The sequence below is a fragment of the Diadema antillarum genome, unplaced genomic scaffold, assembly GCF_040938485.1.
Source record: "Diadema antillarum isolate AM-2024a unplaced genomic scaffold, OU_Dant_1.0 seq00001186_RagTag, whole genome shotgun sequence".
NCBI classification, from domain to species: Eukaryota; Metazoa; Echinodermata; class Echinoidea; order Diadematoida; family Diadematidae; genus Diadema; species Diadema antillarum.
Window position 1 is genome coordinate 77,367 of NW_027271985.1, and position 72,089 is coordinate 149,455.

Consider the following 72,089-nt stretch of genomic DNA (forward strand, 5'->3'; position numbering starts at 1 on the left):
CAATAATGCGTATTATTATCCATACAGAGGATTTTTAGAGCCCAAATACAAGGGTTATTTTGTCGACGCACCTCATAACTTCCGACCAACTTAGAAAGTTTGTTGAACTCGACCAATACTTTTTTTTGCCGAGGCGACCAATATTTAAAACATTGTTTTTATAAACTGCACCGTGATTTGTTGAGATATACGAGATGACCCGAAATATGAAGTAAAAACGTCTGTGATTGGTCAATCACGAATTAACTAAGATATTTATTTTTCTAAAATTCTGTGTTTATGTTGTGTTACTAGACTTGTTTCAAGAACAGAAGATTTGTTTTGGTTCGCCGTTGATCTAAGTTTCCTTTGGAATGTACATCAAAATACATAGATCACTGTTTTATCTGGGAATGAAGTGGATTAACTTGCACTGAAGAGTGTACCATACCCCATGTCAGGATCAAGTACAGTAGGAGTCCAAAGGGTAAGTGATAATATTCTTTGCTAAAATCCTCTGTAGGATAATAATGATGATATTGGTTGTCCTAATTTCGGTCAATACAAGGAGATGTTGGACTCGCTAAGCAAAATATTGGACTCGTCTTCGACTCGTCCAATATTTGTGCATATCTCGTTCAATATTTCCTTGTATTAACCTCAAGGCCATCCAGTATTATATAACTAGTAAGCCCCATGTTTTCAAAATAAGTACCAGGTTCATGCATTGTCAGTAAAATATATTTAGGAGAAATATTGTAAATCAAGATCCTACAGAGTATAGGGACGGATCTAGGAATTCTGTAAAGAGGGGTGCCTTTGCAAAACTGAGGGGGTGATCGAGCCCCCCCCCCCCCACACACACACACACGCACACACATTTTTTTATTTTTTTATTTCTTTTGTTTGAACTAAAAAATAAAGAGGGGGCGTGCGCGCCTCTGGATCCGCTACGTGACTGTAGAGCGATCGTCTTTCATGCTAGGAACAATTAGCAAAGTGCGGTTGTACTTTGTGAGACCTGTAAGTTGTTGTGCATTCATTTTAAAGACAATTACGATGTGTTGCTAAATTTGAATGATGTTATTATTCATAGGTTTCACCCGATTCGTCATGGTAGATTACATGGACTTAACAATGTTTGTGAAATTTGACAGAGTCCCGACTTTGTAACCTCATCCAGCTACTTTTCCTTATTACAATGCAGTTTAACATCGTGGTGCATTATTTTGTCTACGCATTTTGACAAAGATGTATTGATATCTTCTTCTCTTTTTTTATTATGTGCAGATGTCCATTGAACCTCCTGAGCAGTCTGATCAAGATTATCGCCCAAGACTATAGCCGTCAACATTGGAGATAACCTGTACACCAGTTATCTTATACAATATTTTGCTGTATTACAGTCATGTGAATAATGTAAAATCATTTTGTATGAAATATTTCAACAGTAAACTATTTTATAATATACAAATCGAAAACAAAACAGAAAATAGAGTGGTTGGAAAGATTACGCTCAACGACTTGGAATTTGGAACTTTTGAGAAAATCACCGTGTGATCTAATTTTGTTACAAAAATTATTTTGAGCAAGCGGTGAACAGCACTTCTATTGGGATTCTAATGGGGTCTTCATAAGGTTAAAAGCTACTTCGTTTCTGATAACTTACTTTTCGGTAATCATTTCCAAACACAGTTGTGACTATGTAAAGAAATAAACAACCGAGGCACAAGAAAATGCAGAAATTGGTCTGAATAGCATTTTTTAAGTGTGCAATATTAGGATTTACTTGGTATAGTAGCTGCAATAACCAGTAAAAGCACAGTAGTGGCTTTACGTATCATATATATATATATATATATATATAATCAAATATATATATATATACATACATATATATATATATATATGATTATATATATGTATACATGTATGTGTGTGTGTGTGTGTGTGCGTGTGTATTGTGTATTGTGGATTTGGATTTGGATTTATTTATTCAATACTCCATAAAAAAACCATAAAAACAAGCAGAGAAAATACACAACATATAAGTACAAATACATTACATTCAAATTTATGTCGTCAAGTGTGTATAAAGTAATTGATACGACTGCAACGGATACAAAATATAAACATCAACATAAGAAATTATGAAGCATTAGGAACTTGACAGGAAGGCGGTGCCTTATATGAAGCAAAGTCCGTGACCTTTAACATGTACCAAACGAATGTCATATAAATTACAAAGTTACAAACAGCAGCACAAAATTAAAAAAAAAAACCACATAGACACACAAACACATTAAACAACAAGTACATAGTATCGGGCAAACGAGGCTACAGCCGTGGCCGCCTGGAGCATGGTATAAACGCAGCATTACAAAAAGCATCGTGATCCCACGCTTGAAAAGCTGTTGAAGCTAATTGGATAATATGAACTTGGACTACAAATAACAAGGTCCCTGGTTCTATAGTCGAGTTGCTGCAGTGGCTATGCTCCTACGCAGTGTAAAGGATTTGTAATTGTCATCGTTGTCCATTCAATGAAGGGGGAAGTGAAGATGTCCTTCTCGCAGGACCTATAAGCATTCAATGCGCCTTGAGTTCTCACGTAGTAGGATATATAGATCAATTAACTTAATATATAAATGATGGTTTCATATCTTTAAAACAGTGTGGATTTAGAGAAAATGTTTTATTGCTGTTGGCATGGTAATTATACAGTTTACATAATTCGGTATATTACACACGGATGTGTATGTACAATGGTTATCTATATGAGATATGGAGTAAGAGAAAACAGTGCGTATAGCCTTAAATTCCTATTATCTTACTTTTCCTCTTTATGAAAAAAAAAATACATTTGAGAAATTGGTCTCAGGAAGACTTGGTTTTAGGGCTTGGAACGGCAACGCTTTATATGCATTATACATGTATATGTACATACATATATATATATGGATATAATACATGTGTATTATATGAATGCATTATGTATTATGATAACTTATACATGTATACCCATGTGTGTGTGTGTGTGTGTGTGTCCTTGAGATTGTTGTTTTAAGTCACTTGTTTTGTCTGATGCAAGTGTCTCAATCGCATTAACAAAATGTAAAGCTGTATTGAGACAAAAAGTGTAAATTGCAGTAATAAATGTGTGATATTGAGCCTGGTGCAAACATTACAGACTACGTGGTGTGTAAAGTTTGAAACGTGGAGCTACGGTCGTTTACAAACCCTAGTACACAGTACCAAAGGGATAATATTGACTTTTATATTTCCTCAATTGACATATTATGCTGTTGTTAACTAAAGATAAACTTGTGATATCAAGTTTCATGCAAACATTATGTAGACTATGGAACGGAAACGTTTGGAACGTGACACTATATCGTCGTTTGGAGATCCTAGCAGTCAAATACGAGAATATAGAAAAGACCGTGTTCAGCGGAGTATAGAGGGTAAAAAAGCTGCTACCTTAGACGGAAATGCAACTCTCTTTCATGCTTATATACGGCGACGGGTACAGTCCGCCGTGACAGAAAGTTCATTAACGGGATCTTACGGTTTTGGTTACGGGGGGGGGGGGGTGGCTAGTAACTGATCAGTGGGAATCAGTGGGAATGTCGGTGATGATTGTTCTTATCCTTGTGAGATTCATTTGAGAGTACATTATATATCTACTGTTGTGTGAAAATTATTTTCTTCAGAATGGTCTCACATTCAAGTAATGTGCAGTTTAATCTTTCCAGGTTAGCATACCTGCACAGTAACGGGGTGGTCTTTAACGGCCCGTTAAAAAGTTAAAAAGTTTCTAGTATGGGAACTAGAAAAAAAATACACTTCCATTTTTCTAAATGTGTTTCCTTCTTGGTACGATTTACCTCTTTAACATGCAGTCAACTTCGCAACATTTTGCAAATTTTAAGCTGCAGGTATCCATCTGCAAATACGGTTCTAGTGGCTTCGATTTGGTAGTCACTGTAAATTTATTCCTTTAATTTGATCTCAGTTTGGTTAACGAAACGGAAATCTCTCGTCTGCGTACGGGGATAAACAGTTTGCGAACGATGATAACAAGCACGCCAGCATGTAGCGTCCCTACACTGCAAAAAGTCCGGTGTTAAATAGTGAACACCGAGCTGGTGTTAAATGTTCGGTGCTCATTTATGGTGTTGAATTAACACCTACGGGTGTCATTTCCAAATTTTAAACTGTTTTTTGAAGAGTTTCTTAGTAACTGTACTTCTTGTTGATTTTTAATTTAAACAAGACGATCAAGAATTTTACATTAAAATACTAGATTTTTGAAAAAATGTGAAAATAAATTTACACCAAAGTAACACCAGCTGGTATGGTCCCTTATTGAAGCTGGACGGGTGTTAAACCATTGATATTAACACCAGCAAATATCAAATCAACACCATGTGGTGTCATTTTTGAATTAACACCAGTACAGTGTCAAAATAACACCAGGTACAGTGTCAAATTAACACCACGAAGTGTCAGGTGAACACTTTTCAACACCATCAAAGTGCATTTTTAACACCTGTGGGTGTGGTCCTTTATTGAAGTTTGATCGGTGTTAGATTTAAACCCGTGGTGTTAAATCTAACACCGATGTTTTTACAGTGTAGAGTCCCTATACGTGCGAAATAATGCCGTGTGCGGTAAAAATTTTTGCACACCACCAATTCTCTGAAACAATGAATGTTGCTGACTGTGCGATCTTCGTCTATCTGCACGCGTCCAGATGTGTAGCTATACTACGTGTGGTGTGCTAAACAAAAAGTAAGCAAACACAAATTTAGCACGTGATGGTCGAACGTTAATCACCGTTGTCAGTCACAAATTTTACAGCATCACTCGTTATAGCACTGCACACACGATCAACTTCATTAAGGGGGGGGGGGGGTACTCTAAACGGTTACATGCGGTTCCATGACATTTGCTCCAGCGACAATTGCTTCCATGAAATATCTGCACACTATCAAAACCAAATATTATTCCACCCACAAACACAGCATTTACACTAATCATAACCTTTACATCAAATCAAACCGAAACCCCCATCGTAACCCCAACCCCATTACAAGTCCTCGACGGAGAAAATGAGACCGAAGCGATTGTCGCAGAAGCAAAAATTCTTGTAAGCACTCTAAACATCTCTATTAGGAGCCACTTGGTATATAGGAATAGAAGAAGTTTATTTGATTTTTTTTTTCAAACCTTAGTTAAAAGCGAAGTTCCTTTAGTTTAAAATCTGAGTTTGATTTTGATATTTGCTACTGCATGTTTTCTGCAACAGTTATACTGCTGCAGGCTTTGTCAGACTGGTATTGACTCGCCGTATATGGGCAATTGGTTGTCTTGAGATCCGAGAGAATTAGAATGCTCTATTCTTCACACCGCACACCCCTTCAGAAGCTTGTTTTAATACTGAAGGCTCCTAGAAAAGGTCCCTATCATCAGCACTGACAGACCCAGAAGAGATTGAGACTGACTAAGGAAGATGATTTCAAAAGTCCTCCTTAAAGGACAAGTTCACCTTCATGTACATGTGGATTGAGTGAATGCAACAATATTAGTAGAACACATCAGTGAAAGTTTGAGGAAAATCCGACAATCCCTTCAAAAGTTATGAATTTTTTAAGTATCTGCGCAATTACTGCTGGATGAGAAGACTACTACAGTGTGTGATGTCACATACGTACAACGATATAATGAAAATAAAAAGGGAATTTAACAAAATTTTACTTTTTGAAAAAAGTGCACATTTCTCGGACTTGTTACTGATGTATGTTAAGGATAATATTATTCCCCTTGCCTTCTGAAAGAGAGAAGTCGAATGTTCTTTTGTTATGCAAGAAAAGTGAAAATAAGGTGAATTTTCTTTATACTTTCTTTATACCGTTGTACTCATGTGACATCACAAGCTATAGTAGTCTTCTCATCCAGCCATGACTAAGCAGAAACTTTAAAAATTCATAACTTTTGAACGGATTGTCGGATTTTCCTCAAACTCTCACTGATGTGTTCTACTAATATTGCTACATTCACTCAACCCACATGTCTATGAAGGTGAACTTGTCCTTTAAAGAGAGAAATCCAGTGTAAATATAAGTTAGTCCTGATAAGAAAGAGTATTATTTCGAATTCAACGGTATAACTTTGATCGAAATCGGATGAAACATAGAAAAGTTATGACACTTTGAAGTTTCGCTTTTTTTTTTTAAAGCAGTTATTGAACAGTCAATATGAATATGCAAATGACAAGGTAAGCGTGTCATCCTCTCACAACTTACCATATATTTTGTACACAAAATTTTGGATTTCCCCTTTAAGAAGATGTAAATACCTATCTTTCGGATTGGTTTTCGGACAAAATAAACTATACATCAACAGTTTTGTCTGAGAGTTCCATTATCAAGAGTCCTCACAAACAGACACGGAAGAAAGCATGATCACCATACTGTGTGTCAATTACACATCTGAAGCACTGTCAAATAATCATCAAGGAGATGCCAATTCTATAATATGAACGCCGGGTCCGGCTTGCAAATCCCTCTTCAGCTGGAGAGTGCCAGGGGACTCAACTTATCCGTCTGCCATTACCCCATCTACGGCAAGTCAACGCCAGTCTGCTGACGACTATTCAGAAACCAGCTACCATGTACTCTGGAATTTTGCTTCTATTCTCTAAAACACGTCTGGAAATGAGAACTTATTTCAAAGATGGAATTAAAAGCTGGGATCTAAAATATACAGTTATGGGCTTCTGGAATCAGCCGCCCCCCCCCCCTCCCCCAATCCACTCTGTCTACCCGAGCTGTTTCACAAAGATCTCAAAACAAGAGAGAAGTAACTTCTCACTCGTCTGCCCCGCCCGAAAAAAAACGAGGGAGTGATTCCCCTCCCACGGTAATGCGCCTTAGCATTTTAAAGTAATTGTGAAATGTGCGATGCGGTGTATACTGAATTTAATATTTTGGCTTATTGTGATAAAAGCATTTGAAAATTGCGAAATGTGTCATGGCGTGTATTGAATTCAATATTTTTCTTATTGTGTAACAACAAATCATGCCTCAAACTATGGAGCTATTTCGCTGGCCTTCTACATTCTCAAACTGTAGCTTTTTGGTGATAGAAAATCAAGGGCTTTGTGTGTGTGTGTGTGTGTGTGTGTGTGTGTGTGTGTGTGTGTGTGTGTGTATGTATGTGTATGTTTGTGTGTGTGTGTGTGTGTTTCATACGCAATGTCATATTGTGTACTTTCGTCGGAAATGAAACGAAATGAAATGAATCGAACAGTCATCATAGCTGGACGGGTACAGATAATTACAGAGCTTCACCTATTTAATAATTATGTCTCAACACAGCTTTGCATTTTGAGAATGGAGCACCATTGGACAAAACATTGCCCTTTGAAGTGATCCAAAAACAACCTCGGAAATACACTCACACAAAGTATCATATGTATATATATATATATATATATATATATATATATATATATATATAATTATATATATATATATATATATATATATATATATATATATATGTATAAAACACATTATCTTTTGTATATATATATAAATGATATAATAAATATTGATTCTACACATAAATGTAATCTTATAACAGCTTATCAAGCCTGGGATCACGATGCAAGTAGATAGGCCCTCATCTTTGTCTACACTTTGCTTCTATCATGGAACTTTGTGTTACATTATGTACACACACACACACACACAAAATATATATATACATATATATATATGTACATATATAATATACATACATTGATTCTACACAATAATAAAATCTAATAACAGCTTCTCATATCTGGCGATTATACACTGACATTCTGCACCAGTACTACTTCAGCTTGCACGCACACACAAACACACACACGCATTTACGACGTCATACTCGCCTTTCTTTCATGTACTGACAGCTGCCTTATACAAACAACACACACGTACCACTGTACACACACACACACACACACACACACACACACACACACACACACACACACACAAACACACACACGCATACGACCAGTACAGTGCTTTCCATAGCATCTATCATACTATTAGTAAATCTTTAAATCACACACATTAGAAAATACCATTTAGACCAATTTCTGCATAGTCTTGTGTTTTGGTTGTTTGTTTCTTTACGTATTTACAACTGTGTATGGAAATGATTACCGAAAAGTAAGTTATCAGAAACAAAGTAGCCTTTAACCTTATGATGACTCCATTCGAACCCTAATAGCAGTGCTGTCCAACGATTGCTCAAATTAATTTTTGTAACAAAATTAGATCGCCACGGTCACTTTCTCGAAAGCTCCAAATTCGAAATCCTTGACCATTCTTTTCAACCATTTTGTTTTTGTTTTTTTTTTGGTTTTGTTTTTGGTTTAGGTATAAAAGGAAAAAAAATACGCATACATTTCATACAAAATGAGTTTACATTATTCACATGACTGTTATACAACAAAAATCTTGTCTAAGATAACAGGTGTTCAGGTTGTCTCCAATGCCGGCGGCCGTAGTCTTGGGCGATAATCTTGACCAGACTGCTCGGGAGGTTCAATGGATATCTGCACATAATAAAGAAAAAGGAAGAAGATAATTAATACATATTTGTCAAAATGCGTAGATAAAGTATTATACACCACTATGTTTAACTGCATTATTATAAGGAAAGCTGGACGAGGTTTCCTTTTCGAGACTGTGTCAAATTTCACACACACTGTCGAGTCCATGAAAAGAATCGGGCAAAACCTAGGAGTAATTAATCATTGCAGTTTTGTAATTATACATTGTAATTGTATATAAAATGAATGCACAACAACTTACAGGTCTCACAAAGTGGAACTTCGCTAATTGTTCATGGCCGAAAGACGATCGCTCTGTTGGACCTTAATTTACAATCTTTCTCATTATATTTCACTGACAATGCATGTACCTGGCGCTGGTACCTTACTTTGAAAACATGGGGCTTACCACTACATAATATTGGTCAGAAAAGTGTTAATATGAGTTATGTTAGAGAGTGAAAGCTCTAGTTTTCTAAACAAATAAGTTCTTAAAAGTGAAGCCGAAAGACACGACAAAAATCGAGGTGTTCGTCAATCTATAAAAAAAAAATCGTTCTGTTGTATATTTCATTCTTGTTACATGCTCATAACCAGATGGCCCTTTTTAGTACGTAATCTGTATAGCTCATTTACACTGTTTAAATTTGGTTGAATTTGCAAGAAGTTGCGAGAACATAGACACTAGGGCTGTTCTCCCCGGAAATCCTACTACCAAGGTAACCTTAGATCCTGAAATCACAGCGCGCGCGCGCACACACACACACACACACACACACACTTCTCACTATACCATTCTTAGGTGGGCTTGCTGGCTTCCATGGCAAGTCATGGAATTTGCAAATATATTCGTTAAAAAAAGGGAATGACTTTTCCAAAACATTGCGCCGAGCATCAATGATACTTGAACGTTTAAGACTAAGCAAATACAAAATAAGACGAAAGATATTTTGCATTTTGTAATGAAATGCTTCAGTCCCATACCTAACTGGTAATCCTCCTCCGCCATGTTACTGAGGACAGGATCTAACAGTTACAGCTTCCGGCAGGACATTTGCAGTTTGGGCCACAGTCACAACAGGTGCATGCTGAAGAGCCTTGAAGGTGGGGGAGATCAGTTAGCTTGGTAGTTAAAATTCACCCCTGGCTATAGCAGTCCAGGGCTTCTTTCAGTCCTCGAACGCAATTTCTCAACTTTTCTTTTACTCTTATTTCAGATAAGTCATAAAGATGTTCTTCTATGCTCCCTCACAGTACGTGATGTAGCACGGTTTCCCTGCAACTAATCTTACCTGATGACGATTTAGAAAGGAAATCTCCATAAGCTCAGCTTCCATCAGTTCACCAGTGTCAAAAGCATTGACATGAATTTACATAACATAAGAACAAAAAACAAAGGACACGTACAATCATTTCTTTGGTCTATCATTTTTAAATGCACATCTAGGCAGTATGTTAACAAATCTTGTAAACGGAGTTTCAGCAGTGTACCACTGCGACGCAATGCACAATAAGATGCGAACAAAATATGGAACACTTCAGATATGTATATACATCAGGGGGGCATTTCATGAAACATTTTGTCCGACAAGTTGTCGGACAAATTGGGCTCTCAGCCAGTCAGATGCAAGGATTTCAATAGCTTGTAACAGTTTGTCAGAAAAATATCCGACCAAAATGCTTCATGAAATGCCCCCCAGGTCTTGCTTATACATGAAAATATCAATCAAAATACCCCCCCCCAAAAAAAAAAATAAATAAATAAATAAATCTTGAGTTGATCTATCATTAATGGCAGCCATCCTTTATAAAGGTTGCGTTTTAACCATTAATTGGCACACCTCATGGAAGTAAACGTGCTGTATAGATAATCAAAAAAAGGCCTAGTTGGTAGAAAAGTTTGATGCCAACTTACTTGCACATGCTCCACACGCACACTTTCCACTCGTACAGCAACTGCCAGTCTCGCAGCAATCTTTTCCTTTGCAACCAGTACAGGTCTTGCTTCCCTCTATAAATAAATGAAATGAATCAAGAAAGATCAAAATATTGCGTCAGTGAAGCACTCAAACATAATATTGTCTACCATTTATTTCAAGACGCTTGGACAAATAAACCTTGTCCTGTACGTGATGTTATTTCCCCGTTAATATCTTCTCATGCTGAGACTCTTCCCTTCATGAATAAAACATGAAGCTACACAATACATAATAAACATAACCACGTGTGTTTGCACAATATATTCGCGGCGTCATTCACTACGTTTATGGTCTACGTCGCGCGAGGTCGCAATCTGACGAACAACTGTATGGCTCGATCTTCATTTTAGGTTAAAACCTAAAGCATTCTAGTGACAGAAACAGTGACATATCTAAAAAAAAAAAAATCTAATTCAAGAATGCGTTATTCTCAATAGTCATGGCCCTTAGTCCAGAATTGTCTCTTCGATATTTGAGCGACTACAAGTGAAAATAAACCCAATACGTGCAGCGTTGTAGCCTGGCGTTCTATTATGGCATACAATATGTAAGGGTGTGATTTCACGGAGCATGCGAACGATTTGTGAAGGACGCGAATGGAAAAATCCAATATTCGGAAAAGTTTTTCTCCGAATATGTTCCGACAATGAAGCCGAAAACTATTCTTGCGCAATTTGTGCGAAGTTCTCACGACGTATGTGCGAATGTCGTGTGTATCATTGCTGAAGTACGGCATGTTACGTACACGAAGAACACGCGACGGAAATGCGAACAACGAAAATTTTTGAATAACCATTGGAGAAAATGTACCCAAAGAGATGTGAGAGCTGTCCCGAGTTGAATTCTTTTTTTTTCTTTCCTGTATTTCTCGTAGTTTTTTTTCTCGTTTCTCTATTATGTGCGTGCCTTGAGTTTTTTCCTAGCACCTATCTTCACTAGTAAAGCATTTATTTTTTTTTTACAGTTTCTCCAACACATAATCTCGAGTTTCAAATGTAATTTTGGCATACTTTAGATTCATTTTAAGTGTATTCTGCGATTGTTTTCCACATCAAACATTTCTTTCTCCTTGCTGGTCTTTGATTTCTTTTTTACTATATAGTTGTTAATAATTGTTTGATATGTAAATGTATGCTACGATTTTGATTTGTATAAAAAAATGTAGGACATACATCTCCCGAACATGCGCTAAACGTTCATGAGAATGTCTCAAAAGGTACGCAAACAGTATGCGGTTACGTCGTAAAACGATCGGAAAAACTTCGCAGATTTCGCGAAATATACGCGAGACTTTCTCCAAAGTTTCCCGATCCTCGCCAATGATGAGGCTTTAAAGACGCTTTCGACAACAAATCAAGAGCAAATGACGACCAAGTGTACGGAAAAGGTTCGCAAGAAATTTCAAAATTTTTTGAAACTCTCGGCAAAGTAAAAATGACATTCGCGAACAATTAACAACGCTTCCGAACCCTCACGATCGTCTGGCGATCTTTTGCAGACTAAAATACGAATGCTGGATTTTGCCATTCGCATCCTCTGCAAAGCGTTCGCGTGCTCCGTGAAATCACACCTTAAAGCCCCATACAGATTGGTGAAGGGCTGCTAGTCTCTGAATTACATTTTCTACAACTTTCAGGCAAGCCGCACACCAAAGAGCAATATAATTTCATCACATACAGGTTTTATACTCTTGGATTTAGAATGAATTTCTACGGGGTTATGCTAAAGAAACGAAAAGAAAAAAAAACACTTACCCTTGCATCTGCAGCACGCACAGTTTGAGTTAGGCATGGTGAAGAATTTGGACGTTTACTTCAGTGGTCGGTCGGTAGGCTTCTTGAGAGCTTCTTCCTCTTCGTAGTTTTCTGCGTCGTCTTCGTAGATTTGTCGTCTGCGTATCAGTATGGCTGCCGTTTGCCTAACTCGGAGTCGTAGGTGAATAGTAAACATGGTGGATATGTGATGAATTTATAAGGATTTCTGGCTCATTTATTGCACTCGGTACACTGCCTGTAAAGCCATCACAAAGTCACTTCAATTTGGCTCGTGTGCAAAACAAATGATGGGAAAAAATAATTTAGTGACGACGGCACGACTCTTGTCAAATTTGCATGGCACGATAAATAGACCTAGACCTTCATGCAGTCTAGAAGAAGCTAGCCGATGAGATGTGCCGCTTTTGCCTCGTACATCGTGCAGGCAGCAATGGTCTGCGTAATGTGTTTTCGTGGATTATTGATAATATTATTAGGACCTAGCTATATTATATACACAGACTGTTTAACACGTGACAGACTTGTCTCTCTGAAAGGTTTTATGACATACAAATGCATGTTGATTTGTGTTGATTCATGATACCCTCAACATCATTTTTGTGGTGAAACGAATATCTGGGGAAAATCCACATATTCTTGAATAATTTTTCTTTTTTCTCATCAGATTATTTGGATACGCCCCCTAAAAAGACCTTCCAAATCAAGATTCTGGTTGTGACTTTAAAGCCTCGGTTAAAGCCTCGTGCCCTCGGTTACACCGGAACCGAATCAGCTGCGAATCATCCCGAATACACGTATTCCAGTGGATTCTGGAGCATTCTGTTCTCCTTCCACGAATGGGCAAAAATTCGGGAGGGATGCCGGAACATTCCTGGAGGAATTCGGCTCGTTTTGAAATGTTCAAAACCAGCCGAATATACCTTCCAAAATACTCCCGAATTTCATTCGGGCCACATTCGGGACGTATTCGAATGGAATCTGGTTGGATTTGGGGAGCCTTCGGGGCATTCTATTCAGATTCGGGCCTATTCGTAGGGATCAGTAGGGGAGTAACGACCCGAATCATCTAGCCAAATAGACCCAAATATCACGAATAGAGCCGCATCTGCCCAGAGTGCCATGAATACCTCCCTGAATCCATCCGAATCATTACCCAAATACAGAGCAGAATACAGGCGAGTGAGCCGAATAGGCCAGAATACGACCAAATAGCAGTCGAAAAGGTCGAATGAGCGACAAGAATTACCGGAATAGCCTAATCCGGATGATTCCGGGGAATGTTCGATTTCGTATTCGGCACATTTGGCCATATTCGTCCCGATTCGGATAAACATATTCGGGTTCGGCTCTATTTGGCTGTAATCGAGCCTTCGGGCCACATTCGGCACAATTCTAGCCACATTTTGCTCGATTCTGGTCACTGTTCTAGTCACACGGATGCCCAAAATTGATTCGGTTCGATTCTTGGCGATTCTGCTCTGATTCGAGACCTATTCGGAACCTATTCGTCTCTGATTCGGGGAGCTGCCCGAATCAGAGGCGAATAGGTTCGGAATCCACCGAATCCATCCGATTCAGGCCATACTCCTGCTGAATTGGTCCAAATTTATTCGGGACTCGGAATTCGGTTCTGACGTAACCCTGGCTTTAGCCTCGGTTATCTGTCAAGCATTGCTAAAGTACATGGTGAACAAAAGACTTTGGAATGCACGCTCTCCGAGACAGAGCATATAAACTTTCATGTTTCCTCGCCATGTCCTTTGTTAGTCGCATTAATAACACAGAAACAATCTTAATCAGCCCTTGATTTCAAGGAGCCCGCGAACGATTTGCGAGGGAGCCGAGTGGCAAAATCCAACATTCGGAGAAGCTATTCTCCGAATAGTTCCGACGGTGAAGCCGAAAAACATTCTTACACGGTTTGTGCGAAGATCTCACGACGTGACAGCCAGCTGTACACGAAAAACACGCGACGGAAATGCGAACAACGCAAAATCATAGAAAAAAAATGTTTCTTAGGAGAGTTGATAGCTGTTGAAGTTTTTGTCTTCCTGTTTTTCTCCTTGTGTGTGTGTGTGTGTGTGTGTGTGTGTGTGTGTGTGTGTGTGTTTAGGAGTACTTTAGAGTCATTTTAAGTGTATTCTGTGATTTCTTTATATCAAACATTTCGTTCTCTCTGCTGTTTTTTTTTTTCTGTTACTATGAAGTTGTTTGACGTGTGTCATCACGCAACCCGCTTAAATTGGAAGGCTATTAACTGATCAGTGGGAATCAGTGGGAATGCTGGGGGATGATTGTTCCAATCCTTGTGGGATCCATTTAAGAGTACATCATATCTATTGTTTTGTGAAAATCATTTGCTTCAGATTGGTTTCATATTCAAGTAATGTGCAGTTCAATGTTTCCAGGTAAGCATGACTGTACAGTGTCGGGCTGTTAACGATCGCCCCGACACCGTACAATCATGCAATGTTTCCAGGTTAGCATGCCTGTACAGTGCAGGGGCGTCACCAGCTTTTTTTCAAGGGGGTGCGTTTTGACATTTAATGTAACGAGTTTTTTGGACAGACATTTGGAATTTAGGAAGCTCTCAATCCCCAGACTTTTAGTATTTTTTAAGGGAAATCAAGCGGGGAAAGGGCACCGGCATAGGTAGGATTTCATCTTTTTTTGGGGGGGGGGAGGGGAGGTGGTGGGAGTTGGTGTCCCCCCTCCCACGGTGAGAACTTTTTGCATTTTGATGTTGTAAATGGTGCAATTTGGTGCATGTTTTTGCTTGTTTAATCGACTTGAAACAGTCCCACTTGTTTAAGGTAGCAGTATACTTTGATGTAATTATTGAACAATTTGCCTATAAAATAGTATCATTCAAATAAACTTCCTGTTTTTTATATTTACACTTAATATCATGAACGCGACCAAGCAAGAGCGAGCGGAGTGAGCGAGGGGGAGGGCGTGTCCCCCTCCCACGGTGAGAACTTTTTGCATTTTGATGTTGTAAATGGTGCAATTTTGTGCATGTTTTTGCTTGCTTTATCGACTTGAAACAGTCCCACTCGTTTAAGGTAGCAGTTTATTTTGATGTCGATTATCATTGAACAATTTGTCTGTAAAATAGTATCAGCCAAATAAACTTCCTGCTGTAATATCTTACCTGAATATCATGAACGCGACCAAGCAAGAGCGAGCGGAGTGAGGGAGGGGGAGGGTGTGGGAGGTGGGAGGGGGTGTCCCCCTCCCACAGTGAGAACTTTTTGCATTTTTGATGTTATAAATGGTGCAATTTGATACATGTTTTTGCTTGTTTTATCGACTTGAAACAGTCCCACTTGTTTAAGGTAGCAGTATATTTTGATGTAGATTATTATTGAACAATTTGTCTATAAAACAGTATCATCCAAATAAACTTCCTGTTTCAATATTTACACTGAATATCATGAACGCGACCAAGCAGGAGCGAGCGGAGTGAGCGAGGGGAAGGGTGTGGGAGGGGGTGTCCCCCTCCCATGGTGAGATCCTTTTGCATTTTGATGTTTAAATGGTGGAATTTGATGCAGGTTTTTGCGTGTTTTATCGACTTGAAACAGTCCCACTTGTTTAGGGTAGTAGTACATTTTGATGTAAATTGTTATTGAACAATGTGCCCATATGATATCATTTAGATAAGCTTCTTGTATTAATTCTTATAATACACTGATGTCATGAACGCGACCGAACCCGAGAAAGCGGAGCGAGCGAGGGGGGAGGGTGTGGGAGGGGGACAACCCCCTCCCACGGTGAGAACTTTTTGCATTTTGATGTTGTAAATGGCGCAGTTTGATGCATGTATTTGCTTGTTTTATCGACTTGAAACAGTCCCACTTGTTTAAGGTAGCAGTATATTTTGATGTAGATTATTATTGAACAATTTGTCTATAAAATAGTATCATCCAAATAAACTTCCTGTTTTTATATTTACACTAAATGTCATGAACGTGACCAAGCAAGAGCGAGCGGAGTGAGCGAGGGGGAGGGGGTGTTCCCCTCCCATGGTAAGAACTTTTTGCATTTTGATGTTGTAAATGGTGCAATTTGGTGCATGTTTTTGCTTGTTTAATCGACTTGAAACAGTCCCACTTGTTTAAGGTAGCAGTATACTTTGATGTAATTATTGAACAATTTGCCTATAAAATAGTATCATTCAAATAAACTTCCTGTTTTTTATATTTACACTTAATATCATGAACGCGACCAAGCAAGAGCGAGCGGAGTGAGCGAGGGGGAGGGCGTGTCCCCCTCCCACGGTGAGAACTTTTTGCATTTTGATGTTGTAAATGGTGCAATTTTGTGCATGTTTTTGCTTGCTTTATCGACTTGAAACAGTCCCACTCGTTTAAGGTAGCAGTTTATTTTGATGTCGATTATCATTGAACAATTTGTCTGTAAAATAGTATCAGCCAAATAAACTTCCTGCTGTAATATCTTACCTGAATATCATGAACGCGACCAAGCAAGAGCGAGCGGAGTGAGGGAGGGGGAGGGTGTGGGAGGTGGGAGGGGGTGTCCCCCTCCCACAGTGAGAACTTTTTGCATTTTTGATTTATAAATGGTGCAATTTGATACATGTTTTTGCTTGTTTTATCGACTTGAAACAGTCCCACTTGTTTAAGGTAGCAGTATATTTTGATGTAGAATATTATTGAACAATTTGTCTATAAAATAGTATCATCCAAATAAACTTCCTGTTTTAATATTTACACTGAATATCATGAACGCGACCAAGCAGGAGCGAGCGGAGTGAGCGAGGGGAAGGGTGTGGGAGGGGGTGTCCCCCTCCCATGGTGAGAACTTTTTGCATTTTGATGTTTAAATGGTGGAATTTGATGCAGGTTTTTGCGTGTTTTATCGACTTGAAACAGTCCCACTTGTTTAGGGTAGTAGTACATTTTGATGTAAATTGTTATTGAACAATGTGCCCATATGATATCATTTAGATAAGCTTCTTGTATTAATTCTTATAATACACTGATGTCATGAACGCGACCGAACCCGAGCAAGCGGAGCGAGCGAGGGGGGAGGGTGTGGGAGGGGGTTGTCCCCCTTCTCACGGTGAGAACTTTTTGCATTCTGATGTTGTAAATGGCGCAGTTTGATGCATGTATTTGCTTGTTTTATCGACTTGAAACAGTCCCACTTGTTTAAGGTAGCAGTATATTTTGATGTAGATTATTATTGAACAATTTGTCTATAAAATAGTATCATCCAAATAAACTTCCTGTTTTCATATTTACACTAAATGTCATGACCGTGACCAAGCAAGAGCGAGCGGAGTGAGCGAGGGGGAGGGGGTGTCCCCCTCCCATGGTAAGAACTTTTTGCATTTTGATGTTGTAAATGGTGCAATTTGATGCATGTTTTTGCTTGTTTAAGGTAGCAGTACATTATTGATGTAAATTATTATTGAACAATTTGCCTGGAATGGAATAATTTAAATAAACTTCTTGTATTAATTCTTACAAGGAATATTATGTACGCTGTCTGTTAAGCAATCAAACAGAAAAAGCATGCACACGAGGTGTACATATAAAGGGGCATTTCTCCTCTCACACGAAGGTGATTTTGTATTTTCAGACCTGAAATTCAGCGATCTTGTGCAAACTTTTGGTGCATTACTTGAATTATTCCAGCCCCATCCCAAAAATGATAATTCAAACAAACAGGTTTGTTTTTCATTTTCAATGAGGTGTTAATGGCTCGTGTGCATCATCTCTGTGTATGTACAAAGTATAGTGAGGTAGAGTTTAGGGGGAGGATGTGGGAGGGGGATACCCCCTCCCGCTCGACAGAGCTTTTGAGTTTTTAGAATTGAAATAAAGCGATCCGAGGCACATTTTTTGTGGAAAATTCGGAAATTGTCATTCCCCATATTATAGTGTACTAAGTCTATAGAAGGGACAAGGCAATGGGAGGGTGGCAAGATACCTCTCCCATATTCGATTATATATTTGTTTTCGCCTTCCAAATCACCGGTCAAAATCTTAGGTGGGGGGGGGGGGGGCGACTGCCCCATCGCCCCCCCCCCCCCCCTAGCTATGCCAGTGGGCATGGTGGGAAAGGGTTAATTGAAAGGAGATAATATCCCTTCCCTCACGACGGAACTTTTGAATTTTTATAAAGTTGAGTGACAGATCTGGTGCACACTTTCCATGAAACATTATTGTAAATCTGTCAATCTATAGGTGTATTAAGTCCATGGACCGAACGGGGGAGGGTGTGGGCAGGGGTAGCCCCCTCCCATACGAGAGAGACTTTGCTTTTTTAGAATTGAAATTCAGCAACCTGCCACCTGGCATGCCTGGTGCACACTTTGGATGAAATAATTGGACAGATTTCTAACAAAAAAGCAAGAAAATCTTTTCATCTCGGGAATTATAATTATGTGGGGTGGGACAAATGGTGCGCTTGCCCCTCCAATATTATAGGGGCAATTTTTTTTTTCTGTCAAAAAGGAAGAAAAATCTTCTCATCTTGGGAATTATTAATTACTGGGGAGGGGCAAAATCATAATATGCTTACCCCTCCAATGTTTTTATGGGGGCAACTTTTTTTTTCTGTCAAAAAAAGCAAGAAAATCTTCTCGTTTCTGGGATCATGGGAGGAGGTGGGCAAAATGATATACTTGCCCCTCCATTTTTTTTTTAATGAGGCTAAGGCTCGCACTTGGGCTCGCATTATCAATATGGATTGGTCAGAAGTAACGTGCTGTACATAGACCCTACATACTTGTAAGTAGCACACGTAAATGCAAACGTGTACGTGCTCCGTACCGTACGGATGTACGGTCGATAAATAGTAAACACTGTAGAATACTAAAGATATGTATAAAATCCGTGCTGCCAGAACCCAGGATGCGAATTGTTTTTGCCCACGAATTTTTGTCCCTGGTGCAAATGAAAAAATAAAACAATAAAAAACAAGAATGATTATGTAGCGTCCGGCCTTGAAGCCGCTCGCAGACTGAAGTGGTGATTTTTTTTAAATATTTTTTTTACGGGTCTGAAGGGGGGTGCGTTCGCACCCAACGCACCCCATCCCCACCCCCCCCCCCCCCCCCCCCCCCTGGTGACGCCCATGCAGTGTCGGGTGATCGTCAACGGGCCGTTCATGATCGCCCCGTCATTGACATCAACACCAACAATATCAAATCAACACCATGTGGTGACATTGTTGAATTAACACCAGCCCAGTGTCAAAGAAAAAAATGTCACCAGCTACAGTGTCGATTTAACACACGAAGTGCCATGTGAACATCTTTCAACACCATCACAACATACTTTCTACACCAGTCCTGTGGTCCTCTATTGGCACTTGATCGGAGTTAGATTTAACACCCATGGTGTTAAATCTAACAACGATGTTTTTTGTTGTTGCTTTTTGCAGTGGATATGCGTTTAATTGATTACGACAATCATAGAGTGACATCGATCATTTTGTTTATTACACACATTTGTATTTCTTCTGTACCTCATTACGAAATATTGGGCGTTCTGAATACCAAACTACTAGTACTCAGAGTCTTCCATCCACAACAAAGAAGCGCACGGCTCAAGGGTTGGGAAAATCATTACGTAAGACACCCAGTCTCAGTGCCAAGGTTTGCATCCACGTAAACACTGCGCTCAGCACCCTGCATTGTTCATTTATTAACTCTTAATAAGTAGCTTGCTTTGAGATAATTCTTTTGCAGTCGGCACTGTTAGTAAACTTGTGATGTTGAAGCTGGGATCATGCAAACATTACGTGAACTATGAAATGCGTTCAGTTTGAAACGTGGAGATGCGATCGATTGCCCGTCCTAATATACACGAAAATGATCTATTGCCACGAAATATTTTCTCTATACATTTTCACGTAAGTGACTGGTTTGGTTGCCTCGCCCAATTCGGTGAACGCAACTGCTTGTATCATATCACATATTGAAGAGTGAAAGAGAGTTTCTTTTTTTTTTTTCTTTTCCTCTGTTCTTTTTCATCAGCTTTCAATTTTTAGCATCATCCGTATACATGCATGCCCTTTAATGTTTTGTTTTGCATTATTGTTTCTTGTTTATCTTCAGATACTTTGTAAAATTGTATTGAATTTCATTTCTTTATGTATCTAATCAGGCCCCAAATATTAAGCTCGAGTTATTACGGGATCCTCCTGCATGGTAGTTTGAGTTCTCCTTGAATTGTATGTCTTTATGTAATCTCTCTCTATGATTTCTTTATCTCGCAATCTCAGAAATCATAAATAAAATGTAATATTAACACCGAAGAGAGAATAAGACGTAATTCCTATTTATTAATTTTTTTCATTTATCTTTTAATTAATTGATTTATTCATTCATTCATACATTCATTCATTCATTCATTTTCGTTTCTTTCGTTTCATTAGGGAAGCTCTGACAGTGGATACACTCAGTGATATTTTCAGAGGTCCTCTATACATCACAAAATATACATATTGTAGAAACAAAAAATATGTACATTTGTCAGCTACGATACACTTACAACATGGCCACATTGTTGAGAATCGCGGGATTTCACTGTATGATTGCTAGCTGTGGTAAACTAAATTCAAACTCATGGTGGTTTAAATAAAAAAAACCATAAAACAAAAAACGTACATGATTATGTGAAGTTTAAAGAGTGCAGCCATTTGGTATACAGTACCAAAGAGAGAATAATAACATCCACAATCGATACTACAGTAACTTGTTAATAACTCGAATGACCTTGTGATAGGAACTTGGTGCAAACATTACGTTTAGACCGCGAAATGTGTAGCGTTTGAAACGGGGCGCTGAATTCGTTTGGAGACCCAAACCGTGAAATAAGAGAACATTTTCAAGGGCAAGACGTCTCCTCCGTACAGCAGAATAAAGAAGGTAAAAAGGCAGCCACTTGGATAGAACTCCAATTCTTTTTCACGTGTACGGTAAATTTAGCTTGACAGAAATTTCATAAGATTTGAACGTAGAATAGGGCACATCACATGTATTGAAATTTAAATATCACCTATAGACTGTGTTACAATGTTTTCATCAAATGGTATTCTGGCGTCAGTGCATGGTGTGGGACAAGCAACAATTTCATCATCTTACTATATCTCCTCAAAATACGCACACAAAACTTATATAGAACACGATTTCTATCGATAGTTTAGCAACTAATGCATTCTAACCTTGTTCAAATTTTGTTGAAGGTATGCAGTATGATTTGATGATAATCGGCAGGGTATTCAGGGGCGGATCCAGGAATTCTGTAAAGGGGGGGGGGGGGCGTGACTAATATTTCTGGTACCACTTCCGGGTTTCATTCCATTGTTTCTCTTTTTATTTCTTTTGTTTTTTACGAAAAATGAAGGGGGGCGTGCGCCGGTTGCGCCCCCCTCTGGATCCGCCACTGGTGTTGTATTGCTATAATATGTGTCTGCTTTGTCTCGTTTACACTTTTAACGTGCAGTCAACTTCACAAGAATTTCCAAAGCTGTATCCAAAGCTTTAATTCCGGTGTTAAATCAATATGAAACACCGAGTTCGTGTTAAATTTCCAGTGATCAATGGTGTTAGATTAGGCTCCTGGTGTCACTTCAAAATACAAAATTGTGTTTTGAATTGTTATAATTATTGTTCTCTTGTTTTGATTTTAAACTTCAACAAAACGACCAAGAACTTTCTGATAAAGCACTTGATTTTTGGAAAAAAAGAAGAAGGTGTGAACACATTTACACCACAGTAATACCGATTACTGTGGTCCCCTATTGACACTGGGCGGGTGTATACCATTGGCATCAACACCAACTTAAATCAACACCATGCGGTGTCATTGTTAAATTAACACCAGCGCAGTGTCAAAAAGAAAAAATATCACCAGCTGCAGTGTCAACGAAGTGCAAGGTACACACTTTTAAACACCATCACAACATATACTTTCTACACCTATATATGGGTGTGGTCCTGCATTGACACTTGGACGGAGTTAGATTTAACACGGTCCCATGTTGTTAGATCGAACACCGAAGGCTTTGTTTTTGTTTTTGTTTTGTTTTGTCAACTTAACACACGAAGTGCCAGGTGAATAATCATAGAGTGACACCAATCATTTGGTTTATTACACACATTTGTATTTTTTACGAAATATTCGGTGGTCTGAATAGCAAACTCCTTAGAACCTTCCATCGTAACAAAGAAGCGCACAGCTCAAGATTGGGAAAACCATTACATAAGACACCCAGTCTCAGTGCCAAGGTTTGCATCCACGTAAACACTGCGCTCAGCACCCTGCATTGTTCATTTAATAATAAGTAGCTTGCTGTGAGATATTTATTTTTTGCAGTCGGCACTGTTAGTAAACTAGTGATGTTGAGCCTAGGGTTCAAACATTACGTAAACTATGAAATGTATTCAGTTTGAAACGTGGAGCTGAGATAGTTTGCCCGCCCTATATAGCAATAGTAGTACGCATGAGAATAATGCATTGCCACGGAATATTCCTCTATACATTTTCATGTAAGTAACTGGCTCGGTTGCCAATTGCCAATTGGGTGAACGCACCTGCTTGAATCATATTACAGATTGGAGAGTTAAAGAGAGCTTTTTTTTTCTATTTCTTTTCTCCTGCAGGCCTATACTTTTTCACCAGCTTTAATTTTTTAAGCATCATCCGTATACATGCATACCCTTTAATGTTTTGTTTTGTGAAATAGTTTCTTCTATAGCTTCTGATAGTTTATCAAATTGTACATAATTAAATTGATTTCTTTATATATCTAATCACGCCCCAAATATTAAGTTCGGCTTATCAAACGGGATCCTCCTGCATGGTAGTTTGATTTCTCCTTGTATTGTATGTTTATATGTAACTCTCACTGTGATTTCTTTATCTCTCAATCTCTCATGTAGAAAGTAGCTAGAAATGATGAATCAATGTTTACGCCATGCAGAAACTATAAATAACATGTAATATATAGCACCGAAGAGAGAATAAGACGTAATTCATATTTAACTATTTATTTCTTAATTGATTAATTCACTAATTCATTATTTCATTTTTGTTTGTTTCGTTTCATTAGAGAAGCTCTGACAGTGGATGCAATCAGTGTTATTTTCAGAGGCCCTCTATACATCACAAAATACACATATTGTAGACACATACAAAATATACATTTGTCAGCTACAATACACTTACAACATGGCCACATTGTTGAGAATCGCGGGAATAAAAGGGGCATAGCATCTTCATTTATGACATTGCATATCACTGTATGGTTGCTAGCTGTGGTAAACTAAATTCAAACTCATGGTGGTTTAAATAAAAAACATAAAACAAAAAAACTTACATGACTATGGGAAGTTTGAAGAGTGCAGCCATTTGGTATACGGTACCAAAGAGAGAATAATAATATCCACAATCGATACTACACTAACTTGTTGTTACCTCGAATGAACTTGTGATCGGAACTTGGTGCAAATATTACATTTAGACCACTAAATGTGAAGCGTTTGAAACGGGGCGCTGAATTCGTTTGGAGACCCAAACCGTGAAATAAGAGGACATTTTCATGGGCAAGACCTCTCCTCCGTACAGCAGAATAAAGAAGGTAAAAAGGCAGCCACTTGGATAGAGCTCCAACTCTTTTTCAAGTGTACGGTAAATTTAGCTGGACAGAAAGTTCATAAGATTTGAAGGTAGAATAGGGCACATCACATGTATTGAAATTGATATCACCTATATAGACTGTGTTACAATGTTTTCATCAAATGGTATTTTAGCGTCAGTGCATGGTGTGGGACAAGCAACAATTTCATCATTTTACTATATCTCCTCAAAATACGTACACAAAACTTTATAGAATAACGATTTCTATCGATAGTTTAGCAACCAATGCATTCTAACCTTGTTCAAATTTTGTTAAAGGTATGCAGTATGATTTGATAATAGTCTGTAATGTATTGTATCTGCTATGACGTGTGTCTGCTTTGTCTCATTTACACTTTTAACATGCAGTCAACTTCACAACGATTTGCAAAGCTGTATCTTACTGCAAATATGGCAATGAAAATTTCGAGCGGTTTTGAGACTGTAGTCATTGATTATGATTATTTTGATTTTTCCCTCCTTTTGGTGGATTAAAACGGAAATAGTCATCTGCTTACAACACTAAAGAAAAAGCGTCGGATAGGCACGCTCGTAGAGCTCGGAGTCCATAAAACGTGTGAAGTAATGGCGTGTGCAGTATAATTTTTGCACACGGCCAATTCTGGTAATTACTGTGCATTTTGAAAAATGTGCGATTTTTTTTGTCGATCTGTGACGTGTGCAGACGTGTAGCTATGTGTGGTGTGCTAAAAAAAAAGTAAGCAAACACACAGAAACTCTTTAGCACGTGATGGTAAAACGTTTATCTCCGATAGTATCAGTCACTAAAAATACAACAAAACAATAATCATCATTCGACAGAACTGCATACATAAAAAGCTGCCTTAAACTGGGAGGGGAAAACTTCGCTCTAAATATCTCTGAGCCACTTGGAATAGAGGATCCAGATTCATCTGATCTGTGAATTCGTGTCAATTTCTTGTAGTTGACAATCTAAGGTTCATTTTACCTTGCCTTCATGCGTATCCGCGTGTTGCAGCCGCATGTTTTATGTATGCTGCAGACCTCGTCAGACTGACGTTGACTTGCCGTAGATGGGGCAATTGGCAGTATTGAGATCCGTCGAGAAAATATTGCCTATCATGGACTATATAAATTTATGATAGATATGGTATAGGCCTCACACCTGCAAGTGTATGGAATATCACTGGCTTCATCACGAAATCGCACTACAGATATCAAAATATGTGGAAAAAATTATTAAAAAAGCAAATGCAGTTTGGCAAAAATAAAAGGCTGAATAGCTTTAGATATTGAGTATGAATTCTTCTACAAACTGCATTTGGGTTGGAAGATGAAAGAATCTCTCATGGAATTTGAAGGAACTATATTCGATTATGAACATGTACAGAAAATATGTTATTCTTTAGTATCAAAAAGAACTCGTAGTCTGGCTTTGCGAACCCTTCGACAGAGTTTGAGCTAGAGAATCACATTTGGAATTTGACGGATGAAAGGGCAAGGCTCACTTTTTCAGGTTGCCGAAGATGAAACACCTCATTTCTACCAGCTATTTCACAGATTTCTTTTTTTGGAATTTTGAATTTCAACACACTTCTCTATGGGGAAATTTTTCCCCGAGTGAGCTCTATAGAGTAGGGCCTATACATGTACACACAAGTCAGTGGAAAGCATTCATCCAATATACAAGCTCTGCTTGTTCATGTTGATCTATGCTGTCAACTCCCCCCCCCCCCTCTCTCTCTCTCTTTCTCTAACTCTGCTTAACTACACTTTGTTTTCTTTAATGTTCTTGTGGTACGAGACCTTAGTAGTTGAATTCATGAACAATAAAGTACATCGTAGTTATTATCACACAAGTTTGAATGATTGTGGCATTCTAGTGTATTTCTTTGTTTTGGCTACCACTGAAACATAAGCCAAATTACATTAAGTTAATCTGTTTGATAAATCAAAGTCTTATACAATACTTTGTAGACAATAAGGTGACGATTATTATCCCTTAGGCAAGAATAACTGCATGTAGTTTATATCATACTCATCTTATACAGAACTGTATCAGCACTGCATTTTATTTTTGGAAAAACCCCAGTGTGCATCATTTTTAAAAGTGTCCCTTTAAGCAGCTTTACAACCCTTTAATGTGCAATTTCTTATTATGATGTAGGTTAAAATATCATGACAAACACATCGACGATTTTTTTTTCAAAATCATTTAAGGAATGCAACCTTTACTAAAGGGCTCACACCTATAAATATATACAGCTCACAAGTCATACAGCCCATGGGTTATACAGCTCACGAGTCATACAGCCCATTAGTTCAACACTTAAGCTAACATGGCCCACGAGACCGACACATTAAGCCCCGTGTTGTATCTATCGAACCCGTGGGCTGTTTTTACCCAGTGTCGAACTCATGGGCTGTATGACTCGTGAGTTATATGACCCATGGACCTGTCAAACTCGTGAGCTGTATGACTCGTGGGTGTCGGTCTAGTGGGATGGCCCCTCTACGGAAAGGCAACGCCAGTCTGAAGAAGCTTATAGGGCTCACACCGGTAAATGCAATAGAATGTCCCAGACCCCTTCACAAATTCGTACCAAAGATACGAAAATAAATGAAGAAAAAATTATTAACAATTCAATAATGCCGTTTGGCAAAAGAAAAAAAAATGAATAGCTGGATGTATTGAGTATGAATTCCTCTAGAAACTTCATTGGTTGGAAAATGAAAGCTTTTCTCATGAAATTTGAAGGGACTATAATATTTCATTGGGTGCCTGTACAGAAAACAGGTGACTTTTTGAGGGAAAAGATCTCGTAGTCTGGCTTTGCGGACCTTGGACAGAGTTTGGGCCGATGAACCTGCCTTGGAAATTTGATGGATGAAAGGGTGTATCTGACTTATCCAGGTTAGTGAACATGAAACATCTCATTTCTCCCAGCAATTTCAAAGATTGTTTTTCTTTTTCTTTTTTTATTTTAACCGACGTCTATGGGGGATCATATTTACCCGTTAAAGCCATATAGAAGGCAGCTAGTCAGCGAAGTAAAGCTCCCATGAAACCTGAACATTCGCTTCTAATCTCTCTGAACCATATATGGGAATCATGTGAAATGATTTCATAGAGAAATATTTCATAAATATAGAGAAATCAACATCTTGGATCTAATGTGCAGTTATGAGCATCTGCACTCCCTCCCCCCCCCCCATGAAAAGTTGGAACATAAAGCTGTCAAACTGGGATGTCAAAGTAAGAGAGCAGTGCCCCCCCCCCCCCCCATCTCCCGCACCCCAACCCGACGTAGTCTAGCTTTTGGACTCTGTTTACATTATGGTTAACTAGTACAAACTCGGAGCAGTGTACGCGACAAGCCGTATGAGGGCGTGACATCCGAGGATTGCGATAGGGCCAAGGCACTGACATCTCAGTGGACCACTGTCGTCCACTGGCGTCGTGGTATAGTCTCGTGATCATTGCCATCTGAAATATTGCGCCCTTGTCGCATTTTGGTAAAAATATCGCACGATGGAAAAAAGGAGTGACAGAAGAATAACAGCATGGGGATCGGTGGATATCCCCCTTCCCTTCCATGGTAAGGAGCTTTAGCATTTTAATTAAGATTGTAAAATGTGCGATGCGATGCATGCTAAATCTAATATTTTGGATTATTCTGATGAAAATAGATCATGCCTTAAACTGTGACTTTTTAGGTGGTAGGGAAACCAGTTTTTGTTAGTGTATGTATGTGGGTGTGTGTGTGTGTGAGTGTGTGTGTCACAGTTTATCTCGTGTGTTTTCTCGCAAATAGCCTCGATTTTTTTTTTTCTTTTGAGAAGCAATATTATCTGTTATGTCCCCGTTTTGCGGGCTTTTTGCGAGAATATGTGTTTCAAAAAACGAAAAGCAGATTTTGTTTCCTTGGTTAAAAGAGTAACAATATAAGTTTGGCATTAGTTTGCACAGTGTTTGTGTTATTGCATATAGTGTAAGATTGACGTTATGCTGTACATTGTTTGTGTATAATGCAGTTTGGCTTTGTTTAATGTTTTGTTCTTCTTTTTGTAAACGTTTCTGGTTCTGTGATATGAAATTGAAAGAAATTCGAATAAAGAATCATTACAAAAAAAAAACTGTTTTCTTAATGTGTGAAGTGAAAAGAAGCTTTTTATCTGTGTGAGCGTGATACAGTCCCATGAGGTGAGTGTCGAGCATCTTAGGTGTGATGGAAGACTTGGTAGGTCTGGGAACACAGTACAATGTATATCATTGCATATACACGATTACAATCATCAAAGGGTGCGTTTATCAACTCCTTTTCTCGGCAGAAACAGGTTATCCAAACAGCTTTCAAGGAATTTTTACGAGTTGATAAACGCAACGCTGTTTTGATAGCCCTTTAGGAAAGCCTTTTACGAAAGGGTGCGTTTATCAACTCTCCTTTCTCGGCAGAAACAGGTTATCCAAACAGCTTTCAAGGGATTTTCACGAGTTGATAAACGCAAAGCTGTTTTGAAAGCCCTTTAGGAAAGCTTTTTCGAAAGCCCGAAATTTGTGACGATCCAAACAGGTTTCCTAAACAGGTTATCAGAAACCTGTTTGTAAACGCCTTTCGAAGTTGATAAACGCAAAGCTGTTTTGAAAGCCCTTTAGGTCGCCCTACTGCGGTCACGCAACCATGCGTTTCCAATTTGTGAAAAGACGCGCGCCACGTAAAGTGCACACGAGTACGTGTACACAGGTGTATACATACAGCTGTGTGTAATGCACGCATATGCCTGGAACGAGGAGGTGTTTCTTTCACCAACAAGGTTTGAGAAATAGAGTAACAACAGTCTCATTCCCTTTGATCCCATGTCTCATGCTGACACTCAGAAATATTTGAAGTATGTGCTAAACTGGAGCTGCCTCACAGATAGGAAGACAATTGATTCATGTGCCATTGTATCATGACTCGTCACTCTCAAAGGAAGATATGTCTTTATGATGGTAATAGCTTTTCGCCGTCCCTTCTTAGAAAACAAGCGGCACATTAATAGTACAGGCAGTCAGGGCTTTGGAAAGGGCTCTCGAAAGGGCTATGGAAAGGGCTATCCAAAGGGCTATCGAAAGTTGATAAACGCAGCCGACGAAAACAAGCGGCACATTAATAGTACAGGGAGTGGACAGGGCTTTCGAAAGGGCTATGGAAAGGGCTTTCGAAAGGGCTATGGAAAGGGCTATCGAAAGGGCTATCGAAAGGGCTTTCGAAAGTCGTTTAAACTGGGGAAAGTTGATAAACGCAGCCATAGAAAGACGAGTGCAGATAACAATCGCGCAGTAATTAAAAGGATCGCCTATGAATAGTTTGTCTCAACACAACTTTACATTTGCGAATGAGACGTCCACATTGGGGACGGGGAGGGGGGTGGACGAAAAACATTGCGCTTTGAAGTGACCAGAAAATAACAGTCTCGAGGACACACACACACACACACACACACACACACACACTCACGAGTATAAGCCGTCATATGCCAAAGACCCGGGTCTGAATAGATTCCCTGTGAAGACAAGTTTTTCAACTTGTTCATCGTTTTTTTCCCTTTCAAGCATGGGACGTACCATTTTGTAAGCATTTGTATACATTTTGTAAGCAGCTAAGATCTAATTCATGTCTAAGTTTAGCATGTTTACGCCTGACCTGAACCGTCTGTTTTTTTTTGCTGATTACACTCCCATTCTGCACCTGCCTCAACACACACGCACGCACACAAACTCACTAACATGAACTTGACTTTACTCGTATCACGTTGGGCAGAGTCTCTCAACAACTCTTTACCTTGTCGCAATAAACCTACACCATCCACATCACCTTTTTTTTATTATTTACTGACAGACAGTCATGTAATACAAATACAAACACACACACACACACACACACACACACACACATACACACAAACACACACACATACAACCAGTGCTGTGCTTTCCATAGCAGCTATCGTACTAAGTAAATCCTTATTACACACATTACAAAATATCATTCAGACCAATTTCTGCATTGTCTTGTGCTTGGGTTATTTTATTCGAAACTGTGTTTAAAAATGATTACAGAAAACAGAAAAGCGAGTCGTCAGAAACGAAGTATCTTTTAATATTATAATGACCCCATCTATAATCCCGATAACAGTGCAGTTCACCACTTGCTGAAATCAATTTTTTATAACAAAATTAGACTACACGGTCATTTTCTCGAAAGCTCCAAAGTCGAAATCCTTGAGCATATTATTCTTTCTAACCACTATTTTTTGTTTTGTTTTTGGTTTACGTATAAAAAAAAATAGTTTACTGTTGAAACATACAAAATAATATTACATTATTCACATGACTATGATACAACAAAAATCTTGTCTGAGATAACTGGTGTTCAGGTCATCTCCAATGCCGGCGGCCATAGTCTTGGGCGATAAGCTTGACCAGACTGCTCGGGAGGTTCAATGGATATCTGCACATATTAGATAAAGAAAAAGGAAGAAGACAAAAGCGTAATATCTTTGTTAAAAATGCACAGATAAGGTTATGTACCATAAGTTTAGCGGCTGCCGCATTATAAGAAGGAAAAGTAGCTTAATTTCACACAGACGGGACCGTGTCAAATTTCACACACACTGCATGTAGAGTCCAGGAAATCTTCTTCGACTAATCGGGAGAAACATATAGGAATAATCAATCATTCCAATTTAGTAATAACTGTCTATAAAAAAGAATGCGCAAAATCTATGTGTCTCGCGAAATGAAACTGAATTAATTTTGCTTGTCAGTTGTTCATATAGCATGGAAGCTGAGCACTGAGCATGTAGGATATTGCTGTGCAATCTTTCTCATATATTTCACTGACAATGCATGAACCTCGTATCTAATTTTAAAACATACCACTATACATCCCTGATAATGGTCAGAAAAGTGTTTCATGTGTGTTTTACTAGTATCAGGTCGTGAAAGCTCTAGGTTTCAATTTTTCAATTCAATTCAATAGTTTATTTATTTCCATCATCAAAAAAGAAAAAAAGAACATGATTCAAAGCGGTACAAGTTGTCGATTTGTCTTTCATTCGTCTGATAAGGGCAGTGGTTTTTTTTTCCAGACACAGCAGTATATGCACAAATGATATCATAAAAAAGAAACAATGCACATTGTCATGGCAAAAAAAAATAGTGAATAATCATAACGATGGAAAACAGTATTCCACTAAAAAGCCAAACTTACAAGACGTGGAACACTGGAACAAAACGATATCACCAGTTTGTTATACCAAAATGAATGGGTTCTCAAAATAGAAGATAAAGGCAGGACAAAAATCGAAGTGTTTGTCAATCTACAAATTCTGCTCATAATATCCGTCCTTTTCTGCCCAAGTAATCTTCATAGCCCATTTACACTGTTTAAATTGGGACTGCCTGCACCATCAAAAATCTGAATTTGTATGTAAAATGTAATAATCTCTGTCTCTGAGGTCAGTCACCCCCCGAATTCCTATAACCAATTTTACCTTAGGGTTCTCCAATCACGGAGCACACACACTTCTCACGGCACGATTCTTCATGGGCTGGCAAGTCAGGATATATGAAGAGTTTGTTGGCAAAAACCGATAAGTTCATATTTGCCAAATGGAGATATTTGCGATTAAAGGTCAGGAAAAATAAAGAGAATAATAAGAAAATTTTTGCTTCTTTTGATCATAACTTCAAAAATATAGCTTTATACGTAGTGACCAATATATTATTTAAAAAGTATTATTTTGTACTTTATGACAGAGATCGTACTTCCAAAATCTGCAAAAATGGACTTTTCGGTTTTTCGAACAAACTCTTCATATACAAATATCTTCTTTTTATGAAAAAAAAAGGAAAACTTTTCCAAAATATTCCTAGTGGGCATCAACTACACGTGAAATAGCAAATAGAAAATAAAAAGAAAGATGTTTGCATTCTGTAATTCAATGCTTCAGTCCCATACCTGGTTCACAATCCTCCTCCGCCATGTTACCGAGGACACGGCCTAACACGTGCAGCTTCCAGCAGGACATTTGCAGTCTGGGCCACAGTCACAGCACTTGCAGGCAGAGTCTGGAGGGGAAAGGGGGAGGGCGGTATTAGTAAGTTTGCTTGTTAAAATTCATCACTGGCTTTAGAGCAACACAAGGCTTCTTTTCTGTCTTCGAACACAATTTTTCTCAAATTTTCTTTCACTCTCATTTCAGATAAGACAAAGATTGTCTTCTATGCTCCCGTACACTGTACGTGATGTAGCACGATTTCTTCCCTGCAACTATATGAAAAAATCGTATCTGGTAACGATTTAGAAAGGAAATATCCATAAGCTCAACTCTCATCAGTTCACAAGTGTCAATAAGCATTGAATTTACATAATAAGAACACAAAACACAAAGCAAAGCACACATACAATCATTTCTATGGTCTATCATTTTCAAATGCACATCTAGGCAGTATGTTAACAAATAAACTTGTACATGGAGTTTCAGCAGTGTACCACTGCGACGCAATGCACAATAAGATGCGAACAAAATATGGAACACTTCAGTAATGTACCTCGGGTCTTGCTTATACATAAAATATCACAAAAGACAAAAATAATCTACTTTAGATCTATCATTAATGGCAGCCATCCTTTATGAAGGTTGCGTTTATACCATTAATTGGCACACATCATGGAAGTAAATGTAATAGATAATCATGCAAGGCCTAGTTGGTAGAAAAGCTTGATGCCAACTTACCTGAACATGCTCCACAGCCACACTTTCCACTAGTACAGCAACTGCCAGTCTCGCAGCAAGCTTTTCCTTGGCAACCAGCGCAGTTCTTGCTTCCCTCTATAAATAAACGGATGGAATCAAGAAAGATCAAAATATTGCCTCTGTGAAGCTCTCAAAACATAATACTGTCTACCATTCTTTTCAAAACAATGCACTTGTACGTGATGTATCGTTATTTTCCCGGTCAAGTTCTTCCTTAGACTCCTCCCCTCATGAATAAACCATGAAGCTACTCAATAATAACATGAATAAACATAACCACGTGCGTTTGCACAACTATCCCCGGAATTCGCGGCGTTATTCACTATACGTTGGTGTACGTGCTGACGAACAAATTACACTGTAAATCTAGATGGGTCGATCCTCATTTTAGATTAAAATCTAAAGCATTCTTGTGACAAAAAAAAAAAACCCATTAATACATTTCACTAAGATTCTAAGGCCGTGATTGCGTTATATGGTCAATAGTCCAGAATTGTCTCCCCGATATTAGAGCGACTACAAGGGAATGAAAACGCAATTTGTGTACGTGCAGCGTACTGGCCTATAGTATGTTCTAGTCTATATCATGGCATACAATGTGTATAGGTTCGTACAGTCGGTGAAGGGCTGCACGTCTCTCATAATTTACATTTTCTACAACTTTGAGCCGAGCCGCACACCAAAGAGCATTTAAATGTTGTCCTTCAGGCTGCGTTCACATAGAAGTATTTGGTATTCGCTATTCGCTATTCGGTATTCGGTATTCGGGCACGAATACACCATCACCTGCCCCGTCAACTCACCATCCCATGCAGTGAGGATTTCTTCCTCATACATCCCAGCAAATCTTATTAACAATTTCTAAACTGCATCAGAATGTCAGTCTACATGCTTATTTTTGCTAAAGGGCAAATCCAGACCAAAAGTGTCATTATTTCATAAACGAGAGACGGTATACGCAGCAAGAAAATCGAACAAGCTCGATTCCCACTTTGCTATACTATTCGCAGCTATTCGGTACTTTCGAATAGTGCCCTCTTATGTGAACAGGTGTGAGGAAATCCTATCGTTCGATTCAAGCTATTCGCATGCCCTCGAAAAACGAGCCCGAATACCCGAATAGTATACTTCTATGTGAACGCAGCCTCACAGATTTAATACTCAGTGGGTCTAGAATAAATTTCGGACACTGGTTATGCAAAAGAAAAGAAAACTTACCCTTGCAGCTGCAGCACGTACAGTTTGCGTTAGGCATGGTGAAGAATTTGGACGTTTACTTCAGTGGTCTGTCGGTAGGCTTCTTGGGAGCTTTTTCCTCCTCGTAGTTTTCTGCGTCGTCTTCGTAGATATTGTCGTCTTCGTATCAGTATGGTGGCCGTTTGCCTCACTCGGAGTCTTGGGTGAATAGTGAACATGGTGGATATGTGGTGAATTTATAAGGTGATAATTGCACTCAGTACACCAGCCATTACAACGGCACTTGACTTTGGCTCGTGTGCAAGCGAGGTGATTGCAAAAAATAATTTAGTGACGGCGGCACGACTCTTATTAAATTCGCACGGCACGGTAAAAGAGCTAGCCTTGCAGTCTACGAGCTAGCCGATGATGTGCCGCCCTTGCCTCGTACACCGGTCATGCAGCAATGGACTGCAGAATGCAGTATTTCCATGGGTTATTGATGATATCAGGACCTATGCCATTTTTATACGCAGACTGTTTAACACTTGACAGACTTGTCCCGCTTAAATGTTCAAAGGTGAAGTGAATAACTAGACACAATTCATATATTTTCATTACTTCTATTTTTCTTTAGAATACTTGGATACCCCCACAAAAAAAAAACCTTCCAAACCAAGATTCTGGTTGTGACCTCATTTGCCAATCTATAAAGTACTAATATGATAAACAAAAGACATTGGAATGCACGCTCTCCGAGACCGAGCATAATTTGCATGTTAGTCACATTAGTATCTAAAACATGCAAGTTATGCATAAATATTACTGTTCTTTCATCAGTTTGCGCGTGTCTTGCATTCTATTGGAAACGACGTATTATAATTAGTTTGATTAATTTCTGAGATTTACAGATTTCGCCTCATTTCCTCATTATTTTTTCCCAGGAACTAGAAAAGTATTCCCGTTTTCAGGGGTCAAGTTCCTTTATAAATAATAAAATGATAAACAACTGGTGTTCAATCATCAAGTTAGAATTTTGTTCCAGTTCGGCAACTCTGAAAATCAATTAGCTTGTCTCTGTACATACCATTACTATTTTTCGAGTTGCATTTTTTAGAATAATCGCTCGCTGGTTATGACAATCGTGTCTTTTCACTCTTACAAGTAACACTCTGCAGTCTGAACAGCCAGCTGTTCAGATTATGGACATTCATCGCTCGTTTATTAATTCAAACACCTGTTTCTGTGAAAGGCGTCACAATGACATTTTAAAGATGCTTTGATCTCATTGTGCATCACTGACAGCCAGCCTGGAGTAAAAACAAGATGGCGCTTTGAGATCCCTAAAAACTATAACATGCGCAGAAGATAGTAACTCTCTTGAATCAAAAAAGATGTATGTGCAGTTGTAGTATACATTGGGAAATCATCGCTTGGTTAAAGTTCATTTGCAAAATGTACGTATATTACGAGAGAATGCAAGTATTTCGGCAGGTTGGTTGTAATTTGTAATCGATTTTTTTTTTCCATTTTTTGGACATTGTTTCAGAGTAAACATGGACAGTAATGGTAGACGACATGTATGTCTTACCATTAAGCAACGTTACATGCGCGTCCACAAGCGTCCACTTCAGTAATTACTGATTTTGTGACACGAAATTTTGTCATGATTTGAGGTTTGCTTATTCTCATCATTGTCTATTTTCCAAAGGCAGTTAGGTCTAAAAAGTCTTGCACCTCAGCGAAATAAAACCCAAATGAGGGAAACGGTTCCTTTGTCAGTGACGATGAACGATTACATAATCGTCGTTGTCCAAATAACTGAATGTACTCATCAAGGTGCGCATAATCAGGAGGCAGTGATGCAGGTCGGATCAAAGAAAAACCTCCGTTCATATGTGTAGTAGGTCCATGTTCAGATCGCTCCATCCGAACGGTTCAAGGACCTGTGGGGAAAATGCATATTTATAAGCCACTTCAGTCGCGCAGTGCCAAGCGTAGGACTATCCCCCCCCCCCCACATACACGTTTGTATCCACACGAGCTCTGCGCTCCGCCCCTTGCATTGTTTACTAATAATGTAGCATGCTGTGAGGCTCTTTGCAATAAGCACTAGTGCAAATTGAAGTAATGAACTTGTGATATTGAGCCTGGTGCAAACATTAGACTACGTGATGTGTAAAGTTTGAAACGTGGAGCTATGGTCGTTTGCCGACCCTAGTACACAGTACCAAAGGGAGAATAATGACACTAGTGTCGTTAACTACACTAACGTTAACGTTAACGATTGGGCAGCCAACAACTTTATTATGTCATCATCTCCTATGAATATAATTATGTACACAAAATGTTATAAAAACAATGAAAAACGATTTCTATCCATAGTTTAGCGATTTCTATCGATAGCTTAACAACTGCATTCTTGCCTTGTATGAGGTTTCTATGATGACTAGATAAAAAATAATGATAGTTTATACACTTCTATTTTTGTAATTTTGTTATTATTATTGTGTTTCCTTTTTGGTATGGTTTACCTTTTTTAACATACCGTCAACTTCACAACATTTTGCAAACCTGTATCTATCTGCATGTTTTACCGGTTTCGATTACTGATAGTCACTGTATACATTGATTCCTTTAATTTGATCTCAGTTTGGTTAACGGAAACGGAAATCTCTCGTCTGCTTACGGGGCTAAACGTTTTGCGCCCGAAAATAGCAAGCACACCGGTAGCGTTTAGAGTCCCTAAACGTGTGAAATAATGCTGTGTGCGGTATTTTCTTTTCTTTCTCTCTTTTCACACGGCCAGTTCTTGGAAACAATGCATTTTGCAGACTGTGCGATCTTCGTCGATCTTTACGTGTGCAGAGACGTGTCAGCTGTGTGTGGTGTGCCAAAAACAACAACCCCCCTAAAAAAAAAAACCACACACACACACACACACACACACACACACACACTCACACACTCACACACACACAAATCACGGGATACCAATATTTACTTTGCACTTGGTACAAAAGTCCATCTCCAATGTCGGTCACAGAGATTACAACAAAATAACATCACTCGACAGAATGGGGCACATGAAGTGCTGCATTAACGGGCGAGGGGTCAGACGTGTAGTTACAATGTATGTGTGGTGTGCCAAACATAAAAGTAAGCAAACACAAATTTTAGCACGTGATGGCAAAGCATTAATCTCCGTTGTCAGTCACAAAGCACTGCGGACACAAAAAGCTGCCTTAAACTTGAGGGGAGGGGGTATTTCCTCTAAAAGGTTCCACGACATTTGCTCCGACAATGGCTTCCATGAAATATCTGTACGCTAAGCCAAATGTTATTCTACCCACAAACACAACCTTTACCCTAATCCTAATCCTCACATCAAACTAAACCTAAAACCCTATCACAACCTTAACCCTGACCCTAGGTCCTCAGAGGAAATGAGACCGGTAGGAGCAAATGTCTTTTAACCGCTCTAGGCATCTCTGGGCCACTTGGAATATAGGAGTAGAAGAAGTTCATCTGATTTGTAAACCCGTATTAGAAGCGGAGTTCCTTTATAGTTCACAATGTGAGTTTGATTTTAATACGAGTATTCGCCTACTGAATGGTTTTTGCAACTGCAGCTGCGGGCCATGTCAGAGTGGCGTTGATTCGCCGTAGATGGCGCAATTGGCAGTCTTGAGATCCGAGAGGATAATGCTCTATTCTTCACACCACCCACTTCATTATGCGCTTGTTGTATACTGGAGGCTCGTGGAAAGGATCCATTCTCACTGACAGACTCAGAAGAGATTGAGACTGAGGAAGATGATTTCAAAAGTCCTCCTCAGTAAGACGTGGATACGCGTCTTTCGGACTGGTCTTTCGGACAAAATAAACTATAAATCAACAGTAATAAGCCAGTTCGTAAATGACCTTTCTATATTTTTAGTTGGCTATGCGCTTCTCTCATATTCAAAGCAACATAATGCGTACCGGTAAGTTTGCCTGGCGTAACAATTTATGGAATTCATGTCAAAAAAAAAAAATGATCTCGCATAGCGACACCAGGTGACCAGTTTCGTCAAACAACCTTCAGGGGAAACATCCATTTCTCTGTTTTGTATTGAATGCATTAAAACATGTTAATATTCGTATTGCCAAATACCAAGTTTGCAGTCAGGTGGATGTAATGGCAAGTATCATGTACAATGATTGCATAAATAATCATTATATGACAGATGCTTATCTCCGTGAATTTAAAAACTCTCATGCGTTTTGGTACAAACGACCTTTTTCTGCTCATGCGCAATGTAGAACTACGAACTGGCTTATTGTATGAGAGTTCCAATATCAAACAGGACCTTTCAAAACAGAAACGGAAGAAAGCCATGATCACCATACTTTATGTCAATTACACATTATGAAGCACTGCCAAATAATCTTCAAGAAAATGCCAATTCTATGACCGCCGCGCCGGGTCCGGCAAACCCTCGTCAGGAGAGAGTCAGGAGTCAGGTTATTCCTATCACTTATCCGTCTGCCATTACCCCATCTACGGCAAGCCAACGTCAGTCTGACGACGCTTACAGAAACCAGATATTCTGGAATTTTGCTTCTAATCTCTAAAACACGTCTGGAATGGAGACATTATTTCAAAGATGGCAAGCTGGGATCTAAAATATGCAGTTATGGGCTTCTGGAATCACCCCCACCCCCGTACAAAGCTGGTACACAAAGATTTTATTCAATATTTTGGCTTTGTGATAAAAGCATTTTAAAACTGCGAAAAGTGTGATGGGGTGTATTGAATTCAATAGTTTTTTTCTTAGTAAGCGTTTTCACATCAGCCCGACAAAAATCCAAGCTCGAGATATTTTTCGCGATCAGGCGTTTTCACATCAGCCCGATGTTTCGAAATAGCGCGCTATTTTCTGACTTGGGAAATTAAAAAATATCTCGAGCTTGGATTTTTATCGGGCTGATGTGAAAACGCCTAATGGCGAGTTAGCACGCTATTTCATTTCTTATTCACATCAGCCCGAAGAGAATCAGCCCGAATTTTTGTCGAGCTAATTCGACAGGTGAGTATGTGCAAACGGCATAAGTAATGTATGTGCCCTCTTAAAAATTCCTCGTGATTTGTGTGCAGTTTGCCTCGATCGATCGGGTCACACACGCTAGACATAATGGGATGCATCGCGCTAATTTCTCGGGTCGTTTTCACATAGCGCGCTACTATCCTCGAGTTGGAGTCGAGAAATTTTCTCGATCAGAGCGATACAATCAGCGCGTTAATAGGCGTTTTCACATCAGCAAGATAAAAATCCAAGCTCGAGATATTTTTTAATTTCCCAAGTCAGAAATTAGCGCGCTATTTCCAAACATCGGGCTGATGTGAAACGCCTAGTGTGATAAAAACAAATCATGCCTCAAACATTGAAGCTACTGGCCGACTACATGCTCAAACTGTGGCTTATAGGTGACATGAAATCAAGGGCTTTCTTTGTGTGTGTGTGTGTGTGTGTGTGTGTGTGTGTGTGTTTGTGTGTGTGTTTGGTTCCTCACTGTGAGGAGTGAAAAGAGGCTGGTTATCTGTGTGAGCATGAAGCAGATCCCTTAAGCGTGAATCTGACATCTTTAAAGGACAAGTTCACCTTCATAATAAGGATTTAGAAAATGCAACAATATTAGTAGAACACATCAGTGAAAGTTTGAGGAAAATTGGACAATCGATGCAAACGTTATGAATTTTTAAAATTTTTGTGTTGGAACCGCTGGATGAGAAGACTACTACAGCTTGTGAGTCATATGCGTACAACAATATAAAGAAAATGTAAAAGAAAATTCAAAATATTTCACTTTTTTCGCATAATAAAAGAGCACTTGACTTGCCTCTTTCAAAAGGCAGGGGGAATAATATTACCCATAACATTTTGTCGGTAACGAGTCAGGGGAATGTGTACTTTTTTCAAAAGATGGAATTTTGTGAAATTCTCTTTATATTTTCCTTATATTGTTGTACGCATGTGACATCTAAGTTTTTCATACACTGCAGTAGTCTTCTCATCCAGTGGTTACTGCACAAAAACTTCAAAAATTCATAACTTTTGAACGGATTGTCTGATTTTCCTCAAACTTTCAATGATGTTTTCTACTAATATTGCTACATTCTCTCAATCCTTATGTTTATGAAGGTGAACTTGTCCTTTAACGTGTGGAAGACTTCGTAGGTCTGGGAACACGGTATACAATGTATATATTACATCTACACTATCATAACCATCATAGCAAGGTGAATGCAGATTATAGTCGCGCAGTAATTTCACAGTTTCACCTATTCAGTTTGTCTCAACACAGCTTTGCATTTACGAATGAGTCACCATCGGACAAAACATTGCCCTTTGAAGTGACCCGAAAACAACTTCAGAGATACACTCACGCAAAGTATAGGAGTAAGAGGAACAATGATTTCAAAGCTATGCACCGTTATATCTTTTCTTATATCTCATTATGTAGGCCTATATGTATCATATCATATAATATATGTTTTATATATATATATATATATATATATATATATATATATTTCACACATAGATAAAATCTTATATCCACGACGCATTTTGAAAGTAGCCAGGCTCGCATCTTTGTCTATGTTGCTTCTATCCTGGAGCGTCCGCATATCTGTCGATTATACACTAATACTCTGCGCCTACTTCAGCACGCACGCACAAACACACACACACACACACACACAGATATAAATATATATGCATACATATAATACATATATATACATGTACATAAATATATATGTATACATCTAATACATATACATTGAAACCCGTGCTGGTACTACTCTTTCATTACAGCTATCATACCAAGTAAATCCTTAAAATACACACATTAGAAAATATTATTCAGACCAATATCTGCATTGTTTTTTGTTTGGGTTGTTTTATTTCTTTACATATTCACAAGTGTGTTCACAAGAGTGAATTATCAGAAACAAAGTGTCTTGTAACCTTATAATGGCCCAATTAGAATTCAAATAGAAGTGCGGTTCATCGCAACTTGTTCAAATGACTTTTTTTTTAATAGCAAAAGTAGAGGTTGCACAGTTATTTTCTCGAAAGCTCCAAATTTCCAATCCTTGAGCGTATTCTCTCCAAACCACATTTTTTTTTTTGTTTTTAGTTTAGATATGAATAAAAAATAGTTTACCGTTCATACATTTCATACAAAATATTTTATACATTATTCACATGACTATTATACAACAATTTTTTTACAAGATAACTGGCGGTCAGGTTATTTCAAAGCTGGCTGCCATTTTCATTGAAGATGAACTTGACCAGACTGCTCAGGAGGTCCGCTGATGGATATCTGCACATAATAAAGAAAAGGAAGAAGACATAAGTACACGTGTATATCTTTGTCGAAAATGCATAAAGTAATGGACTATTCAACAGCATTACAGTTCATACTTTAATTTAAAAAAAAGTAATATAACTTCAAAGGGTTACTATTTCATAACTGTTAGCTACTCAGAGTAAACAGTTTTTGTTGCGAGGGAAAAAAACTCTTCCTCTTTCCACTGGTACTCGGTATACATGAACTTTAAAGACCACAATGACAAATTGCACTTTTTTTTCCAATTTTGGGTGTCACATGAAGGAACAATGAATGTCTCTCACTGAATGAAGAATATCTGTCAATGAAAGTTGTCAAATAAATAGGCCAGGCCTGTACAGATGCATGTCTAAAAAATGTGGGTCTCACCTTAAAAGGACCTCTCAAGTTGAATATTTCAGTCAAACCCAGTTTCATTAAATAAACTATGAATTCCTCTTATTTCCATCTCCCCAATCAATACTATACATCCCTTTAATATGTGTTTGATACTAGAGTGCAAGCTCTATTTTTCTAATTAGTGTATATTGATTCTCCAAACCGAAGTCAAAAAGACAAAAAAAAAATCCCGTGTTTTTCAATCCTTTAACCTCTGCAAATCACAGTCATGTTACACGCTCATAACCATGTTAATAATTTCAGCACTTGATCTTCATTGCTCGTTTACACTGTTGAAATCTGGCCCGTCTACGCCCTTGAGAATCTGAATTTGCCTGTAAAATGTAATTATGTCTCTTGGGGCCAGTCTCTCTCTCCCTCCCCCCCCCCCCCCCCAATTCCCAACTAAAGTTAACCTTACAAGGTCCTAAAATCACAGAGCTCACTGTAAGATTCTTCGTGGGTTTTGCTTCCACAGCAAGTCAGGTACAATACAAATATCTTCGTTCACAAAAAAAGGGGGGTGACTTTTCTAAAGTATTCCCAATGGGCATCAATGATACTCAAATAATGTAAAAGACAGCGAGTACAAAATAAAAAGAAAGATTTTTTATCTGTGACTGAATGCTTCAGTCCCATACCTGGCTCACAATCCTCCTCTGGCCGCCATGTTACCGTGGACATGATCTAACAGTTACAGCTTCCAGAAGGACATTTGCAGTTTGGGCCACAGTCACAACAGGTGCATGCAGAGTCTGAAGGGGGAAGGGGAGTGGGGCGGTATTAGTAAGATTGCTTGTGACAACTCATCATTGTGTAGAGCAGCAAAAGGGTATTCAGTCTTCATACACAATATCATTTCTCAACTTTTCCCTTAACTCCACGTCAGATAAGACATAAGATTTCTTCCAAGCTGCCTTACACTGATGCGTTGAACGATTTCTTCTCCAACTCCATGAAAACATCTGGTGATGAGTTATATAAGCTCGACTTCTGGCAGTTCAGAAGTGTTATAAAGCATTGCCACGAATTCACACAAGAATATGAGCACAAAACAAATTAAAAGTGTAACCACGTCTTTTGTCTATCATTCTCAAATGCACGTCTAGGAAGTGTGTCAACAAATAGACATAAATGGCGTTTACAACAGTGCTCAATTGCGACATGATGCACACAATGATAACATATGAACAACAACAACAAAACACCGAACATTTCAAAATACCTGGTGTCTTTTTAAATTGATTTATATGAATCAAAGCACACAATGATAACATTGATTATGAACAACAACAAAAAAAAACCCCGAACATTTCATAATACCTCATGTCTTTTTAAAGCAATTTATGTGAATAAAAAAGAAAAGAATAGCAGCTCTATCATAAATGACGAACGTCCTTTATGGATGTGAGGGCCAATTATACATATCAATCGCCACAGATCAGCGTAGTAAATTCATTGTAATGTAAGTTCTAAGGTGGTAGAAAAGCTTGATGCCAACTTACTTGTGCACGTTCCACACGCACATTGTCCACTAGTACAGCAACTGCCAGTCTCACAACAAGATTTTCCTTGGCAACCAGCACAGTTCTTGCTTCCCTCTGCAAATAAATAGATGGAATAAAGAAAGATCAAAATAATGCGTCAGGGTAAACGCGCCAGCATTATACTACAGAAGGTCTACCTAGCTGTTCAATACGCTTGGGCCATGTACCGGTAAGTGATTGATGTTATTGTCCTGTGATTTTCTTCCCACGCTCAAACTCCTCCCCTCATGAATAAACATAACCATGAGCGTTTACACATCCCGGAATTCGCGGCGTCATTCACTTGTAATTACCTACTGTACCTTGTACCAAGTCGCGCTATTCTGACAAAAATAGCTGGGTCCTCATTTATCTTTAAGGTTACAACCTAGTACTAAAATACAAAGGACATTACACTTCTAAATGCGTAAGTGATATGAATGCGTTGCTCTTGTAACATACATTGTAGCCCTCGAGCGACAACAAAATGAAAAAAAAAAAACAATAAGTGTAGAGTCATGTAGTTTAACTTTCTAGCGCATAAGCTGATGGTATAAGTTTACTTTTATTTACATTCCTACAATTTTCAAGCGTCCTGTACGCTAAAGCAAGAGCAATTAAATATGAAAATTATTTAACGAATTATTTAATGAATTTCGGAGAGGTTATGCAAAGAAAGAAAACTTACCCTTGCAGCTGCAGCACGTACATGTTGAGTTAGGCATGGTGAAGAATTTTGAGGTCTACTTCAGAGGTCTGTAGGTTTGCTTCTTGGGAGCTTTTTCCTCCAGGTGATATCGTCGCCTTCGAAGATTTGTCGTGGTGGTAGAAGTATGGCTGCGGTTTGCCTGACTCGGAGTACTACCTCTCGATGAATAGTGATCATGGTTCGTATGTGGTGCTTTTATAGGGTTTTTCGCTGAGAATTGCACTCGGTACATACATCACCTGTAAAGCCGTCACAAAGGCACTTGAATTTGGCTCGTGTGCAAACCAGATGATTCTAGAAATACTCGACGGCACGACTCTCAACTCGCACGGCACGGTACATGTCAATGTGTGTACCGTGTGAGCGACGCAGCCGGTAGTTGAGCGTCCCGTGTGCAAAATTTGCTTCTGCGCATGATCAAATCCGAGAAACGCTCCGTCCTGGAGAAAACGAAAACGGTACTCGGCCAAAATAGCGCTCGGTCCCCATGCTGGGTTGACTTGAGCCATTCAGCCATTCAGCCAATCAGCGATCCTATTGCAACGTCTTCGTCCACACAGGAAAGCGAAACTGGCTTAGATATGGGGACGGGGGACCGTCGAGTGCAAGGACTGTCACAGATGATTGCTTCCGCATACTTGCTGTCTTCCCGTCGTGTGACGAAAGCTCCAATAGTCTATGAACTAGACAGTGATGTACCGCTCTTATTAATTGATACTAGGACCTACACGCAGACTGTTTAACACGTGAGTGTTATTCCATTGACAACGACAGACTCGTCTCTCTTATGATAATTATATACTCTCTTGCCCACTTGCCCACTTTGTAACTGTTGACTGTCATACCAACTAATATAGGCATACTTATAAAAACAGTCAGGTCCTCCAGATATAAAATTATGCTAATGATTAAAAAAGAAAAAGAAAAGCGTTTTGGAATGTGATTTTAAGCGACAGTATTATATGGATCGTTTTGTAGCTACCATTGTCTCCCAGCGACTATATCCCACTGAGTTGCAAACTTCCTCCAGAACATGTATCTATTGTTCTAATGCTGAGGGGAAAAAAACTACATTCTTCTCATCATAATCATTTTGCGCAACGAAACATATTCCGTATAGTGATGGTATCGTGTAGTAGGTAGGCCCTATATTTGTCCGAACCTGAATTACATGATACCTTTTATAATGTACCATAGAAAGCATAATGATGTAATACATCATTTCCTCATAAAACCCAGCAGAATATAAGCTGGACCATTAAATTTTTTTCCTAGTAGAGTTTTGTATAGAGATTGTGTTTTAGAAAAATTTCGGTTAAAATCATTCCCTAAGCACGAAACAAAAGCAAGAGTTTGATATTATATTTTCCACTGAAAAAGATTATAATTTTTTATAATATAATGTCTCAGCATCAAGTAATCGAGGGTGTGACAACCCCCTCCCCCAGCTTGTATAGCAGAGTGCTTCTGAAGAGATCGGTGGAGGGAGGGAGGGGTAGGATGGGGCAGAGGTTTTTCACCTATTCACTGATGAGTGGTACTTTTATTATGGTATTACCACACCTGTATACAGTGTCTCTACTCGAATTGCTCGTGCTATCATAGGTGGTCTGGAAAAATGATGTCTGGCGGTCAACTCAGTTCACCTCCCTGGTCAATTTAACAAAGCAGAGCAGGAAGAGCTCGTTTGTTTAGTTGTCAAAGTCACAGGAAGACGCTTTGGCAAAGAAGAACGGAATTAATGGAGACTGAGAACAAGGTGTTTTTGCCATATTGGCTTTTTCTCTAACTACACCATCTGTTTAAACAGACATAACATTCTCAACCAAGGATCGCCATGTGGTAAAAATAATTGGTACTAGTACTACCTATTTATAGGTGTTACAAAAAACACATTTCCCACTTTTGATGCAAGTAGTTCGAAAACTATAGATATCAGAGAAAACTGTCATTGATATGAGAAATAGCTGAATAATGTACAATTTAGTTGGAGGTGATTTGAATATGAAAACCTATATTTTTCATGAAATCTACGATTAATTTCAAAGTTAAGTTCCAGATTTTGGTCAAATTTCAACCCTCTGTACAAAACTTGAACTTTACACAAGGACTGATGATGTGTATTCGAGTGTGTACTTATAATGACCCCGAACAATGGACATACCACCTGTTCAGAGCTCTGCTTCAAGGCACATGAATGCTTTACGTAGCAGTCATGATGGATTGCCCTGGGCACTGCTAGTCTGAATTCATGGCAGAAGGTGAAATGCATGCACTTGAAAAAAAAAAAGAAAGTAAGCACGGGTTTCCATGTGTTTGCATATAGACCGCATTTCAGAATGAATCAAGACTAGCTGTAAAAGTGGAATTCCTCATGAATAATGGAGGATTCAAATCCTGGTCATTGTCCAGGATCATTGTCTGGGTGTCAACTACACACTCCCATACACACCAATGGACTTCTGTGCAAAGTTAAAGTTTTGTACAGAGGGTTGAAAATAGAGTAAAAATTTGAAAACTAACTAAAAAAATCAAGGTTTGATTAAATGAAACTGAATCATGCTTTCATTTTAAAATTGCCTCCAACAAAATTGTACATTATTCAGCTATTGCCCATATCAATGTCAGCGTTTACTGATGTTTAGTTTTTGAACTATTCAGGATAAAAAGTGGGAAATGTTTTTGTAACACCGTATACTATAATCATTGATGCACTAGGAGAACCATACAGAAACATGGGCTCTAGCCAGGACATTATATAGATAATAATTATATACATTATACATGACAGTGTGCGTGTAAGAGAAAGAGAAATTAATTTCATAAGAGGAAAATTCGTGTCATGTAAATAATCAACTTTATTACATTAAAGTTGTCTTGGATTCATCTCAAATAACCCACTATGATGAGCTTTATCTTTTTTTTTTTGTTTAGATTTACAAATTTCCCCTGATTTTTACAATAAACTATATAGAGAAATGCACTCGCTCTCAGGTGTCGAGTACCTTGGTCAAATCATAAAATTCAAAACAACCAGTGTTCAAACACCAACTTGAGTGTGCTTCTAGTTTCCTCTCTGAAAGTCAAAAAGTTGGTCACTGCCTGTACACATCATTGCTATTTTCCGACTTGCATCTTGTTGGGATAATCTCTTACAAGAGATACTGGTCTTTTCACTCTTTGAACACTTTGCGGTCTGAGTAGTAGACTAGTCAGATCTCTCCGCCCACGATGAGAAGCGCACGGTTCGTCAAGGTGGGGAAAATGCATATTCATAAGCCACCCAGTCGACGTGCCAAGCGCAAGATTGTTTTTCTTTTTTTCTCCCACGTACGTAATGCTAGTAGTAGTGTATCCACGTGGACTCTGCGCTCCGCCCCTTGCATTGTTTACTAGTACAAAGTGCATGGAGCGTGCTGAGCGGTGTTCTTTGCAGTTGGCACTGTAGTATGTAAACTGAAGTAACTGAACGCATGTTGGGTCTGGTGCAAACATTAGACCACGAATGTCTAAAGTTTGAAACGTGGTGCTTTGGTTGTTTGCCTAACCTAGTAATGTGTGTTATACATTACTAAAGAGAGGATAATAATCATTTCCTCAAACGACATCAGCTATCCAACTGTTCAGCTGTCGTGAACTTAAACTGAACTGTGATGATTGTACTTTGTGCAAACAGCTAATTGGTCTAGCATGAATGTGTAATGTTTGAAACGTGGCCCTATAATCTTTCGAACATCATTCAGTAGATTAAGAAAATAATGTTTTCATGGAGGAAATCTTTTTCTTTTTCACCAGAAATTAGAGGGTAGAAAGGCTGCTGATACTTTAGATTAAATCGCAACTCCATTTCACGCTTCACTGATAACAATGTGATTCAGAAAGTTAACTATTGTAAGTTTGATCATAGAATAGAAGACGTTACATATAATAATCATTGGCATCGATATCACCCACTGTACAAAATGTTTTCATGAAACAGTAGTGTTAGTGTCAACGATGTAGGACAGTCAACAAGTGCAGTATCTCATAATCTTCTAGGAATTTTTACACAAAACATTATAAAATTACGATTTCAGTCAGTGATCTAGCATCTATACACTCCTATCCTTGTTAACGATCATGATTATTTGATTACATTGCAATTACTCGATAAAAAGTTTACATCTACTTTTCTAATGTGTGTGTGTGTGTTTTTTTGTTGTTGTTTTTTTTTTTGCTTGTTTGTATGATATCATCCTTTTGACGGTTTTAACTTCAAAATATTTTGCAAATCTTTATCTTTCTGCAAATAAGAAAAATGAGAATTTCTAGACGTCTGGTGGTTTCAATTTCCGTAGTCACTGACTCTCAAACACTGTAATATTCTACTTTATGTTTCTGAAAACGGCGTACCAGCGCAGTAATCACCGCTTTGAGGCCGTAAAGCGTGTTCAAGGGATGATATAGTTTTGGTTGAGATAAGCTATTAACGTTTTGCAAGATACTTAGAAACCCCTTTCTGTAATGTTTAAAAGTATACAATGATTTTAACAGAAATTCAAAGTTCATTACGGATGAAAATTGTTTTTGAAATACAGGAGATATCTAAAAACAAAGGAAAACAACTGAAGCAATGGAATAGAAAAATAATATAAGGTCATAATTAATGTCCCTTTGTTATGATCGCTTTGTTTCTGATATCTCAGCCATTTCAAACCAACTTTTCATCAAATAAACTTTGAACTCATCTTAGAATTGCTCTTTCAAAGTTCAAGAGGTATCTCATACCTTTAAAAAAAAAAATCATCATAAAAAAAATACACGTTGGAAACCTCAAGCCCCATCTCTATTGAAACTATTCCATCCCTTTAATAATGCCATGTATGATAGAATTTTTGCCCACGGCCAGTTTGGGGAAACGATGCACTTTGCAGACTGTGTAATCTTCGTCCATGCGTGTGAGTGTGCAGACGTGTTAGTTTTTGTAGCTGTATGTGTTTTGTCCAAAAAAAAAATGAGCGGAAATAATAAGTCTATTTCGCAGGTGGTAAATTCATCTAGGATGTTAATCACAACGATTACAGCAATAGCATTTGATATCACTCTACAATATTGCGCACAGGAGAAGCTGTTTAAAACGGGCGGGGGTCAAATCCCTCATCTCTGAAATACTTAAATTGAGGAAAAACGATGCTCACGTGATTAGTTAATATTCCGGGGGTGAATTTCCCATTAGTTCACAATCTGAGTTTGATTTGACATTGCCTTCATTAGTATCTCGCCTACTGCCTGTTTTCTGCCTCTGCAAGCTTTGTCAGACTTGCGTTGACTCGCCGTAGATGGGGCAATCGACGGTCTTGAGACGATGAGGTTCGAATAAGCCAGTTCGAGGTTCCACTTTGAGCATGAGTAGAAAACGTAATTTGTACCAGGAGAGCATGTTGGTTTTTAAATTCACTGAGATAAGCATCTGTGATGTAATGATTATTTCAAGTAATCATTGTAAGTGGTGCTTGCCATCACATCCACCAGACAGCAAAAGTGGTATTTGGCAATATTAATAGAAAATGATTGTCATTACATTCAATGTAATATAATGAAATGGATGCTTTCCAAAGTGCCAATTGATGGATCATTCTGCTCACCTATATATAGTCTATGCGAGTTCATCATCCTTTGTTTGAACATGACTGATGAATTCCATAAATTGTTACGTCGGGCAAGCTAATGCATTCTGTTGCTTGAAGACTAGTGGAGTGAATAATCAACTGAGAAAGAAGAAAGGTCATTTGTACCCATCTGTACATGAGCTAACCCCGAACTGGCTTATTGATAATGTTCCATCAGGGACTAAGATGGTATAGTGTCTGATTCTTCACAGCATCCACTCCATCAGACGTTTGGTGTATACAGGAGGCTCACGAAAAGGGTCCATCATCATCATCCCAAACTTTGAGGTTGTGGAGACTGAAGAAGGTAATAATTATCAACAATTCTCCCTAAAAAATGCGGATACGTGTCGTTACCTGGACTGGTCTTCCGGACAAAAATAGTAAATCAGCAGTATTGTCTCAGGATTCCAATACCAAACAAGAGCCTATAAAACAGACACGAAAGAAAGGTACGATCACCATATATCTTTGTATGTCAATTACACGTCGGAAGCACTACCAAATAATATTCAACAAGTAGTTAAGCAATACCTTCAGCGTAACAATGCCCGTTCTCAGATAGTCTACTGAACCCTCGGAAGGAGATTCAGGAAAGTTCTACTCCTCTAATCCATCTGCCATTACCCCATCTACGGCAGGTCAACGCCATTCTGACGACCAGCTACTTTGGACATTTCCTTCTAATCTCTCAAACACATCTGGAATGGAGAAGATATTCCAAAGATGAAATTAAAAGCTGGGATCTAAAATATGCAGTTATGAGCTTCTGGAACCCCCTCCCCCTCCCCCACCAAGGTGGTACAAAAAATACCAAAGCAACTCGAGAGCAGCTGGGCGTGAGAAGTTTGCAGTTTGTCCGTCTGGGGCGGACACGCGAAGCGACGACGGAACGAGGGAGTGATTCCCCTTCCACGGAAAGGCGCTTTAAAGAGGAAATTCAGTCCAAATATAAGTTAGTCTGATTTAAAAAAAAAAAAAATCTTATGAGTGCAATGGTAAAAATTTGACTGAAATCGGATGAAAAATTGGAAATTGGAAATTATGACATGTTGAAGTTTTGTTAATTTCTGCAAAACAGCTCTTGTACGGTGGATATGAGTAATTATGCAAATGAGTGAGCCAATCATGTCATACCCTCACGATTTCCCAATGATCTTGTAAAAAAAAAATGACGCAATTCATTGTTTCTGTCATTGACATCTGAAACATGATGTTATTCCTGGTTGAATAACTTCAGAATAGTGATCAGTCAGATATACGAGGATTTGAGCCTCGGGCATAATTGCGTTTTAAATCAAAAATTCCACAATTTCATTTTCAAACTATATGGTAAGTTGTGAGGGAATGACAGGCTTACTTTCCCATTTGCATAATATTATTCATATTGACTGTTCAAGAACTGTTTCCCCCAAAGATAGCGAAACTTCAAAATGTCATAACTTCCTTACTTTACATCCGATTTCGATAAATGTATGCAGTTGAACTCGTTATATTTTACTCTTTCTTATCAGACTAATTTATATTTAGATTGGATTTCCCCTTTAAATAGCATTTTAAAAGCTGTGAAATGTGTGATGCCTTGTATACTAAATTTGATATTTTGTCTTATTTTGATAAAAGCATTAATTAAAGCTGTAAAATGTATGATGGGGGGGGATACTGAATTCAACTTTTATTTCTAATAAAAAAACAAATCATGCCTCAAACCATGGAGCTACTACGTGCTCAAACTGTGGCTTTTCGCTGGTAGGAATCAGGGCTTTGTGTGTTAGTGTGTGTACGTGTGTGTGTGTGTGTGTGCGTACGTGTGTGTTTGTTCTACATTGTAAGGAGTGGAAAGAAGCTTGCAATTTGTATGATCACGAAGCAGACCCCCTGATGAAGAGATAGTCGAGCATCTAACGCGCGTGGAAGACTTGGTAGGTATGGGTACACAGTACATTTTGGAGGACCCTGGGGTCGCACTGGGCGTGTTGCCCTTTTGATTTTGCTCTTTGTTTTTTACATAAAAAGAAATTTTAAAAAGTTGAAACGGGCCCCCAGCATTTTATTTTTATCTAAGCTAAGCTCTGTGTCTTCGTTGAAATTTGCTCTAAACCTGGAGCCTCTGCTAATATCAAATTGCTAATTACACCGACGATGCTTCAGCACGCACGCACAAACACGCACGCGCACAAACGCAAGCGCCACACACACACACATACACACACGCCAACATGAACTTGACTATAGATACTCGTGCACTTTAGGCCGAATCCTTCGACAATTGTTCAATTCCATGCACCTTCGTAGAAATAAACCTATGTACACCATCTCTATAAATATGAGAGACAGACATACAATGTAAATACACACACACATTCACACACACACTCACACAACACGAACAACGTGAATTTGACTTAACTCGTCCACGTTGGGCATAGACTGTCGACAAAACATTCAATTCTACCTTATCGAAATAAACCTACACAATAGGTCTATCATTTTTTTCATTCCCCGACAGTCATATACAAACACACACATACACTCACACACACAAGTACTGTACTTTCATTCCAGCTATCACACCAAGTATGAATCATTTATACACACACAAATAAGAAAATGCTATTCGGACAAATTTCTGCGATGTCTTTGGTTTTGGTTGTTTATTTCTTCAAGTATTCACATGTGTGTTCCGAAAAGTGACTTATCAGAAACGAAACGTTTTGTATCCTTATGATGGCCCCATGCATTAGAATTCAAATAATGGTGCAGTTTACCGCTTGCTCAAAATGAGTTTTCAAAACAAAATTAGAGATTGAACAGTTGCACAGTAATTTTCTTGAAAGGTCCAAATTCCCAATACTTCAGCGAAATCTTTCCAATCTACCCTTCTTTTTTTTTTAGTTTATGTATAAAAATAGTTTACTGTTAATACAGTTCATACAAAATGATAATTTTTACATTATTCACATGACTATAATACAACACAAATCTTGTCCAATAAGATAACTGGCGGTCAGATCATCTCCAACGCCGGTGGTCATCATCATTGAAGATGAACTTGAAGATGAACTGCTCAGGAGGTCCGTTGATGGATATCTGTATATAATAAAGAAAAAGGGAGAAGGCATAATATATCTGTCTAAAATATATCGATTATAAATCTCAACTAAATGTATGTCAAACTGCATTTCACAACGGGGAAGTAAATTAAAAAGAAGGGGAGCTTTATATAAAACTTCACACACACTGTCATGTCCAAGAAATCTACCTTGCAGAATTATGTGAAACATTGCAATACTTTAATCTTTCCCAATTAAGTAAACATAGCACTACAACACAGTTGTTAGAAGTGTTTTTATTAAGTATTTAACATGCAGTGGAAGTTCTTTGAGGTTGCTAGTAGGATACGATTTCAAAATATGGAAAAGAAAAGACAACTTTGCACCGAAATGTCTGCCACTATTGAAATTCCGTTAAGCCTGTAAATCACATTCGGGTTTATATGTTCCGATTTCTAATTTTCAGCACTTGATTCTTATGGCTCATTACCACAGTTTGAATAAATTTGTCCGGTCTACGCCACCAAGTGTCTGAATTTGCATGTAGAATGCAAAAAGTTTTACTCTGGGGTCCACTAAATTTCTTCTACCAAGTTAAGTTTAGTGTCTTCCATCACAAAACACACACACACTTCTCACGGTACTCATGGACTTGCTACCACCGCTAAGTTAGGAAAATCTTCATTCTCTAAAAAGAAAATAAAAGGGGGGGGGGGTGACTTTCCAAAATATTCCTAATGGTATCAATGATATTTACATATATGAAACAACAAATACAAAACAAAAAGAATGATCAAATGCTTCATTTCCATACCTCACTGGTAATCCTCCTCCGCCATGTTACCGAGGACATGATCTAACAGTTACAGCTTCCAGAAGGACATTTGCAGTTTGGGCCACAGTCACAGCAGGTGCATGCAGAGCCTGGAGGGGGAAGGGGATGGGGGAATCAGTAAGCTTGGTTGTTAAAATTCATTGTTGGTTACAGCAGCACAACGCTTCTTTTTCATCTTCAAACACAATTTCTCAACTTTTCTCTTACCCTACATGTCAGATAGGACATGAATTTTCTTCTATACTGTCTTACATTGTGATGTTGCATGATTTCTTCAACTCCATGAACAATCTTGTAAGGTGATGATTTACGAAGTCAATATTTATAAGCTCAAACTGCATCAGTTCAGAAGTGTCAAAAGCAATACGACGAATTTACACAAGAATATAAACACGAAGCAAAGTGCAAATACAGTTCTGGCCTCTCATTTTCAAATCACATCTTTATAGGGAGTGCGTTAACAAATAGACTTGTGGGTCTGCAAATGGTGTTTACATCAGTGTGTAGTTGCGACACGATGTACAAATGAAACACTTCAGATATTATATGTCTTGTATACATAACTTTATCAATCAAAAATGAAAATATACCATATCTTTTATGGATATGAGAAGCTATTTCATATATCAATTGGCATAAAGCATATGAAGTACATTTAATGTTATTAATAGAGCAGACACTCGGGTGTTAGAAAAGCTGGATGCCAACTTACTTGTGCACGTTCCACACGCACATTGTCCACTAGTACAGCAACTGCCAGTCTCGCAGCAAGCTTTTCCTTGGCAACCAGCACAGTTCTTGCTTCCCTCTGCAAATAAACAAATGGAATCAAGAAAGATCAAAATATTGTGTAAGTGTAACGCTGAAAAACATACTACAGAAGGCTTACACTCTTTTCAAAACGCTTGGACATCGAATATACCGGTACGTGATGTTACGGCCATTGCACATGTGTGATTTTCTTCCCACGCTCAAAACGGGAACTCCCCTCATGAATAAACATAATCATGTGCGTGAATTAACACACATCCCTGAATTCGCCGCGTCATTCATTATGTTCATGTCATACATTATACCTTGCTGTACCTTAACTGTCACGTTGTGCAAAGTCGCAATACTGACGAACAAATCTCTTGCTCGATCCTCCGTTACAGGTTCCAACCTCGAGCGTTCTTGTGACCAAAACATCCATATATTTCACTTTCCAAAATTCTAATCATGAAAGCGTTACGGCATTATCCTGAAATCGGTCACCACTCCATTCACCGCCATTCATTTTGCCATTGCCGGTGACTGCTATCCACCTCCATAGACTTTGCACACAGTGGAGACGCACTCGCAGAAGAATGAGGGACCATTACGTAACCGTGATTAAGCCTGCGTTACTCTTAATGGCCCTTGGTCAAGAATTGTATTCCCGATACTCTAGTGGCTACAAATGGAAGAAAACTATGATAAGTACACCATCATGGTCTGGCGTTCTCTATCACGGCATATACTCTGCTGAAAAAGGCTGCACGTCCCTAATTTCATTTTTTACAACTTTCCGACGAGCCGCACTAATTTTTAAATCAAAATGCGGTAAACTTATACAGGGCGCTGTTATATGAGGAGTTATAAATTTAATTGATTATACAATGAAGTTCATTTCTATCATAATAATATATGGCAGCCTGTGTGGTATAAGGGAATTTACAGTCAATTCGGTCTTTTGATAAAAAGGGGCCCAGGCTTTATAGTCTAGACGACACGGAATTAAAATGAATTTCAGTGAGTAACGAAGACTTACCCTTGCAGCTGCAGCATGTACACTTTGAGTCAGGCATGGTGGAGAATTTCGATGGTTACTTCAATGGTTTGTCGGTAAAAAGGCTTCTTCGTAGCTTTTTGCTCCTCGTAGTTTCGTCGTCTTCGTAGATCGATTTCTCGTCTTCTTGTCCGAATGACTGCCGTTTGCCTGACTCTGTCTGTCAATGAATAGTGAACACGGTTGGTATGTGGAGCATTTATAGGCTTTTTCGCCGAGAATTGCACTCGGTACATCACCTGTAAAGCCATTACAAAATGTACTTGAATTTGGCTCGTGTGCAAAACCAGATGATTGCAAAAACAGTTTAGTGACGACGCGACGGCGCACGACTCTCAATTCGCACGGCACGGTACAAGTGTACATGTATTTGTAATTGTATCGCAAAAATAGGGTTCGATCAGTAGTCTACGAACCAGACGGTAATGTACCGCTCTTGCCTCGAACAATCAGCAGCAATTAATGGACTGCAACTTTATAAATTGTTTTCTTTGATTCATTAATATATACGTAGACGGAGAGTGTGTAACATGTGAGTGTTATTCCACTGACAACGACTTGACATTGACTTGTCTCGTTTGCGTGCTCTTTATATATCGATAAGCTGGGAACCATTTGCCCACTTTGGAACTGTTGGCTGTCATGTCAACAGAACATAGGCCAGGTCGCAGCTTGTTAGAACAGTCGGATAATCCACCAGATATGCAAAAAAAGAAGAAAAAAAAAAGACGTTCTGGAATATGGTTTTAAGTAACAGTATGATATGGATCGTTTTGCAGCTATTTCGCAGAATTAGCATATCCCACTGAAATGCAAACTTCTTCCCGAACATCAGTGTCTCTTATTTTTTTCTTCTCTTTTTTTTTATTCAAAAGCTCAGTAGAAAACTACATTCTTCTCATCATAAGCATTTATGATCGTGGTTATGCACAAAATCTGTTTAAGGGAAGTTATCATGTAGTAGCTACAGTTTTCTCCGAAACTGAATAACATGATACCTTTAATACAATATGCCATAGAATGCATAAGTCAGTGATGTAATATCATCATCTCCTCATAAAGACAGCATACTAGTAGTATAGGCTGGAATGTTTTCCTTTATAGTTGAGTTTTGTATACAGATTGTGTTTTAGAAGAAATGGGTTGAAATCAACCCCTAAGCACGAAACAAACAAAAAAGATTATATTTTCAATGATTTAAAAAGATTTTTTTTCATAACATAATGTCTTAGCATCAACTAACTGATGGTGGGACACCCCCCCCCCCCCTTATATAGCAGAGAGCCTCAAGATTGAGGGAGGCAGGGAGGCAGGGAGGGAGGGGTAGGTTGGGCAGGGGTTTTTTCACAGGTGTGAGTGGTATTTTTATTATGGTATTGCCACATCTGTGTCTCTATTCCAGTTGACTCATGCTTTATAGGGTGTCTGGAATATCGATGGCTGGCGGTCAACTCAGTTCACCTCCCTGGTCGACTAAACAAAGCAGACCAGGAAATGTTTGTTTGTTTAGTTGCCAATGTCACAGGAAGACGCTTTGACAAAAAAAGAACAAAATTGATGAAGACTGAGAACATGATGTCTTTGTCAAATTGACGCTTTTTCTCTAAATTAAACCATCTGTTAACAGGTCAAAATATATATGGCATTGTGCTTGTAAGGCAAGAAAAATGAATTCGATGAGAGGAAAATTCCTGTCCCGTCCACAAATAATCAACTGTATTACGTTAAAGTCGACACGTGCCATGGGTTCATCTTAATATTACTCATTATGATTAGCTTTAAGGATCTGTATACAGACTTCCCCTCGATTTTCCAATGAATGTATAGAGAAATACACTCACTTTCAGGTGCCAAGTTCCTTGGTTAAATCATAAATGATGAACGACATACTAGTGTTCAGTCACCAACTTGAATGTGCCTCCAGTTCCTCCTCTCTTAAAGTACAGCTGGTCACTGCCTGTAAACATCATTGCTATTTTCCGACTTGCATTTTGTTAGGATAATCACTTATAAGAAATATTTGATTATTAAAAACGTGTCTTTTCACTCTTTAGACACTTTACGGTGTGGATAGCAAACTAGTCAGATCTCTCCGCCCACGACGAGAAGCGCACGGTCAATGCATATTCATAAAGCCACTCAGTCGAAGTGCGTGCTCGGCGGAGGATTTTGTTTTTTCCCACGTTTGTATACACACGCATCAACTCTGCGCTCCGCCCCTTGCATTGTTTACCAGTGTGAAGTGTGCGTGCTGTGCGGTTCTTTGCAACGGGTACTATTTTGTAAACTCAAGTCATGAACTCGTGACGTAGAGCCTGGTGCAAACATTGTGAAGACTACGAACTGTGCAAAGTGAAACGTGGGCCTACGATTGCTTGCCTAACTAGACACACACTAAAGACAGAATAATGAGCATTTCCTCAATTGACAATATAGCTGTCGTAAACTAACGTGAACTTGATGCTGTGCCTGTAGCAAACAGCATGGTCTATGGGATTTATAGTGTTTGTAATTGTGTGAACAGCCTTCAATGAAATAGAGAAGAAGCAATTTCATAGAAAAGATCTTTGTCTTCGTTCACAAGAAATCAGAGGGTAAAAAGGCTGCTACTTTAGATTAAAGTGCAACTCCTTTCCACATTTCATTGTTCAACACGGCAGGAAGTTAATCAAATTATAACACAAAATGTGACGTGCTATATGCATGTTGACACTGATATCACCCACTACATGCATTATATATGACCGAATGGTAGTGCCAACGGCGTAAGACAGCCAACACGTTTCGGTACCTGGTATCTCACTGTCTTACAGGAATTTTTACACTAAACTCGATAAGATTACAATTTCAATCAATAATTTATCACTTACACTTCCATCCTTGTTTAGGGTCATGATTATACTTGATTACATTTACGATCACGTCTTCAATACAATTAATGACAACTTTATGCACTCCTACTATTCTGATAGTCTTTTCTTGTTTGTATAATTTTAGTCTTTATATAGCCAGTCGACTTCAAAATATTTGGCAAACCTGTATTCATCTGCAATAAGGCAAATGAGAATTTATAGATTTCTGGTGGTTTGTATTCTCTAGTCACTGAAAATTGATTCTTAAATTCTCCTTTCGGTAACACACACGGACAGGACAGTATAACACTGAAAAATTTTGCACCCGATATGTACTGAGCACTTTAGTCAATCGGACACGTCAGTAGCGCGAGTTCCTAGAACGTGTTAAAAAAAATGCCGTGTGCGATAACTGTTTGCACACGGTCAGTTCTTGGAAGCAATACATCACATGCACTTTGAAGAGTGTGCAATCCTTGCCGTGTGTAGCTGTGCAGGCGTGTGCAGGCGTAACTGTGTGTGTGAGTTGTGCGAAAAATCAGCAATCCACCTTTTTTGTTTTGCACTTGGTAAAATGCCAAGTGCAAGACCTTTTTTTTTCTCTCGCTCTCGTGCGAAGTTTTGCACGCAGCTCTATAAGTGGAAAATTCCTTCACCAAATCCGACAAACTTTTTCTATGATTGAGCTTTCGATCTGCTCATGACCCCCATTAAGAATGAGCCTGCACAGCGAGAATATATTTTTGTAAAATACACCGAAGATACATTTGTTTCAGGTTTGTTTTATTTGTTTATACACTGTAAAAACATCGGTGTTAGATTTAACACCATGGGTGTTAAATCTAACACCGATCAAGCTTCAATAAAGGACCACACCCACAGGTGTAGAAAATGTATTGTGACGGTGTTAAAAAGTGTTCACATGGCACTTCGTGGTGTTAGTTTGTCACTGTGGCTGATGATATTTTTGACACTGCGCTAGAGTTAATTCATTAATGACACCGCATGGTGTTGATTTGATATTGGTGGTGTTAATTTCAATGGTAAAACACCCGTCCAGCTTCAATAGGAGAACACACCAACTGGTGTTACTGTGGTGTAAATGTGTTTACGCTATTTTTCAAAAATCTGGTACTTTATCGGAAAATTCTTCATCGTCTTGTTCAGAATTAACAAGAAATTCAGTCCCTAAGAAACTAGTAGTATTCAAAAAAAAAAAATCTTATATTTTGAAATGACACCGGGAGGTGTTAATTTAACACCATGAATGAGCACCGGAAATTTAAAGGACAAGTTCACCTTCATAAACATAAGGACTGAGAGAATGCAACAATATTAGTAGAACACATCAGTGAAATTTTGAGGAAAATTGGACAATCGATGCAAAAGTTATGAATTTTTAAAATTTTTGTGTTGGAACCGCTGGATGAGGAGACTACTACAGCTTGTGAGTCATTTGCGTACAACAGTATAAAGAAAATGTATAAGAAAATTCAACATATTTTCACTTTTTTCGCATAATAAAAGAGCACTTGACTTGCCTCTTTCTAAAGGCAGGGGGAATAATATTACCCATAACATTTGTCGGTAACGAGACAGGGGAATGTGTACTTTTTTCAAAAGATAGAATTTTGTGAAATTCTCTTTATATTTTCCTTATATTGTTGTACGCATGTGACATCGTACACTGCAGTAGTCTTCTCATCCAGCGGTTACTGCACAAAAACTTCAAAAATTCATAACTTTTGAACGGATTGTCTGATTTTCTTCAAACTTTCAATGATGTGTTCTACTAATATTGCTACTTTCTCTCAAACCTTATGTTTATTAAGGTGAACTTGTCCTTTAACACCAGCTCGGTGTTTCATATCTCACACCGGACTTTGTATGAGTGTAAGGTTTATGTATCTGGGTTTCAGAAAAACAGGTGTAATATTTTATATCGTGGATGTATTTCTAGTATCATGGGTGTAAAGGTTTCTGTGTCACTTATATTAGGAATTCATGAAAATAATGTGTGTTGTTGATAATCTTTTGTGCTTCATTTTGATTTAGGAATGTATGCTCTATACGTGAGTGTAATCGTGTATACCACTTGATTGATGAATATTTTTCATTTTAAGGACGAAAGATGAAATGCGATGCAATGAATTGAACAGAATTTAAATGAAATTAAATCGTGTCAATGTCTCGTGTCTGTTTTATTTTCTCCTAAATGACAACGGGACGTGTTGTCATGTAAATCGATCTGCAGATGACAGTAGGCCTACGTGTCTCAGCCAGTATCTGATTTTTTGTTTGGGGTGAAGAGAAATATAATTCACTCACATTTGAGTCATACTTTGTCAGTGGTTACGCAGATGCGGCAGTTGGCCTTCTTTTATAAAAGTGCGATGTTCAATACCACGTGTATTATGAGCTGATTCGACTTAAAAAAAAAACATTACGTCTGGGGAAGTAAAACAAACATATAAACGGAAGTAAGGCAAACATATAAAATGAACTGAAGCAAATATATAAACTGAAGTGAAGCAAACATAAATTGTTTATGTTTCGTTAAAGCGGACATTAAGAGGGTTATGAATGTTAAGTTTTGCATACATCAAACACTAGTGACAGTGATCGCAGCCATAACACATTAGGCTCTCTTGAAGTGGTGATATCATATACCATCAACTAAAAATCGCTCCCTCTGGTGTATAGACACGAATTGACTGATAAATATCATGCAAAATGCTTGTCAACAAGAAATCAAACATAACTTACACGAGGGTACTGTCATCATTTTTTCTTTGAAAAGAATCCTGTCATTATTATACAGCCCATCAAAAGAGATAGGTTGCCATTTTGAATAAGTGGAATATCTAGTGTATATTATGTAGAAGACCTTTTCCAAAGATATCTAATAATAATAGCAACACATCCTATAAGGAATGGAATTTGCACTCGAACATCATCTTTTATACTACTGCACTACACTGACCCACGTTTGATTCTTAGTTTATTTCTTCATTTGTTAATAGGACCTGCATCAATCAATGCCCGTAGAGGTATATAGGGCCTACATGATATACGCAGTTAGCCATTAATACGGCCATCAATCCATTTATTCCTTTACTCATTCATTTTGCAGGTTTCCAGAAGGTTCATGTATAATGTGAGTGCGTGCTTGTTGTGAAATGGACAACGCCTTAAAAGTTACTATGGGACTTTGTTTATTGCATAACTCATCCTCATCTGTTAGACACTTGATAAATGCACCGAAGTATTGAAAGATGGAAGTTATGTTTGTAAATTGTAATTCAGGAGTCCCCTGCATGCGCGCACCCAGAGTGACGATTTGACGTTCGTCATTTTGGTTTCTGTTGGAACCCAGACGTACAGTATGCTATGAGATTCTTCTGTATCCTATACTGCCAACGACGCCATTCGCTGTTACATAAAGGGACTGTAGGTCCTACGTGCACGGCTGGCGAGGGGAGCTGAATAATAAGTCATTGGGATAACGGACTTCATTTTCGGGTCCCGGTTTCGGACAAACAAACATCAAGTTTTATGGAATTTGTGTGTTTCGGAAACGAACGTCACCAGTTTTATAGGGGATGGCTAGTAACAGATCAGTGAGAATCAGTGGGAATGCTGAGCGATGATTGTTCCCTTGTGGGATTCATTTAAGAGTACATTAACAATAAATGATGTACTCTTGAATGAATCCCACAAGAATTGGAACAATCATCCCCCAGCATTCCCACTGATTCCCATTGATCAGTTACTAGCCATCCCCTTGAAGTCCGAATGGTAATTGGATAAACTTAGGTTGTATCTTAATATAATCGCAGATCATTCATAACTACAAACAAAATGGAAAATGAAGGTTAGCAATGGCAGGATTCTCCCTGGAAAAACAAAATGATAACAGGGTCACTTCTTCCCCCCCCCCTACACACACACACACATCGCCTCCTAAGTAAGCAGTAAACCTTGAATGTCCGCAATAGGCTATTTATTTTTAATGAATTGAGATTGTTGCTAACTCAGAAAGAATGTTCATATCAATCTGTACATTGGCATATCCACACAGCATGAAAATTTGACATGCATATTACATAAACGTAGATGTATTTTGATAAAAACCAACGAAAAGAAATATGCCAATACACTGGTTTTGTAATGCATTTAGATATTATACATGCTTTGTTCACAAAAGTTACACTTAGCAACTACAAAGCTTGCCGAAGGCTTGCCCTACATATAGCAACAACTGAGCGAATTCATACCTACATGGAACTTAATGGAAGGGATCAGGTGAATGAAAAGCTTCGTTACTGATAGGGAAAAAACATTCATTAACTGTAATAGATTACAGAAACGGTCAATTAGAATTTCACATGCATGCATTATAAATCAATGGAAAATTCATACATATTATCATGGCATTTTCTCCATGCACTTCCAAAAGAAAATTGCAACGTTAAAACAACTATTGGTATGAAAACTATTATTTTGTCAGGTACGGTGATTCTCTATCCCACAACCTCCACTATCAGATAAAACAAAGGGAAATCACTGCCACTGTGGAAGGACGTGGACTAGTTAAACGGTTATCTCCTGTGGAAAAAACCCAGAAAAACAGGAAAGCAATTAAACTTTGAAACAATCGCGTTTTTGTTTTTACTTTTGTATATCTCATATTGTATTTCACACAAAGTGCGTACAACTCTAATAAAATCCCTTTTACTCTTTTTCATTTCTTTTGGTGAATAAGGTTAGAAAGAGCATTAACCCCGATGGCACTGCTGTTTTTAGTCCGAAGAATAGAAGTAATAAAAAGAAAAAAAGTAAATAAGTGTGAATGTTGACGCAAAAAAAGTCATTCAAAATTTATTAATCAATAATTAAACGATAAAAGTAAAGATAGGAAATATGCATGTGCATTTCAGTTCTCAAATTAATCTCCTCACCGAAGAAACTACAGTGTGCTCTTTAAAATTCTTCTTCAAATAAAATGGAAGACAAACTGCAGATACGTTTTAATTGTTTCGTTTATTTTTTCTCTTGAAATATCATATAAATATCCTTCCGCTCATTTGATAATTCATTATTGTCAAGTCATGAAAATAGTTTAAAAGATGATATAAGAACTGCCTTTTTAGTACCACATTAAACCAACGTGACGTTAGGGTATTGTGAGGAACGATTTCTTTTTTTTTTTCTTTGAGCCAGAGTTTTTTATTTGTTTTTTTGTTGTTGAACTTAAAGTTTAAGTTTAAGTTAAAAGATGTTCCAGATTCGGTGGCACGACAACAATTCCAAAACGTCGTCATGTACATGTATAATGAAACAATACAAATCTAATCATAAAGAATGTATGACTGCAAAACGTGTGTCCAAATAATTCAGTATTTCTGATGGGCTGGTATATCACGCTATACCTCCCTCCTCTAAGAAAAAAAAATAAATCAAACCAACTAATTATTCTTGATATCCTGTAATAGTTTCTAAGCATTCATGTAATATTATGTATATACGATTACATAAAATAGTATCAATGAAAACAATGTGAAATGGGCAAAGTAGTTCAACATTAATTTTAAGTTTCACAGCATGAAGGGTAAACCAATTCATCTTGTTTGCATGATGAAGTTTATTTCTTCTGTAAAATTCCGTGAAGGGTTTTTACCCGCTCCGGAAATTTCAGACATCTGTGAGTCTAATCCACGGAAATGTAGTCTCTCTCTCTCTCTCTCTCTCTGCCTTTTAAAGGAATATACATATTTTATCATAGTATAAAACCAGCTTCCAGCCCGGGCAAACCTTGTGAAGAGTCTCACATTCATCAACCAAAATTAATGATAAATGATGATTGTATGTGTTACTATTCTTTACAAGGTTTTTTTTTTTTTTTTTTTTTTTTGGGGGGGGGGGGGGGGTATCTTGTTTTGGAGACAATATGTGTAATGTGCTGGTGCTCAAAATCATTCATCGTATATCTTATCGACTACAATGATGCTATACCTGCTGTCTCTATATGTTTGTCTGTGGTATGTGTACAGTGTACGTTTGTATGTACGTAAGTATGTGTATATAATGTGTGTATGTATGTGCATGTATGTGCGTAATTGTTATGTGCGCATCCATGCACGCATGCATAGAATAATTGGTATTGTATATGGGTGAATTGTCGAGAGATCAACAAGCTGAGTAATGGATACAGAATGTTTGATCAGCCTGATTCAAGGCGTTTACAGCTGCAAAACGAAGACCAATTTCTCAGACAAACTTTGTCCTCAACTGTTTATTGTGCCACTGTATGATACTGTTAACCTATACATGCCAAGCCAGCTCTTAAAAGATCATATATAATATACGCAATCTCTCACGGACTCTGAGACAGGTATGACATAATCTACATAAGCTTTCATTACACGGCTATGGTAATCAAATTCTGCGCATGCCTTGTTCACTTGTTGTCCTTAGCAACCACAAAGCCCCCCGGAGGCTTGCCCTGCCTAGCAATAACTATATAGGTGAGTTTCTGCCTCAGGGGGAAGCTGGTATCAATGAAATGGTTCGTTACAAGGCTGTACAGCATTTATTTTATAACATTTACAGAAAGTTTCCATTCTCGGACTGCAATATTTGTTTCGATTTTATTTTTATGGTAAATATTGTCCCCTAAAATGAAGTAAAAAATTGAAAAGGATTATATTGGATTTTTACTACTCACTGCATCTGAAGTTTTGGGCGACGCAAGTTTCAAGCATTCCATTATGATAGCCATTACAAGCTACAGACAATGTTGATAATAATAGTGATGATGATAAATCGCGCGTGATCATTCTAATTGAATATTATTATAATCTTCTTCTTGTTGTTGTTGTTGTTGTTGTTGTTGTTGTTGCTTTGTCCATTTTGTTCACATACTTGCCAGGAGGCACTTTTCAGGAACAGGTCTGCACTTCAACATTCAATTCACTTTGCACAATATTCGTCTTTGTAACTATCATCAATATCATTCATTATCTTTGTTTGCTTTCTCATCTTGGTTGCCTTTTTCCTTGTTTGAGATCAGAAAGAGATACGCTATGCAATGAATTCTTATCTTATGCTTTTTCATTCTTGTCTCCCATTGCATTTATTGGTCTGCCGATATCATTGTTTATTACTGATTTATGTGATTTCTTTTCTCAATCTCACAGAAAACCTCTCTTTACGTGGATGATACAATTATCTTTTGTAAAGGTATTTGGATGAAAAGTATGACAGGAGTTGCCCAAAGTTCAGAATAAATGTCTGATGCTTTCAGTGATAGTAACTTTTTTTTTTCTTTATGACGTATACGGTTAGCTTTAGCAAGTTTTTGTTTTCAATATTTCGTGTTTGTGACGTAGTTTTGTTGAATAACGACGAATGTGTTGACTTATGCGTAAATTTTCCCTCTATAATGCCAGGTCGATACCCAATTGAATTGTCTTTAATATGGAATATAATGCCTTGACTTTTATTAAAATCTGCTATGAAAAATATAAGTTGGAACATTGTTCCTTTTTTTTTTTTGTCGCTGAGTGTATATTTGGGTTTCATTCCCCTTTAAGCAGGATGTAAACTCTGACTCGTATTTGAAGATCAATCGTAAGACATGTACGAGACAGGCGCGTTTCCGACGACAGCAACGGTGAGTCATTGAGCTCCGCAGACTCACAGAGGACTTTCCCCCTATACTTGAGGAGGGAATACAGTTTTGTAAAATGAAATCTACAGGGTACCTATTTTAGCTACTATCAAAGTAAGCATTGCGCCATCACAAGAAAAAAAAAAGAAAAAGATGAAAAACCTGACACGGGAAAGTTGAGAACAAAGTGACAAGAATTTCACTTTAAAGTAGGCCTATTTATTTAACTCGAAGATAATTTGTCATACTTTATTGAAATTAAATCAATTACATACGATAACGACTTTCCTTTTCAAGGGTATAATGATGACTATAAACTTGACACTCAAAAATGCTGAATTTATAGATCCCCATGAGATAACATTCAACGTTGAGGGCGCAGAGTTGTTGGGTACAGTAGAATGGATTTTGTTTGGATGAACGAGAGCGGAGCGCACCCTGCGTACCAGAAATGTATTTTTGGTCAGTCATAGGATTTTGCTTTTAATTTAATTTCATTTTATTTAGATTATAAAATCAAAAGGATTTCATTCAAATAAACGATTGTAGTTAATTAATAAAACTGAAATAATTTATGATGACATAAACACATAGACCAATGATTTCGTATATACATGGATTATACGTAAGTAGGGCCTGTACATTAATTTTATTTTCCGTTTTCAAGTTATTTTTGTCAAAGAAAAAATTAAACTCATAAGAGTCTGCCAGTGAAATTATCATTCAGATTAGACAAAATTTAATGGTGAAAATAAAAATGTGATTTGTTTGACGTTGAAGGTATATTAATTTTGTTCTCTTGTTTGTTTGTTTGTTTGTTTGTTTGATTTTTTTTCTGTCACATACTTTTAGAGGTTCGAAATTGATTAAGCCCAAGGAAGCCTGGCCAGAGTACATTATACGAAGGTAGTCGTATAGGAAGGGACCCGGAGGCTGCAAGGCCACACTCTTCTCCCGCCCCTCCTCTCCCCCCTCTACCTCCCTCCCTTCTCGCTTCCCCTCTTGCCCCCCCCCCCCCCCCCCGATTTCTTACTGTCTCTCTCCATTTCTTGAAGGTCCATGGAGCGGACTAAAGCACGAGCTCTTATTTGCAGCTTTATTATAGACCTGGAAAGCAAATACTCTCCTTGCTTTTAACCCACCCGGCATGCTACCAAAGTCGGTCTAGACAATGATTCCATAGGGCTTTGTTTGATGCATCCAACCTTAAGGAAGGTTACTCGTTATCGTCTTTGGTTTAGACCCAAAAATATCTCTTTCTTTCCCGGGCCCTCCAGACGATCGGTAGGCACTGCTATGGCTTCTATTGTGAGATTCCCCTCGATATCACGCATTATACGTGATTGTCATATGCGGCTCCACCACTTCTTCTTCTTCTTCTTCTCCTTCTCCTTCTCCTCTGTCCGATCCTCTTATCATTTTTCAGACTTCTTTTTCTTCTCCTTTTGCTTCTTTTCCTCCTCCTCCTCCATCTTCCTCTTCTTGTATTTAAAGTAATCGTCTTGAGAAAAAAGAAAAATGTCGAAGGCGAATATGTTCCCCTTTTGAAATAATTTGTATGTAAACACTATGTACCCTTTTGAATCGTAAGTAAAAGTGATGTAAATAAAGAACCAATTTGAAAAGTTAAAAAAAGTCTTCTTCTTTTCTTCTTTTTTTTTTACTTCTTGTCCTCCTCCACCTCCATCTTCCTCTTCTTCCTCATTATCATATTATTATTTCTCATCTTTCCTAAATCCAGTTATTATTGTATTCCATGTCAGCTGTCAACAATATTGTGCTTCAACAATAGTGTGGGACGTTGCCATAAAAAATAATGACACAGAAATACATCGGACGCCTAAAGTGCGAGTGTATGGAGCATGTTGTAATCGTCTTGAGAAAAACATCAACAATCACACACACACCCACACACACATCATTATATATATATATATATATATATATATATATGCATATATAACTGAGCATAAACGTAAGCATAAAACATAAACGCAACTATACGATTGCCTTCAAGGAAGACAAGATATGGATCATCTCTATTTATTAACAGCTACAAATTACGATTGTTCGTATTAGTTATCATTCGAACCAAGAATGATCATGTCTTGAAAAATACAAATATATTTATCAATATCAATATCCTTCACAACCGTGACTTAAACCACATTGCATCTTTCATCACCACCATCCAACACGGACTCCTTTTTAGTAGCAATAACTAAGAAAAATAAAGCAAAAAATGGAGCGATACATCATATCACCATTATCATCAGAATCGCTACACTATATGAGATGTGTGTGTTCCAGAGCTTTGCAGTGTAGATAATTAATGTAGATAAAACATGAACACTTACGATGTTGCGTTATGTCTCCGAGTCTTGGTCAACAAATGACGTCATGTTATTACCAGAAATACAAAAGGATGGACTAAAGTCACTAAACACTCCAACGAATCACACGCCGTTGCATCATGTGTACATCATAGTTCGCACTCCGGCATTCATGAATTCAAAGTCAATCTTATATTTATAGGTTCCTACATTTACTTTCTCCGCTCCAAACTGGTAAGAATAGAATTGCATCACATTGGTACCGATTTTTTTTTTTTAACCATAACCCTGATCCTCACATCAAACTATACCTTATACCCTACCACAAACCTTGGAGGAAAAAATGACCTGAGCAATTTTCGCAGGAGCAAAGTGGCGTGTCACCCCAAAATGAAATTGCAAATAACGTCAGTATGCACACGGACAAAAAAAAAAATGATTACCTCTGAGTCATGAAGGAGACAAAAAAAGGCAAAAAAAGTAGTTTCCAGATGTAATTCAGCTGAAACACATTTCCCCTGTATATAGAGATGCACATGACAGAGTGGATCAGTGAGAATTGGATGCGAGAGTCTAACTTTTGAACTGTTTAAACTCACTAGCACAGCGAGTGGGTTTTTACTGTTTCCAAAGGTCAACGAGACCAGTCAGTTCTCACCGATCCACGAAATAGGCCTGTGCATCATTCGTTTTATTAAATGGGCCCGTAAATTCAGGAAATTCAACTTTTTTTCCCACATCATGGGTCCGTTACACCTACAACACTGCTTGAGCCATGAGTTTGGATTTTACCGGAAGCATGGCTCAATGTGGATTAGTAAACATCAATGCATGATAATTGACCAATCAGCCCGTTTTATAAAGAGTAATAAAAGATGCACTTCCTTTGGGCTCTATTTGTTTTTTGTTACTTCATTTCATAGTAGACATGGTAGAGAAGTATATTCATTACCAAGTATAAATGCGGGTTACCACATGATTGCAGTCATGTCGATTTCATTTCTCAGAATCACCGAAACCTAAACTCCCGTTAAAACCGCATTACTTTCTCATTACATTCGATCGATATCTTGTTCATTTTCAAGATGTTTCAAGATAGTTTATAATAATAGATATTTCCTCGTGAAGTAAAATGTTTTCATACAGGTTCCCATATGACATCCTGAATTAGGCAAACGCATGGTGTTTTGAAGAGTTACAACAGGCCTGACTTACAACAACAATCCGTTTACAATACCGGTCGGAGAGCGTGACTTTGATTACGCAGGTGCTTTCGTAACAGTTTGCGCTTGAGCACATCGGTCATTTGCAAAAAAAAAAAATACAAAAAAGAACAAAAACATAAAAAACACACAAACACTGGACTGTCTACACTGAATTCTTGGACTGCACTAATTTTAGGAGTCTTGTAAAAGTTATAATTATTAACAATGATTGTGATAAAACCCCACAAATCGAAAATGCATGCTTTGATTAAGCAATGGACTACACTCCATCTGCAGGAATTATTACACACAAATCTCACATAAACGGACTCATGCACAAAAACACACCTGTTATAAATTATGTGTGTACAAAGACAGACAAACAAACACTCAGACACACACAAAACAAGCACACACTTAAATCTTGTGAAGGAGCCTATGGCTAATACATTCCCCTTTGAGAAAAAAAAAACACGTCAATTAACATACAAAAGAAATCTCTTGCTCGATGGTGAAAATTAATGTGTAAAGTCTCTTTTTTTTCATTTATGTATAAAGGGTAAAGATTTTGGCGAAACTCACCTCAGTAGTTACATTATGTGGTTGAAAATTAAAATTTGATTTCGTTTATTGCAATACGTGAAGTTTAAAAATCGTTATCATTGGTTTCTATTTGCCATATTCTAGTGAGCTTTGGAAATTGAGATTGTCTGATTTATGTCATTTTCTAGCAGCTTTGCTCTATTATGCTAAAATACCAATAGGTTTCTTCAATTCAGTCGTAATACATGTGTGTATGCTGGCATGTGGTGCAGGAATATGTTTGTTTTTACACTCCTCAGAATAGCTAAAGGGAAAGAAATGGCTATAAGTACCACACATTCACGGCAGAATCTAGGAAAACAGATTACCAGGGCATAAGGACGTATACTCGCTGATCGCGGCGGCTTTGCTTTTCCTGCTTTCTTCGCCCCAGCGCATCCCACGAGACGCGTGTGCACGTGACTGGACTGACAGTACGTGATTGGACTGGGCGCAGAAACACAAAGGCGCCATCTCGTCAGAGCACCATTATCACAAGCTGTTGCTATGGGGACGTGTATACAATAAACTTATCACAGATTTCTTGCCTGCTGACCAGCGAGAGAACGGCAGTGTCTATTTGTAGGTGATTGTATCTTTGATGATCGTCTAGTCAAAGTAATACACACAGCTGCTCTGTTGAAAATTGACGCTTACGCGGTAGATTGCTTCTGTGCATGAGTATGCTATCTTGAAGATGCATGCTAGGGAAATAACTTGAAGATTTTGAGATCGGTCTAACACAAGGATGTCATCATACGATGCAGCATAATTATATAGCTCGTCTTTAAGTGTATAATATAAGGATATGACTGATGGGTAGCCAATAATATTGCAAAGATATGTCAGTTAACATGTGTAATCTTGTTGGTATTTGCTATGATTTCGGTCGAATGCCATCATCTACTTTTCTTTGTATGCTAAAGTTAATACAGATTTGTACATCAAACGACCGAATCTGCTGATGACATGGGAATAGCGTTACCCCCTCTCAATAGATTATAAGGGTTAAGCATAAAAATATCCGAAAACAAAACAAAAAACTAAACAAAACAACAGAAAACAAAAGAAAACGACTAAAACGACTAAAACGGGTATGCAAAGATTGCGTAAAATGGAACGCAAACTTTGTTAAAAAAAAAAAGAGCCCTTCCGTGGAAGTGGCAATGAAGACACTGTCTCTCTTTGTATTTAAGAAAAAACGATATGAAAAGATTTGACCCAATTGCACAAAATAGAATACAAAGGAGGCATTTGGTATAATAATGTTAAGTTAATCCAACATTTAACACTCTTCTCTAATACAAAAAGAAAAAGAAGAAGAAGAAGAAGAAGAAGAAGAAGAAGAAGAAGAAGAAGAATTGGTATGAATCAGCAAGTCATAGAAACAAACGTTTGTTTTTTAAGGAAGAGAGATCAGTGCTTTGCTTTCTAGCAGTTTGGAGAACAAGATTATTCTGAGTTCTGAGCAATAACATGTATGATAAAAAGGTATTGAATTATTTCGTTACCATAATATAGGTTTTACCGGCCAATTTTGCACTTTTATCAGTACAATTCCTTATTGCTGCATTCAAATGTTCGTTATTTCAATTTCATGATCTCTTCATTCAAATTCATTTGGAACATTCGAATTACCTTTAACCTCATTCTAATTAACACTGTTTTTCAATTTAAATTCCTAAAACAAACACCATTTCGTTATTCGTTCATTCAATTTAGAATGATATGGTCACGTGATCATGTATATGCTGCGCTCGTTCATTCGAATTCATTTTGGGGCATCCAATTATTTTTTGTTTTGCAGTTTTGCAGTCAGCACAAATAATTATCATTTTATAAGCATCATTACACTTCATTTTTTTCGTATTTATTTTGGAGATTATGGCAACTTTTCTTCAATGTGCTTATTTAGTCTCCCAGTCCGAAGATACAGTGCATGTGACCACAACTTATCTGGCCGTTGAGCGCTTTATTCCGAGTGTGTCGTCCAGTTCTAGGAAGTCAAGGTTATGATCATCAAAATATTCCTATAATCATTTCTCTGTCTTCTTGAAAAAATCTAACTTGTGCTGTCATGACTGTAAGAAGATGAAATTAATCTGTAGTATTGGT

The 72,089-nt window shown here is 38.1% G+C and overlaps 3 long non-coding RNA genes across 3 annotated transcripts; all 3 read right to left on the reverse strand.

Annotated features, from left to right (window-relative positions):
• Positions 1-30,042: 30,042 nt before the first annotated feature.
• On the reverse strand, positions 30,043-34,200 carry LOC139744514 (uncharacterized). The gene is made up of 4 exons (XR_011711833.1): positions 34,013-34,200; positions 32,774-32,869; positions 31,996-32,105; positions 30,043-30,483 (listed from the first exon to the last, which is right to left on the reverse strand). It is a non-coding gene; the product is annotated as an uncharacterized lncRNA (long non-coding RNA).
• Positions 34,201-40,922: 6,722 nt separating this feature from the next.
• LOC139744516 (uncharacterized) lies at positions 40,923-44,132 on the reverse strand. Its single transcript, XR_011711835.1, has 4 exons — positions 43,967-44,132; positions 43,258-43,353; positions 42,394-42,507; positions 40,923-41,347 (listed from the first exon to the last, which is right to left on the reverse strand). It is a non-coding gene; the product is annotated as an uncharacterized lncRNA (long non-coding RNA).
• An 8,140-nt stretch (positions 44,133-52,272) lies between these two features.
• Positions 52,273-54,332, reverse strand: LOC139744515 (uncharacterized). The gene is made up of 3 exons (XR_011711834.1): positions 54,236-54,332; positions 53,503-53,612; positions 52,273-52,725 (listed from the first exon to the last, which is right to left on the reverse strand). It is a non-coding gene; the product is annotated as an uncharacterized lncRNA (long non-coding RNA).
• Positions 54,333-72,089: the final 17,757 nt, after the last annotated feature.